The 71,786-nt window shown below is 41.8% G+C and overlaps 2 protein-coding genes across 5 annotated transcripts in view; both read left to right on the top strand.

The window, feature by feature from the left end:
* The first annotated feature begins 12,172 nt into the window (after positions 1-12,172).
* On the top strand, positions 12,173-46,124 carry SLC22A15 (solute carrier family 22 member 15). Its single transcript, XM_074927846.1, has 12 exons — positions 12,173-12,312; positions 25,434-25,646; positions 28,734-28,866; positions 29,889-30,053; positions 31,029-31,158; positions 32,856-33,071; positions 34,378-34,518; positions 35,296-35,381; positions 37,415-37,535; positions 38,392-38,464; positions 41,789-41,977; positions 45,043-46,124. The coding sequence occupies exons 1-12, from the start codon at positions 12,226-12,228 to the stop codon at positions 45,127-45,129; spliced, it is 1,641 nt and encodes a 546-aa protein (XP_074783947.1). The 5' UTR covers positions 12,173-12,225; the 3' UTR covers positions 45,130-46,124.
* A 20,269-nt stretch (positions 46,125-66,393) lies between these two features.
* The window catches only part of MAB21L3 (mab-21 like 3), a 15,810-nt gene continuing 10,417 nt past the window's right edge, over positions 66,394-71,786 (top strand). Inside the window, exons 1-4 of one of the 4 annotated variants that reach the window (XM_074927807.1) lie at positions 66,394-66,509; positions 66,991-67,174; positions 69,050-69,190; positions 71,232-71,303. In XM_074927807.1, coding sequence (XP_074783908.1) covers positions 67,127-67,174; positions 69,050-69,190; positions 71,232-71,303 — 261 coding nt within the window. In that variant the 5' untranslated portion in view covers positions 66,394-66,509; positions 66,991-67,126. The other 3 variants (XM_074927815.1, XM_074927823.1, XM_074927832.1) reach the window with 3 other exon arrangements.

Genomic DNA, 71,786 nt, shown 5'->3' with positions numbered 1-71,786 from the left:
TGAGTGGCAGTAGTGAAACAGCAGAAGGGAGGTTTTCTATTGCTGCTGCCTACTGGGGCTTGGCATTGATGTCTGTTCCTACTAATGTTGGTTGTCACCAGAATCCAATAGAGCCGCTTGTGTGAACTGTCTCCTGCTCAGGAAACCTCTTCCTTGGCTCCACACAGGTCTCCTGGAGACAGGTCTGGGGGTGGATGGGCAGAGCAATTCCAGGAAGAACTGCAGGGTCTGGGGCCAGCATGTGGATGTCCAGGTTTTTGGGGAGAGGAATGTGTATTCTACCTTCTCTGTCTGCTTGCTGCTATCAGAAGCACTGTGAAACTGAACTTGGTTGGATGGACCATTCTCACAATCCATTACTCCCAGAAGGAGGAAATGGAGCAGGAACACTGCATGCTATCTTCACTGAGAAGTCTGTAGATATGAAGGCTATGTGTAGCTTGAATCCAGCACCATCACCACCACCTTTGGCACCAAAGTCCTCCCCAGCTTTCATTTAATTTCATTTATAGCAACAGTCCTAAATCAGATTGCTCCAAACAGCTAGTTCTGGTCTGAGCAAAGTGGTTTGGGAGCTGGTCACAGAAAATCACACATCTGAGAACCTTTTACGTGCTTTCTCCCTGCATGTCCAGCTCAGGAGTTTTCCCCAGGAAGTTTTCCCTCTGCACACTGTCCCAGAAGAATAGTGGGAGATCTAACAGTGCCTGTCAAATGTTATAAAACTACAAGTGGCATGGAGGATGTGAACTGTCCTCCATTTCACCAAATGAAGAACATGGCATTGGCAGGTGGCGGATTCTGGGCTAACAGAAGGAGGTCCCTCTTTCACAGAACATGCAGTTGTACAGTGGAAATCCTTGCCACAGGACACGGTGAACAGGAGACTTGGCAGGACTTCTGAAGGTGATTGGGCAATGGAAGAAAACTTGTCCAGACCTAGTATGCATAAAGGCATCAGCTGCAACTGAACCAGCCACACATTGCAAGAAGACTGGGAAGGGGGTCTGGGAAATCTTGGGGTAGCTTTCTCCCTTCCCTTGATATCAGCAACTGGTCAGTGGTGGGGACAGTACTGATCTTTGGTCAGACCCAGTACAGCCACTTTTATATGAAGTGCACACTAATGATACTGGTAAAGGATTAACTGGAGTAGGTAGGTCCTAGAATGAGCTCATTTCAAGTTGGGTAGAGTATGTCTCCCGTGTGACCATAAGGCATTCACAGGAACAGAAGTGCAGACATTCATGGCTCTGGACTGAAGGGCACATCCAAACCCACTCTCATGGAGCTATGTAAGAACTTTTACAGAAATCCACTCAGTAAGTTTCGAAGACACCATCCACACTTTCAACAGACCTACAGTGAACACAATCTGGCCTGGAATGTGTGCAGCAGTCACCAAGTTTGTTCAGGGAGACACCCACAAATTTTCCGGGATAAAAATATTAGTGGCATTAAGATCTCCCTCTCCTCTATCACACAAATCCAGAAAGGCCAGAAATTTGGTTGCTTCTTGCTGACCATACTTTAAAATCCTCTAGAATGCATTTTACCAGAAAAACATGTATTTTTAATGCAGAGACACCCTTCTCCTTTTGGACAAGGGTGATTCTCAGACTTAAGCATCATCCAGATTTTCTAAAAAGTCTCTGAATTTGATGCACAAAACTTGGATTCCACCATTTCAGCTTTCTGGAAGGATTTCTCCCATTCAGACTAAGCTAACTCAAGACAAATTTGCTTCTTTGCTCTAGCCCAGAGTCTTAAATAGGTATAAAAACATTTCATGCATTTACCACCAGGAATTCAAATATGTGATTTAGATTTGGCATGGCCACATTCTGCCCCTTGCCCAGGTTTTGTCATCATAAACAAATTTTGCAGCTACTTTGTACCTGTTATGGCAATTTAGTACTCCCCAGCAGTCTGGAAAATGTGACCATCATCGCCAAGTGACTAATAATAGGCTGGTAAGCTTGGTACGTAGCATTGCTATGTCGAATAAGTTGATCCTTTATATTGCCGCTGCTTCTATCACCACTGGTAGAAAAATGTTCTTTGGCTTCTGTTGTGTATTATAGCTCCTGTAGAGTGTGGTAAAGTGATGGGCACAGCAACTGATAGTAAGAGCAATAAAGAACTAGATCTTTACAAGTCTGAACAGCAAATTTGTTTATCTTTTGCCAGAAACATCTGATGAGACTGCCTGCATATTTTGACAGAGATTAATCCAGGCTACAGAATTCAAACCCAGATTTCAGACATGGCAGCGCGGACGTATTAAAATAGCATATTTAAACAGCAAGATGTGCAAGTTGTTGCAATGCCCTGTGTGACTCCTGCTTCAGGAGACACGTCAAGAAGACTGATGCTTGACTCTGTGAGCGGTTTGCAACTGACTCATATGGCCACACAACTAGTTTGCAGACGTTAAATAAAATGCCTGGTGAACCGGCGTTCCTCCTTGCTCCCCACAGCGTTTCACTAAATTCAGGGCTGAATTCTTGTACGTGCAGAAAATGTGCCGGGTTGCGGAGAAAACTTACCCCAGCGTTACGGGGAGATTTACACCCGCAACCACCCTTCCCGACCGCCACAAGGTCGGGGCTGGCAGCGGCCCCGGCCCAGGCCGCGGCCCAGGCCCCGGCGGCGCTCGGCCGCTCCCTGCTGGTCCCGGCCGGCGCCGCAGGCACTCTTTGTTCCCAGGGCGGAGAGAACCACACTGCTGTTGATTTATTTATGTTTGTTTGTTTTTTTCCCCGTCCTGAAAGGTGATTTTAGGCATCTTCCTCGTGCCTCTGCGCGGCCCTTGTGCTGGTGGAAGGGCTCTGCCCTCCCGCGTATGTTCCATCTGTGTTGGGCAAGCCCTGGGGCTTGGAGGGAGCCTCGCCCTCACCTCAGCACTGGGGCACGCTTTGCTTTCCTCTCACCCAGTTCTTTTTCCAGAAGTGCGAATTGCTGAGGGTGCTGAGCGGGAGCATGAGAAACCGTGCCCTGTAGAAAAAAGGACGCTAATCCTGCCCAGATGAGTTGCAAAGCCCCGTTCTTGGGTCTGTCTTAGGAATTACTTCAATGGTTACATTCAACTTTGTCATCTGGGTGATTTAAGCTTGCGTTAAAGCTGGTTTTAACTGCAGAGTAAGAGGGGTGAGACTGAAGTGTTCTGAATCCAGAAGTTCCTTCCTAGACTCGCCAAACAGCTACTAAGGTTCAGTCTGTGAGCAGTGGGACTGCCAGCCTTGGCACAGATCTGACCTACTCCAAAATTCAGATGTAGCCATGTTGTTTCTTTGTACAACCAGCTGAACGTTTTGACACCAGCTAGATGTCCATCCTGTTGCAGTGGGTTGCAGGTTATCCTGAACTATGGGACAGCTGAGACCTCCAGGCTTCCTGAGGTCCTTAGCACATAGGGAGTGAAGTATTGTTCCTGCTGTCACGGCACTGTAACCTCAGCTATCACACAGTCTGCTTTTTCTCATCCAGGATGCAGAATCACAGAATCATCTTGGTTGGAAAAGGCCTTGAAGCTCCTCCAGTCCAACCATTAACCTCACACTGACTGTTCCCAACTCCACCAGATCCCTCAGCACTGGGTCAGTCCGACTCTTCAACCCCTCCAGGGATGGGGACTCCCCCCCTGCCCTGGGCAGCCCATTCCAACGCCCAACAACCCCTTCTGCAAAGAAATACTTCCTAACAGCCAGTCTGACCCTGCCCTGGTGCAGCTTGAGGCCATTCCCTCTTGTCTTATCGCTTGTTCCTTGGTTCAAGAGTCTCATCCCCAGCTCTCTGCAACCTCCTTTCGGGTATGTAACAGCCCCAGCCATCGCCTCTGCTGGAGAAAACACCACATAGTCCAAATCCACTCCATCTGAAAGCCTTCCTCAGGGCCTCTCTCCCCCTGAGTGCCTGTGAAAATCTGCCAGTATATATTAGTTGTAGCGGGCAGTTCAGTGCCAGCATATTTATCTCATTTGTACTGTACCATTTACCTCAGTGGTAAAACCTACTGTCCCTGTGTTTTCTGCATCCAGCTAACTTGTGTATTCATTTGAATTCACACTCCTGCCTCCCTGTTTCACTGTCCCTCACTGCTTTCATTGACTCGTGTCTCACACCAGACTGTAAATTTCTGAAGCAACAATCAAGTCAGGAAAATAAAAACTGGTACTGTGGATGGCTGAGAGATCGGTCCAGGAGCTGCAGGGCAAAGGCAGCTCTTTCTCTGCCATGCTGTGCTGGGTAAGGGGTTTGGAGTCTTTCTTTTCCCCACATATCAACTGGACTATCTGAACACAAGGATGACTTGAAACCTCCTGTTTCCTTGCGTAACTGGAAGGACCTGAAATTCTCCTAGCTGCACAAGTTTCAGAAGCGTCCTCGTGTGCACTGTCCCTTCCTGGTATTACTGATTGAGGGTCTTCCATTGCAGACATCTTCTGTTGATGCTCCTACAGGATCTCAAGATCACTTTGAGAACTACAGCTCTTTGGAGAAACAAAGTCCACAAGACCTCTGTGTCTTGGGAACTCCCCCAAGGTGCAAACCTGTTTGCTGGAGAAATGCCCTACTACTACCTATAGAAAATGTCTGTGTGGCATTCCTGAGTATTGCCATAACGAGTATCCCCTGCCTCCCATGTCTAGAGCTAGAAATGCAGAATCCCATCACCCATGGATGATTTCTCTTTCTGTGTAGAAGCCTAGGGTATATCTACACAGTTTGGTAGATCATAATTCAGACAGCCCTGAGATCCTACCAACCCATAAGGTCAGACAAGTAGGGCCTCATGAGACTATCCACGTCACTGCCACAGTGCTCTTAAGTCTCCAAACTTCTGCTAATTTTGACTGTGAGCATCTACCTGACACTGAGCAGCACCTGTCTGAGTTCTGGCTGTCTTTACACTTTCATTTCTGAAGGGTTTTCCCAAGTTATCACACTTCTTTTGCAAGGGCAGGACAAAAGCCTTATTTTGCACTTTGGAGCTGCTGTTGAAGGATAAGTTACTGCTGTGATAAAGTGCAGTAGTGGTGATCAAGAAATTTAATGCTGGCCAAAAATACTGAGCAGAATATCAGTACTGCTCTACATGGCACACATTGGGTAGGAATAGCTGCTGAAGTCCTTGTTAAGGGATTTTTGTGTTTTGAGGGCATTGTGAGGAAGCTACCACCTGCCAATTGCTCTCTCTGCCTCCAAATCCAGAGCACTGTTGCTTCTGCCAGACAAACCACCTGTAAGTGCTTCCGTGTACTTCTGTGGGGTCTTCGCTAGAGATGGGATCCACACAAGTCTTCTGTATGCTGGTGATGAAGCAGAGGATGAAGAGTATAAATGTCAAGATTCTATGAGCACTACTCCAGCCAGATGATGGCTCCTTAGAAACAAAAAAGCCTACAAAGATCACGTGGGTTCTCTCAAAGGCAGTGCCACACAACTGCTCAAGAGAACCATTTTGAGATACAAACACTCACCTTTATGTTCAACATTGTCATCTCCGTCTCAGCCACTGCTGGGAGACCACAATCGCCAATCCTGCCTCTTACAACTACATTGGGTTTTGGTTTTTTTTTAATGTCTAAGTTTTTAGTATGTTTAAGCACAAAAGTGTGGTTCATAATGAACTCAGTCTGAAACCCCTGAAGGTGTCTGTGGTAAAACTAGAGCTCCCACCACAGGGCAGGCACTGCAGGTCATGTATAAGCGGTGAGAAACTGAGCAGGATCAGGATGGCAGTTAGAGGCCAAGAAGGGTGTTGGATGCAGATATGCACCTTGTGGCATGACCTGGGGAGGCATCTTGAAAGCAACTGTCCACTGTCAGTGATACAGGATGTGTGAGGAAGCTCAGATCCTTCTGGAACCTGAACTACAGCTGGTTTGCAACAGACAACTGTCCGTCTAGCAAGGGATAGGGAATGAGTTTGAACACCGTTCACAGTACAGCCAGAAATTCAGCATCCTCAAGCCTCATCTAAAATGAAAAGTGCCTCCAAAGGCATTGTTTGTTGCTTTGTTTGCAAAAAGTGCAAACAGCACATCAGAGAAGAAAAAATGCCTTGGTGGATTGTTTGGCTGAACACTTAGTCAGGGTATATTGTAATGAGCCATATGCTAGCTTTGCATAGTATTATGGGGTAAGCCAGCTGCACCATGCAGCTGATTAGTCTGGTTGGAAAAATCTTCATTTTCCATAACAGGAGGCCGGCAAAGGCAAGCATTCTGGCAGGTACCATGAACCCCTCTGACTGCTCCCGTCCTCTTGCTGTGGATCAGATGAAGCTAAGGGAGCAAGAGAACCTCTGCTTTATTTTCATCCTAAAGAAGGGACCATCCTTTAGTCCTAGGCTTCTTTAATAGTAACTGGTTTTATGAACCAAAACCCTTTTCTGTTCTTATGGAAGAGGTTTCTGCCGCCTCTTCCTGCAGCTGCTATTCTCCTTGTTCCAGTCAGAGCTCAGTCGTTCCCCATTCAGCTCAGCTGATGTGGTGGAAACCTCCTCTAAATTATGGGGATGGGAACCAGATGAAGTGCAAGATCACAAAAGCAGCTGTGCAGCATGAGAAAAATGTCCTTTTTGCCTCAGATCCCATCTCCTGCTGTGGCCAAAAGGTGCCTAGGCAGGAGTGTGAGAGGAGAGGGTATTTCCTCCAGATATCAGCTTTGAACAATTTGTCTCTTGCGGACCTTCTGGAGCCGGAGGAGTTTCCTCTCTGCATTAGCTAAACCTCAGTGGACTTTCCTCCCATGTACTTGTCAAGCCTTCACTTGATCTCGCTTGATCTTCTGGCATCCACACCAGCCTGGGCTAAGGAGTTTCACAGCTTACTCACAAGGTCCACTGATGGACGAGCTGAAATCTCCTCCATCAGGAACAGATCTTCTTTAGATCTCAGCTGTGCCAAGTGCTGAATCAACAATTTGTGTGTGCACCCTTTGAATGGGTGAGAAATCCCAGCCTAGGAGGTGGGAACATCAATAGTTATTTTAAGGTCTTTTTTTCAGACTATTATGGGTTGTGTTTCCAAAGCAAAATTTAACAGCCGTGTCAGAATCTGCTACAAATGAATACAACAAATCTGGAAACACAATGCCAATAAATCTAAGCTATCTAACTTTTCTTTTTTTTTTTTTTTCTTTTTTTTTTTTTTTTTAAGAGAGGAATTTAGCTAAGGGTTATCCCTTTGCACTTACATGTATCTAGTGTTTTGAATACTCTGGGTCATCATTACAGACAGACAGAAAGGGAACTATTATGGAACATAATTTATGTTCCATAACACATATGGAACATATCTGGAACTATTCTTTCAGAAAGGCTGAAAAAGAAGCTATGCACCTGTCTCAGTCTTGGGGTGCCCACATGAATTTGATGTGTAAGCCTCTAAAAAGCCACAAACCCATGAAGCAGGAGTAACTGGGGGGGTGAGGAAGCAATGTGGGAAAACCTAGGGGATACCATATTTACGTCTCAGTAAGAAGCCTGAATCACTCTCATTAAAAGAAAAATTCCCCACAGACAGGATTGTTAAGACTATTCTTATTTGGCATGGTTATTAATGAGGAGGAGGGAGTAAATTGCACATTAATGAACTTCACAGACAATAATACTCTGGGAAGATGTGAGTGCTCCAGTGAGGAGACATCACTGGCCAACTGGAGTGCAGCCCTATCATCATGGTGACAAATTGCTGAAACCTCCGAACGTTGCATCCAATCCTTTCCAAAACCACCAGCCTCATGGGGCAGATGCATTTCACATTGTCAGTGAAAAATGAGGAAGATGAAAACACCTGTTTTCCTCTAAATTCATCCTATGGTCCTTGCAGAATGTGACATGAGGCGACCTGCACGTTTGGGCTTTGGAGTGATAGTTAATGGGTACTTTACTTCAACCAGGCAGTTCTTCCTCTCCTCCTGCTACACTCCACCCGGGTTCCTTGCTCCATACCCCTGGCCAGTGTCTCATAGATACACTCTGGCCAAGTCCCACCCTTCAGGCTGACCTCTAAACAGCCCCCTTTCTGCCAACACTTGGCTTTCCCTGCGAACATTGAAAAGCCAAATCCCTACCAAAATCAGACTTTTTTTGGGGGTGACCAAATTTTAAAGTTTAGAATAAAGTGGGAATATGAGAGGCTCAGTCATAGCTGGGACATGCAAACTACAGAATCATAAAATGGTTGAGGCTGGAAGTGACCTCTGGAGATCATCTAGTCCACCCCCTCTGCTCAAGCAGGGTCAGCTAGAGCGGGTTGTCCAAGGCCTTGTCCAGTTGGGTGTTGAGTATCTACTTCCACAGGTGGACATGCCGTAAGCTGTCCAGGCAACGTGTTCCAGTGTTTGACCACTCTCATAGTAATAAATAAATTTATTGTATTCAGATTGAGTTTCATGGTTTAATTTGTGCCTGTTGCCTCTTGCCCTGTTGGTAGGCACTGCTGAGAAGAGCCTAGGCTCCTCCTCTTTATTCCCTCCCATCAGGTATTTGTGCTGTCCTGGTTTAGGCCCAGAGGGCAACTAAGAACCATGCAGCCATTCACTCACTCCTTCCCCTCAGTGCTGGGAAGGAGAAAATAAATCAAAAAGGCTCAGGAATGGAGATAAGGACAGAGAGGGGTCGCTCGCCCATGATGGTCACAGGCAAAAGACAAGCTCGTTAGGGGAGGAAAAGAAAGACATCACTTTCATTCAAAACACTAACAATGATGACACTTGACAGAATGGGACAGTGAGAAGCGTTACCAAATCTTAAAACACTTCCCCCCCACTCGTCCCCTTCTTCCCAGGCCCAGCTTTGTTCCCAATGTTTCTACCCTCCTCCCCCAGCGGTGCAGGGGCAGGGGATGAGGGGTGCAGTCAGTCCTGCTGCTTCTTCCTCCAAGGAGGGGGCAGCACTCTTCTGCATCCCCCCCTGCCCCGCGGGACGTCCCTCCCACAGCAGACAGCCCTCCACAGACTCTCTCCACTGTGACTCCTCACCACAGGATGCATCTTCTCGAGATGGTCCAGTGTAGGTCTCCTCCACATATTGCTCCTCCCAGCACTGAACTACAACAGTGGGGGCTGCTTCTTCCCACAGGGTCCTGGGGTCTGGGATGTGAATCTCTGCTCCTCTGGTGACCTCCATGGGTGGCAGAGGGGTCCCTGCCATCTCACCACGGGATACAGGGGGGCTGCATGCTCTGGTGCACCTTCCCCCCTTCCTTCCACTGACCTTAGAGTTTGCAGAGGTGTCCTCATAACTCCTCGTCACAACTCCAATTCTTCCTCCCAGGTTCCCCTTTTAAAATACATTATCACAGAAGTGCAGCCACCGTTGCTAATCACAGAATCATCTCGGTTGAAAAAGACCTTGAAGATCATCCAATCCAGCCACTAACCTCACACTGACTGTTCTCAACTCCAGATCCCTCAGTGCTGGGTCAACCCGATTCTTCAACCCCTCCAGGGATGGGGACTCCCCCCATGCCCTGGGCAGCCCATTCCAGTGCCCAACAACCCCTTCTGCAAAGAAATGCTTCTGTATATCCAGTCTAATTGGCTTGGTCTTGGCCAGTGGTGGGTCCAACTTGGAGCCACAGGAGCTTTCAAGAAGCTTCTTGCAAGGGCCACTGCCGTAGCCCCTCCCCTGCTACACACACAAACCCAGCACATATGCACATCAGGAAGTTCTTCCTGGAGCTTTCTCTGCTGCAGGCTGAATAGTCCCGGCTCTCTCAGCCCCTCCTCGCATGACAGATGCTCCAGTCCCTTCGTTATCTTCACAGTCCTCCATTTGGGAAGCACCCACACAGTAGGAGACGGCTCCCCAGCAGCTGTTTTCCCCAAGCTGCACCGTATGGACATGCCTAGAGCCAAGCCAGGGTAATCTCAGTAGAGTCAGGACCGGAGGCTGCAGGACTCTGAGGCGTTACCTCAGCAGAGCCGTGGCAGGAGTGGAGCAGGAGCATCGTCTGGAAGGCAGCACCGCGTAGAGGTGCACGCAGCAGGGCGCTGTAAGGGAACAGGGAACACAAGAGGGAAACGCTACCCAAGTGGGAAGTGCCGGAGTCTGAAGGGAGCACTAACCCTTCCCCTAACCCTGCTCCCCCTGACTCCAGAGTCATGGGGAGGCTGAGAGGGGATGGCAAAGGCCGCAGCCCTCCCCAGCACCGGGCAAGCCAGACTAAAGCCGTGGTTGCCAGAGTGTGGCCCAGCTGCCCAGGAGCGTGGAAAGGGTGTGGGGGATAGGAACACAGGGTGTCCTGAGCACCCGTACACCTCCTCTGCATCTCAGCCAAGTAATAAAACAAGATGAGTGCGGTTGGGTGAGCACCAGAAAGGTCCTGACATTTCAGAAATCCTTCGCTGTTTTGCCTTTAATCAATCTGTACTAAGCTTCAAAATGTGAAAAGAAGCACTTAGGGCAAAGGTGAATTTCATATGAAGAGTAAATCGTTTGATGCTTGTCAGTTTGCCAAGACTTTTACAGCAAAGAAGTGGTGTTATTTCCCAGGCTCCTGGCATGGTCCTAAAGGTCACACCTCACTGCACAACTCTTCCTTTCTCTCTAGCTGTTGTTCATACAATAAAAGCCATAAGCATAAAGACGTTGCTGCTGCTTTTTGGTACCACTAGGTAGAAAAGTCTCAACAATTTAAGCTGTTTCATGTTCTTGGAGGTTTATTGTGAAGGTGGAATGAAAACAGGCCGTGAGAAGCTCATCGCCACTTTGCGTCACTACTATTACGTCACACATGCATGTATCTTCCTTCCCTCCCTTCTCAGTGGAGTTCACGTTCCTTGGCAAACCAGCCTCATTAATTCTAAGTGAGAATTTTACCACATGTTCACAATGAAGGATCTCCAAATAAATGACAACTACTTTTCAAAAAACACATTACAACTACAGTTTTGTGAAGACTGCTGTAACAGAGAGGCACGTCCTCACTAGGCATTAAATCAAGAACAGCAAGATTTGTCCAGGTCCAGATCTCAACTCTAGTGGCACTTACATAATAGTCTCATGCCACATTTGTTTTTTACAACTAGCAAGTATGCTATGAAGTGTAATTACAGAATATTCCACGGTTGAAGTATGTCAGTATTTAGAGGTCCTGCATGAATTTGCAGAATAAAGCATCATGTGCTATGTGGGCAGAGCTTCCCAGACACAGGGCTAACACTGTTCAATGAAGGTACAAACCCACGGAGTGCAGACTCTAACCTACCCGTGCTCTTATGATGAAACTAGATCAGAGCTCAGCTGCTGCGTGGTGAATGCCATAAAACCCAGAACCACCTTGCTAGCATGGTCCCAGGACCAGTGCACTACCTTGGTCTAACCAAGGGTCCAGAGGCAATGCCTCTTTCCCCCTCCCCTTGCAAACAACTATGATCACAGCTGCTGCACATCATGAGGAACAGCAACCCCCTGCCCAGCACCCACCTCCTCAGTCCTATGTCTGCTCGCTGTGACCCAGCCGCCCAGGGCATCGCCGCACTACCTCCCTGACCCCCCTCACACAGCCCCTCAAGTCCTCTCACAGACACCCCCACACCCCACCTCACGCACCCCCTTGCAGTTCTCTCACTAACCCCCTCATGCACCCCTCACAGAGCCCACACCCCACCTCATGCACCCTTCAGGCCTCTCACAGTCCTCTCACAAACCCTCTCACACCCCACTTCATGCACCCTCTGGGAACCCCTTGCAGTCCTCTCACGCTCCACCTCACGCACCCCTTGCAGTCTTCGCACACCTCACCTCACGCACCCCTCAGGGACCCCCTGCAGTCCTCACACCCCACAAGGACCCCTCGCAGTCCTCTCACACCCCACCTCACACATCCCTCAGGGACCCCTCACAGTCCTGTCACAAACCCTCTCACGCCCCACCTCGGGGACCCCTCACAGCCCCCCACACCCTCTCCCTCCCTTTCCCCCTCCATCTGCCCCGGGAAGCTACGCGTGCGCCAACGCTCGGAGCGGCCGTTGCGTTTCCGCTTCCCTGGCGAGTGCCCGGGAAGGCGGGAGGCGGCGCCCGCCTCCAGCTGCTCTCCCGGCGCCTGCGCCTGGGCGCCGCCTCGCACCTCCCTCCCTCTCTCCTGCTCCTCCTCCCTCTCCGTCTCCGCGAGGGCCCGGCCGTTGCTCCGCGCCCCGCCCTGCCCCGGGCCGGGGGATGCGCTGCTCGGTGGCCGCTGGTAGGATCTGCGCGGCGGGTCGGGGAGCGGGATGGAGGTGGAGGAGGCGTTCCCGCTGGTGGGGCAGATGGGGCCCTACCAGGTGTATCTGTGCGTCCTGCTGGCCGTGCTCCTCCAGGTGAGAGGCCCCGCACGCCCTCCCGCCCCTTTCCCGCCGGAGGGGAGGCAGTGCCGGGAGGGGGATGCTTTGGGCAGCCGCCCTCTCAGGTGCTTGTGTGGATGCGCCTGCGGCGAGCTCTGCCTTGTGCGGAGGTTGGTGTCGCTGGGTTTAGCCTGCCGGCGGTTTTGCTGCGCTCCTGGGGCAAAGGTGACCTCTGTCCAAAAGCAGAGTGAGCTTCTGTGGAGTGAATTTGGGGCAAATCAGTGCCGCGTTGCCCGAGGAGTTACACCTTGTGTCACTCGGCGAGCAAATTTATCAGGTGAAGGGCCGGCCGAAGTGAAATTGAACTGAGGATTCCATGAGCTGAACTGTCTGACAGTGACTTCTGTCAGAGACTGCTGGGAATCCTGCGCAACCTGGCGTTAATGACCTAGGCAAGCGATTTCTAGGTTGTTTGTGGCTTGTTTGTGGTGGAAATGTTTGAAAAGCTACAGGTCGTCGCCGATACTTCTGTGTGCAGAAGCTCTCATAAGCTGAAAGGCTATGACTGTTTATGGTACTTTGATTTGCCTTGGTTTAAACTCTTAGAATGTAAGAACAGTGTCTCTGCATTAGGTACGTGGACAAGGCTTTACGTCTTGGGTAGTCAGGTTTGTATTCTGTGCGATACAAAACTGGAGCTCTCAAGTTTCCTGATAAAGGCAGACTCCAAAGTAACAGTGAAGTACTATAATGTCATTCGGAGACTGCATGACCAAGTGATGTGCTCTGCAACCAGGTTTGTCATCTTTACTTCCAACTTTGCTTCATCTTTGTGCCTGTCCCTATGGGGTGGGGAGATGAGGATATGTGCACCTTCACAGTCAGGCCTAAGCATATAGTTTGACTCTACAGAGGTTTGGTTTACTCCATGTTAACTCTTCAAAAACTTAATGGTAGTGAATTCAGCGAGGCTGACAAATGCTGGGTTCCTGCCCCTGTGGAAATTTACCTGCTGCAGGAGGGGAGAGGGGGACCTTTGGTGTCCTCCCACCTCCACAAACCACTATTTTGTAGTAATCAAGAACTTCCAGTCATGAGCTGAGACACTGAAGATGTCTTCTTCTGTTAGGCAGGGGACTGACTGTTAAGAAGCTTTATGAGATGACCAAAGAAAATTCAGATGCCAAGTCCTGTCGTTTGGAAACTGTACTTGATTGCAAAACTGTGATGATGAACAGCAAAAACTTTGTATGTTTATGTTTCCTTGTACTGTTTCTCCCTCTTTTTTTTTTTTTTTTACTGATTTAGCTGATTAATCCTTTAAAATCAGACATTGCTTAGAGCTTGTTCTCCTGGCTGACTGGCTAGAAAAAATTATATGATTGATGAAGACTAGGGATTAAGGAAGCATTATTATTTTTTTCAGTGCTAGTCAATGTTCCTTCTGGAAGGAACTGCAACCATGACAAGTGCTTGGTATTCCCAGAGTATTTAGTAGTATGGGTCAGCTGTTCTGTAATGCCTTTGTTTGTTTTAATTTTAACGGATTAACTTGCGTTTCTCATGGGAGAAATAAACAAAGACCTTCATAAATCCCAGAACTATCTCAAAATAACTAAAGAAAGAAAGGTAGCAGGTTTGCAGGTCTGGGTTTTTTTTTTCTTCTCGTGTTATCTTTAATTCTTGAACTTTACCAGTGAGGATCACCCTGACTGATAGGTTTTCTTTACTTCAGATCATGCAGACGCAGGAGTTTGTAAGAGATGTAGACTTGAAGCTTGTTGCCTTTCAGTTTGTGAATAGATTTGGATTTCTACTTCCTGCCTGGGTGGTTGATTGCTTTCTGTGTTCTGCTATTGGTGCCAAGTTACTTCATGTGTCACTGGGATGTGCAAGAGCAAAGGCAGGTTTCACAACCGGTGTTAGTCTTTTTTCTGGTTTATCATCCATCTTTGGAGGGACCCAAAGGTAAGTACTGTGTCTGGTGTGTGTGACATAGATTTAGGTAATCCTGGGCTCCTTCAGTGGATTAGATGCTGCATCTGGCTGCAGAATGAGAACTCCTGTTAGTCTGTGTCACTGGCTCTGCCATGGCCTGGTTATTCCATTTTATTGCTTGTTTTCCTGTCCCTTCCTGCATATTCCCTCAGCTGGCTTGTATTTTCCCATTGGCCTATTGGTATAAAAATACTTCTACATTTTTAAAGATAAGAATACCACATGGGTAAAAAATATTTTTCTTTGCTGTGTCAAGTTCCTTCATCTCTGATGCTGATACACTGAGCTTTCCCTGCCCCCTAAAATTCCCAACAGATGTTCTGACTTTCCCTGTAGGCTTTTGTGCTTTTTCATGTCTTCATGTTCTAATCTCTTGAATTTCATACTTCATAGGTATTTTCCTTCATATTAGTGTTTTTCTTCTCATATAAATTTCTACAGTAAACTACTTCTACCATGTAGCTTTACTGATATACCAACATATCTGGTCTCTGAATTCTATTTATAAACATAGTTTAGCTCACAGAACTCCTTTGAGGCAAGTTGTACCAAACATGTATGTCAGTATGGGCTTGAGTGAACTCGTACTTGACCTGTGGAATGAGCTTACTGACACTGGCAAAAAACCTTCAGGCTGCTTGTAGTTGGAAAAATGTATTTGTAAGTCATCATTGTAAAACTAGATTAAGTCTCGGGGGCTGTTTCTTTCATCTTTTCAGGGTACTTGATTTCACTTCGTCACTGATCGTGTTATTCCTCTGCTACCTGCTGCTGTTATTCATTAACTTGTTGAGTTCTTACTGTTTTAAGGTATGCCTGGCTTATTCACTACCAAGTTAATAGTACTTTGGAAGATTTGTAGGAATGTTCTGTAGCAGTGATTGCTAATTTATAATGGAGTGATGACAGCTAATGTAGAGAAACATTTTGTTCCAAAAATTTATAGAATTACCCAAAGCCAAGATTTACCTGAAGAATGTGGGGATAGACTAGTGATGTGAATTTGTGGTTGGTCTTGCATTTCCATTGTATCTTTAAGAGAGTGAGGGAGGAATAAAGGGAGCTGTTAACTCTTAAAATACTGAGGACTTTGAACTAAAAGTCATTGCTTGAAACCTGTTGATTTCTAGAAAGGTGCTCACTACTTTTTGAAGAAATTATATTGAAGCACTATTAAAGGCTGGTGTCTTTTGATGCTTCTTTAGTGTGTGTAGCAATGTTAGTCAAAATCTCACATCGTGGTCAAATGCTTGAGAGCATACAAGCATATTAAAAAAAGTTTCTTAGTCTCTTGTGACTCAGCATACGCAGTTGAAAGAGGTTTGCCTTTGCCAGTGAACCTGATCTATACGATTGCCTAAGTCCAAACTGAACCTGCAGAATTCTGAGAATGGAAGTGTGTTCCTACTATATATCTGTTAAAAGGCTTCTTAAAACATGTCAGACCTCCCTTAAAAGGGCTGTCTTCTTTGCGCAGCTGAAAAAGGCTTTGCCTAAAGTTGGGTAATGTGCATTGCACAGCAGTATGGATAATTACCAAGGATGTTGTTTCTCTCCATCTTAGGGACATATTGCTAACTATAGTAAAGATGGAAAATCAATTAAGATAGTAACATCAAGTTCCTTGAATAATAGTTTAAGGCAAAGGCATTCTTGATGCAGTGCAGCCATAATGAGTGGTGCTGCTGGCATCTCTGCTGTTGGCAGCAAGATCGTGTATGACTTCTACTATTAGAATATTCCAGTGCAGAAATCTGCTCTTTAATCAGCTCATCTGCACAAACGTTTTGAGGGAAAGCAGGTTCTGGGACATGTGGCTTAAGGCAGGCTTATCCCAAATCTTTAGGAATAATTCAAAAGAAGTAGTGTCTGTCTTCAGATAGGACACAGATGTGATCTCGTACATAGCCTTGTTCAACTTTGTTTCTTGACATTTCCTATCTACACCCATACACATTCTACCTCTTTAACGGCATGAGACAACACTCTGTAGTTGTAATGACAGTAATGAAATACTTTGTCAGTGAATCTTCTTTTAATACTTACATCTGCTTGAGTCTATTAAACTGTTTTATGCACCAGCCAGAATTGATCATAAATTGGACAGCTTACTCCCAATCCTTGATGAGGTACACTGTTAGGACTTTATCTGAGTAGAAAGTGCAAAACAAATCTGAAATGTAATGAACAATTAAAAATGAAGAGATGGATATTACACAAATTGCATTACAATTGCTTGTATAGGGTGCTGAAGGTGTTCCAGGGGCTTCATGAGAGGTATGCTGATTACCCAGTTATTTGCACTGTAACTTAGAGTTCAGCCATAAGTATCTGCAAAGTAAGGTGGCAGATGTAAAAAGGATTTACAGAATTGCCAAGTAACTTTTCTTCACTTTGATTTCCTCACTGTTTGGCTTTTTATGTCTATGGGAGAAGTAAAACCTTTAAGTCTCTGTGATTCTCAAGAAAACTGTTGCAGAACGTGTGTCAAACGTGCAGCCACTTACGTGGATGGGTGGTTTCAAATGTGGTGTGAATACACACATAGAAAGTAGGGGCCCAGTTTTTTATTTCTTGAGGTAAACTTCTTATTCCCACATCTTTTTGTGTATTGTATCTTACTCAGAACATGCTTATGCTAAAAGGGTGGTGTTGCTTTCCTTGTAGAAGTGATGAAGGCTTTTAGAGTAGTTGCATCACTGAATATAATTTCTTGTTCAGATATAGCTTATTTCTGCTTGAGAAGAAATATAAACTAGGTGGGCCTAAGTATGTAAACTAATCACACAGAAAGATATGCTGCTACTCATTTAGAAAAAAATATTTCTATCCGAAAGTTGGTGGAATTTTAAGTGAAGACAAATCCTACCATTTGCTCCAATGGGGGTGAATCTTTTAAGGGAAAAAAAAAAAGGTAATCTTTGGTCACATTACATTTCATTTCATGATTCAGATGCTAACCAAGACTCCCTGATCCTTTAGTAGCCTTTCGTAAATAAAATGTAGCTGCCAGAAGAATTAGAAATATAGTCAAGACTCAGTGTGGTCTGTCTTTCTGTAATTACTTCTTTCAGATCCTTAACTGTTCTTTAAAGGAAACAATCACTTATCTCTTCTGGTATTATAGATATAATGTTAAAAACTTGAATGCAGCTGATGCAGACGTGCTGTATTCTGCAGAAAATTTGAAAAAACAATGCTGAGTTGTGACCTGCTTCAGTAGAAGTGGGGTCCTTAACTCGCTGATATAACACAGAAGTCTAAATTCCAATAACTGTTTCCTTACTGATTAATATAAATAGCTAACTTGCAATCATCTTTCAAAAATAATCCTGAGTGGAGGGGAGTCATAAATACCTTGTCAGCTGCATACATCTCCATCTTCCCTCAAAATTATGTTGTGTCTTAATCCAAACCAGTACGTGCATCCATCCATCCATCCATCCAGGTAAGCAGTAAATTTTTGCTTGTGTGCAGGGGAGAAGTATGGTCAGAACAAGCCTGAAGTATAGAAGAAGCATGAGCTGTAGCTTTGAGACCTTCCCTTCTTTAGCTGTGTCTGAACTGCAAAGCACATGTGATTGAATTCATATTTAGGTGGTTCTAAGCATCATTCACAATTGCCAAGTTGTGTTGCTCTTCTAGTGATCACTACCTTCACTGACACTGAAACCACGTTCTGTTTGTATGTATCCATATAAACACATCGAGTCAGCTTTTGCAATTTAATTTACCAGGCTGACTTCAGTTTCTGTGCAGTTCAGTCTTAGAAGATGCCTGTTCGTGTGCTGTTGTAAAGACCTTAACAGAATTATTGCTGATGGGCGTAGCAAGAAGCCTGAATTTTGGGAGATGCAGAGAAGTACACTCTTTCTGAATATCTAGCAACAGAGGGAAATAAGCAGATTGTCCTGTCTATTTAAAAAAAAACAAATGAAACTTTTAAAAAAGTGAAGACTACATGCTGTGTAAAGAGCGAAGCTGTCAAAAGGAACTTCCTCTGGGGCTCTTTGCTCTAGCTGTGGCTGAATGCCTCACTTTTGCAGTGGCTCTTTTAACAACCAGCAGTGGAAGGTGCCTGGGAGGCACAGTGTTAACAGTGATTGGCATCTTTATATGGAGTGTGAGTAAAACATATGGGGAGATGTTTTCAGATTATTAACAATAAAGTTATTGTTACATAGAATGTCTTGTGCAGTGGGATGGTATTTGGATTCAGTAGGAGCTGAGGCAATCCCATCTTTGGCTGTTGATCAAGATGGCTTTCAGCCTGTGGCAAACTGTTGAAACAATCCATCTAGCCAGTCTGTCCTCTGAGCCCTCGCAGATGAGCCTGGGAGTTACCTGGCCTAATTGTACTGGATAGCAAAGAGTGTGGATTAAAAATATTTGCATTATGACCCATTATCTCCCTTTCCTTCTTCCCTGCCCATGTGTACACAGTCTCTAACTTCCCATGTTTTGTAGACAGTAAGCTACCTGTATTTTTCCACTAGCAAGCCACATCATCAAGGTTTTCTTCACTGTCACTTCCTCCATTTTAAAGACTCTCCATTTCTCTCAGGCAATAAACAGATACATGTGTAATTGAACTCAGAATAATTGTTTCCAACTTGTACATGATGGTTACTTTTTCTGACCCAAATAGTTTTGTAGTTTTGCGTGCTCAAATGCTTTTTTTTTTTTTTTTTTAAACTGGTGTAGTTAATGTAACTACTTCTATTTATAGGTAATGTAGTGCTTCACGTGCAGCGTTAAGTAAAACCTCTGCTTGGTTTTTGCAAGCACCAGCCTAGTGGAACTGGAGTCCCTCTGGAGCAATGGCATCTGTTTTCTAGGTCTTGCCTGTTTACAGTATGATCTCTGACTAAGCTGGGAACTTAACCTGGTTAAACATTGTGTTTGTGTTCACAGGGTCATTTTCCTAATTCTAGTGGGTTTGGGGGGAAAAAGTGTTAAGACTTTGCCTTGGAAGGCACAATGAAGCTTCTGAGATCTTCAGGTAAGCTGAAGAGAGTTCTACATATATCTTATTCCAGCTTTCTGTTTGTAATATGCTCTTCAGTTATTGGTGTCTTAAAAATATATAAAGACCTACCAGAGCTCTTCAATCGCTTTCAATTTGCAGACCCCCTACAGACTTCCCACTGAAGATGTTAAATCCTTGTACAGTGAATTTAAGCCTACTGACAGCTTTGTGTTTAATTATTTTTCCCAGAACTATAAGAAGTAATTCATGGACTTCTGAGGCCTGTAGGCTGTAAGTTGAAAATCGCTGGTTTAGCAAGTTCCATTACAAAATTAGAAAAAAATGTTCTTTCAGTTCTGGAGCACCACATTGCTCTGAAATAGCAGTAAACCGGAGACTTTTTTAAATTAAGAAACAAAAAAAAAACCCAAACAAACAAACAAAACCCCAAGTAACAAAACACAAGTAGATCAAATTGCTTATCCTCAGGCAAGTCCTTAAAATGTATAAAGGAATGAAAGCAGCTTATACAAATGTCAGCAATGCCTTTTAGCCTGGATACTTAAATAACAGAAGCTTCTGAACTAATCAGTGTATGCTTTTATTGCATCTTTTTACCAGGCTAAGTACTTTAATCATTTGGTAGGGAGGAAGCCCAGGCACAGCTGAGAACGTGATCTTCTCATAGTCTTAGCAGAAGTCCCTCTGTGAGACTAAGATGCTCACCCAATATTCTTTGGCAGTATCCCAAACCAGCATGCTAAGGCGAGGAAGGACTTTGGTCTCTTATGATTCTGGCTGTGACTCAGATATGTTGATAGCCAAAACAGCCTGGAAGATAGGGAGAGAAAGAGGGACAGAGATGAAATGCAGACAAAACAATAATCATGCTTGTGGAAGCAGGACTAAACTCTGCCTGATACTTGTCAGCCCACATTTCCTGCTTTCCTTTACAAGCAGTTGCTGACTTTTTCTTTGTGTGATCCCATAATGCCACTGAGATGGTTCAGTCCTGGGCTGGTTTGTAGTACATTCATAAACTGGAATAGGAACATCTGGCATTCTTTTGCTCTGTTCTCCTGTAAGTCCGTCACAAGAAGAGCAGAGTGGTGCTTCTGATGTTGATGAAAATCTGTAGCTGGTGTTCAGCTGAGGAGTCTTAGCACTTGATTGCACATTGATGTAATTAAACTTTCTTGAATATTCCTGTTCAAGCAGCAGTAGTATTTATAGTGTAATTTGGGTTCTTGTTTATTGGCTTGGTTCTTTAACTTACCAGTGGGTGAGCATTTTTGGCAGAGAGGAACTGGAAGTTTATTTGTAGATATTTAAATAAGGCACCTAAGCTTTCTTTCTGCCTTTTGTTTTTAAAGGTAGAAAAATAATACGTATAACTTCTTAGGTTCAGAGGCCTGTCAACCAATGATGTGAGGGTGACTTTATTTCCCTTGCTCAGGGTGATCAAGTCATAGCAGTAGCAAGTCCTGTCCCAGCCCTCTGAGATGCAGTCTGAGTCCATGCTAGAGAAGTATGTTTGCCTTTCTTAAGTAGCATTGCACATAGTCCAGCATACTCCAAAAATGCAAATGCTTTAGGCTGTACTGTCTGAAACAGTTCTGGACTCATGTTTTCAGTCTCCCAGCATGCAGTCAACTGTTGTGCTAACTGTTTAAACATATAGTAAAATTTCTGTGGTTTTCCGTCACTGAACTCGATGCTTTGTAGGGCAAGGCTGTGAGCTTTTTTAGGGTGGTGCCAGAAGCATTGTAGCACCTGCTTCTCCATTCTATGTCTCTAGCAAATTCCAGGTCTCCCTAGTATCATGTACATTGCTTGTACCTCTTACGTTATTTTGAAGAAAAAAAAGTATTGTCATTTTTAATGTTTCCGTGGTAGGTAGCACACTGGGTGCTAATTTATTAAAGAAACTGGTATACCACAGTAGAGGAATCCTATCGAGCTTTTTTTCCATCCCATAAATTGTTACATCTGTCCAGGAGCAAACTATATAGATAAATTGTCTTGGAAGATTTTGCTTCAGTACAAGACTGACAGCTGACTTCTTAACAGCAAACTCATTATCTGTATCTATAGCACTGTGGAGAAATCCAGCTTGCAGGAAATAATAGCAACCTGTCTCTTACTGGTAAGTTTTCTTCTTTGTGTATTTTGGTGTTTGGGAGAATGGAGCGGTGGAAGAGGTAAAGAATCTCATGTTATTGGCACAGTTTAATGAAGTATGCATATTCAGAGTTAAATTCACTCATGATCTTGTTGTGTGAAGAATATTGTTTTATTGTTGGAGAACCCTTTGTGAAACTTTGTTTTGACTTGACTTTGTCACCATCTGCATTCCACCCTCTGTTTTTCTTTCCAGTTAGAAGCAGACTCTGACATGACTTCTATCTTGGGTTTATTGACAATAACTGAGAAATCTCAAATGGAATCGATTTACCTAGAAATACTGGATCTCTAGAATGGCACTAGTGACAGAAGTGCTGAACTGAAAGTACTTCACTGAATTTTGCTGATAAAGATCACTTTTGCATGTTGGTGGAAAAAGGGTAGATTCATTTTCTTGTGATAGACTACAAGACAATTATTCAAGCAACTTGAGCTGAGGAGTTGAGAGCTTAGGTATGTGTCCTGCAGTCCTCTCACCAATGCTATTGGGCGTTTTGTCATCATTAGGTAGGCAGGAGTACAGGTACAGGGTGTGCGTGGTGTTCCCGTGGCCCTGTCAGGCAAATGCGTGTACGCAGGGGTTAGCTGCCACTTGGACGGTCTTCTCGGAAAACATGTACAATGAAGCTATTTGCAAATCACCCTTTTGAAATAACTCGGAGCAGATGAGCTCATCAGACTTTCAAAAATGAGGTGGCCCTCCAGCTTTTCAGCTGCTTGTCATGGGTTTGGGAGAAATTACACTAATCCTGAAGTGTAACCATCTCTTCATGGTAGGCTTCTACCAGAGCAAGGTCATTTTGTTCTTCCTTAATTTCTGTCTTTCCTCGAAGTGGAGTTTTAATGTTTCTGTCTTTGAAAGGTCAGAAGTTAGTGGCTTACTCATTATTTTATTCTCCAGTGAATGCTTCAGCTGATACTTGTCTAGAATGACCAGGCTGGTTGTGAATTGCTGAGCTGATTAAAAAGGCTGAACGCACTTCTTAGTAGAGTTTCAGTCTTGCTTTTGTTTTTCATTTGTGCTTCATAATGGGTAAATTATGAGGTCTAAAAGAGTTTCTTAAATTATTTTCGTGTCTGTGTTTTATTATACACAAATGAAACTATTTCAGTTCTTTCTCTCCCTCGCTAGTCTTATTAGAGATTTAATGTTTTTCTTGAAAGTAATTTATTATGAAAAATAGCACCAAGAAAGCTGATCAAGACATTCCAGGCATTTCTACTAATATTAATATCAAAATATTAATTTTAAGTTAATTTCAAAGCCTGTTAATGAAATAAATGGGTAACTATGAATTTCCTTTTGCTTTGCAGAGAAAGTGAAAGTTTACAGATTAAGGTGTTGCCTTTTAATAAATCTCCTGTTCTAATCTAGACAGACTATAAAATTTTAACATACAGGTAATATAAACAAATAGAAGAAGCATAAACCAAATGAACAAAATTCTCAGCATTTCATCATCAGTGGCTATGAGCTGCTGCCTCCTCCCCCTGTGCTTGGTATTCATCTTGATTAATACATATCAGTACAGGGAATTCGGTAGGGAACTGTTAACATCCACATAAAGCCAATTAAAATGTTTTATGAATAGAAGGTATACATTAAATGACATAAATTTGACTTGGGTTATAGAACAAATGAAAAATGAAGGGCTTTGTTTGCCACAGTGCATATAGTGTAGCCATTTTATAGTATTTCTATTTGATTTGCTTTTATAGTGATCACCAGTCTCCACAACTATGTTACTGCTAAGGGCAAGCATTTAGAATTCTTGAGGGTGAATCTCCAAGTTCATTAACATAAACTCTTACTTGAACGATAAAAACTGTATTTTGCATTTAGAGTTTGCTTTGTTGTGTTTTTAAGACCACTTCTAGAAAATGTTTCCTGTCTTCAGAATTGTAAATGAATTTTGGGGGTGTTTTGTGGGTTTAGTTTTTGTTTGGGTTTTGCGTGAAATGAAGAGAGTTTACCACACCTGTTACCCAAAGTACAAGGCAGATGATCTATTGAAAAAAGTCTTGTCAGCAGTGACTCCAGTGAACTTGGATATAGAGCAATACTATTTGATAACATCAAAACATGTCTCCATCTTCATACATTTTTCTGATTCAACAGATCAGTTGAATGTGTTTCTTTGTTATAGCCTTGCTTGCTGCAGCCAATAGGATGCTTAAAGCTGAATTTTTTTTATTGAAAAAATATCTGTAGTGTTTCTTTGTGTGCTTGCAATTACCTGTTTTTTGATTTAGTTTTCTGTAGCTAGGGTGGGTTTCACTTAGAGCAAAATTGAGAAGTGTTATGCTTTCTTTCTCTAAAGCAAATGCCTTGAGGATTTCATTTCCTGAACTACTTCAAAAATATGCTTATTATTTCACAAGACAAAAGCAAGGATGTTATCACTTAGTCCTGCCACGGAATTGTCTGAGCAAGTCAGAATACAGAGATGCACCACAGATCATGACTTGTAATTCACATTTCTCAGTAGTTTCAAACTGTTCTTGAGAGTACTGTATCTACAAATCCCTAGCAACATGGCCACTCAGCTTTTTAACACCTCTTTCCCCATGTAGCCTTAGTCATTGCCTTCTTTCCCAGATGAATTCTTTTCATCGTTGTCTATCTACAAGTTGTTCTTTAGCTTAAACAGTAACATAGTTAACAGATTGTAGTTTTTCTTCCAAATTCCCTTTGATGTTCAATAATTTTATATTTAAAAATAGAAAGAGGATGATTTTTTTAGAAAAATATTTTTTTACCTCCTGCCACTACAGTAGCAGTTTATCATGTAGAATGCAATAAGGAGCTGATGGAAAGAATATGCTTTCAGGTAGTAACTTGGGGGGTCTCTGTATTAATTTAGTAGCAGTTCTCATTTAGATCTGGGAGTAACTCTGACTGCTCAGCTGTTGTACAGAGCAGGATTACCTGGTGTTGATTGCATCAGAATTCAGAGGTCCTCACTTCTTTTTTTGTGCCTATCTATGGTCTTCCCAGTGTTGAGAATTATGGGTGTAGCAGTCCTCTGAGAGAACACACTTCTTGTGGGTACATTCTTCCTTTTTGGTTTTTTTCTTTCTTGTCATGAGCTACTCTGCTGAGTTACTGTTCCTCAGTGAGGGCTTGAGACAAGAGGTAATTTTATTTGAAGATTGAGGGATCTTTGTGTTGTTACCAGCAGCTTCTTTTGTGTCTCAGAAGACTTTGTCATCTGTCTTCTGTTGCAGAACCTGTTGCACTTCTATGTTCAAAGAGGTCTAAAACCACTGGGTTTTAATGTAGCCTGTTAAAGCAGTGGCCTGTGAATGTTCTTCTGAGCATGCAGCAGTGACCCAGCTCTGGACCAGGCTTGAAATGTCTGGGGTTTCCAGCAGTTTTATTCTTTCCTAAACAAAGCCAGCTGTTAATCACTGTATTTAGACCTTGTGTGTGTCTTTATAAATGTGTAGATAAATAAAAACCACATACGTACATTCACATGCGTGCTTCTGTCTTTTAAAAGAGTAAAACAGATTCATAGAACATTAAAAAATAGGAAAGAATTTTGGTAAAACTGGGGAAGATAGATATGAAACAGGGAGGAGAAAATCTGTTACAAATATCAAATTAGAGGAATGAACAATACCGGTAGAATGAAAGGATATAATAATGTTCTTGCATTAAAGAATGGTTTTATTTTGTCTCCTTAGTACTACTAACAACTGTCCATGCCTTCAGGAGGGGTACCTGCTATGTGTGGGAGTTGGGGGGCCTCTGAGGGAAGGGTGTCAGGAGGGGAACTTTTCTCTGAAATAATCAACAGATAAAAAGTGCAAGAACCATTATGTTGAAGTTGTAGTTCTGTAGCATGTGATATTTGGTAGACAGGGGCTACACACGGCATCTTGTAGTGTTAGAAGGCAAATATAAAATAAGAATGTTTTTTAACACTGATTTGATCCAGCTGCAGAGGAAATATTGCCTGGATGTATGTTTAGCATCTTTGTGTTTTGTCTTTCATGCCAGCTCTACGTGGCCACTGAAGCCATCCTCATCGCTTTGGTGGGCGCAACTCCTCCCTACCACTGGGATCTCCAAGAGCTCTCGGCTAATCAGAGCCATAGCAACCAGTCAGCGAGTGAGCAGAGAGCTTTTGGGGAATGGCTTCTGACCGCCAATGGCAGCGAGGTGCATAAGCATGTACACTTCAGCAGCAGCTTCACATCAATAGTCTCTGAGGTAAGTCTGAAATGGGTTTTGCTGCTTCACGTGTGAGTAGTAAATCTTACTGGGTCAGTTGGTGGGGGCCTGCTTGCACTGCTTCTTTCTTCAGTACTAATGCATGTTTTGGCAAACGAAAAAGGTGCTACCTCCAGATAGAGAACAGGTAATCATATCTTTACTGGCAACAAAAACTAGCTTTATTTTGTTATGCAGCTTGACCAAAGTTCTGCCCCAAAACTTCCTGCCTTTTCCATCTGGAAGTGACGTATTGGATCCTGTAGCCTGGTTCTGCAGTTGAGCTGGAATCATGCCATTCATTGTATTAACGTGCTCAAAGTCCTTCATGGACCCTGAGCTCTTTCTGGCCACCTCTTGTGATTCCCTTGCCAAGGTCACATGCATGCATCTGTCCCGCAGTTAGCAAACGGTGGAGGAACTGGAAAGGAGGGAAGTGGCTTCTGCAGTTTTTGCAGCTCCAGATATGAAGGAAGATGTGGGCAGTGGAGAATCAGGTGGACAAAGTACCTCCCCCCATTCCTATCCCAAACCAAGTTTTAGCTTTATTGGTGTGGCCTCTGTTTTTTAAGTGTCATCTTTCATGGTCTAGCCACAGTCTCTACAGAAGCGATTTCAGACTCTGCTCTGTGTGCAACACTTGCCCTTCCTGGGGCATTCAGGATCTGTTAATGTCAAATTGTCCTGTGCAAAAGTCCTATCTGAGTGCATCTGTTAGAAGACCTGAATTTAGAGCTGTACAGTCAAGTTGAGTGTAGTACAACTTGATAATTCATGGCTATTGTCCAGAGGCATTAATGCTATCTGAATTAGTCCTGTAAAGCACTTAACTTTATTGGTTGTGAGCGTATTAATAAAAACTGCCAGATTTGGAATAGTACCAAGTGGTTGTGCACAACAGGCATTGCTTCTTATTATGGTAATAAAGAGGATATGAGTACTTATGCCACTATTAAAATTAAAATCCTAATGGACTGTGGAATTTTTTTAAGCATTATTTAAAGCTCAGTAAGGTTTTCAAACTTCCTCTGGCCCTTTTCTTTTTTGCTTTTTAATTTATCCAAGAATCTTCTACTCTCTTAAACTTGACAAGTCAGACATGTTTGTGGAGTCTTGCAGTGGTTTAAGGCATAAATGGTATAAAGATTCTTATTCATTTCATTGGCATAAATAAGAAAGGCAGGTAAAGATTGTTTACTTGAAAAATACAAAACTAAAAATCCCAAGGCAACTTGTATAGATTCTGCTTTGTAGTTCTTTAACATACTTCTTAGTAAAGGCCTATGTGTATAAAATCTTGTTACCTCTCCTGTTTGCTACTGTTGATATACAGGTTGTTTTTAAGATGTTGTTAGTTGAATGTGTGGTATATTTGGAAGTTATGTGATAAATACAAAGATTTTAGTGAGATCACACTTATTTGGGGGATAGCTCATCACTATCTAATTTCACTACTAATTTGTAAAGAAGCTTTTTCTACATTTGAGGAGGATGTTTTAAATGCTTATATTGTGGCATCACTTTGTAATAACATGACCATTGCAGATCTACACTGAAAAATATTCTGATGTAAAAAGCTTCATTTATGAATATCAAGCATATACATGTAACATGCCTTATGTAGAGGAGAAAAGCCTTCAGCCTTTTAAAGGGCTTCTTAGCTGTTGAGATTAATTTGTAGAACAAATTTTGCTTCACAACTAAATTATCCCTTAATCCCTGAATGATTCAGAAAGCATCTAATGTCACTGAGTTTCAGTGTTGGCAGCTTTTTAAAATTTTTATACCAAAAGTTAGGGCATTATTCTTGTAGCTCTTATAAAACAAACTGACCATGTTATTTCAAGATAAAATTAATCTCATATGCTATTATACAACTGTATTTTTCTGGGAATTGTTTTTAAAATCTAGAGAAGCTTCAGAAGCTGATTTGCGGTCACATGGTTAGTTTTAGAATTGAATTTTGTCAGTCTTGATGCTTTATGGGCCCATTACCTACCATATCAGTAAACACCTCACCATTAAAGTGGCAATTCAAAATGAAGCCTATACAGAGAGTAAGCAAGTTATTTTCTTGGAGCTTCTGAATGATTTTGTTTTGTTAGTTCCCTAATCTTGGTGAGGTTTAATTGCATGGCTCTGTTCTCATGGTGAGGTAGTTTATAAGTGAGCTTTGAAATAATATAAGCTTTGCTAGAAAGGATATCTAATGGGATTTTGGTAGAGGAAGAGAAGATTATGAGGAGAAGATTAGAGTGTTATTGCAGGGATAATGACATAATCACCAGCTTACCAGCACAGGAAGAAAAGTTGGGTGTCACTAAAAGGAAACATTATCTCAAGATGCAAGAGGAGTAGAAAAAGAAAAGAACATAAGATGTGGAGCTTTTAGAATACAAAAGGAAATATTTTTTGAACAGTGAAAGCGTGGCATATTTTCATTCTGCAGTTTTGTGGGAGAAAGAATTTCCTGTCAGGTTCAACCTGAGACATTGAGTCTGTAAGAATCCAACGTACGAAGATCAGGTTTGCATTTGAAATTGAGAAGAACGGGAAATGACACAAAGTACACTGTAAAAAAGATGCCCTGTCTAATGCTACCAAGGTGTTTCTTAGTGACAAGACAGTTCATGAGGAGGAGCGCATGCAGGATTATCTTTGGACATAAACTACAGTTTTTATTTTTGATTAGTGTGCCTACACACCACAGTGACATATGTCAGGAGGTAGGACTGAGTCTATTTAAGCTAATAGATTTATGTGAGAAAAGGCAATGAAAAGGAGAGTGGGAGAAGGCTGCAAAAATTACAATATTCTGAGGAATCTGTCCTTGATTTCAGAATCAAAGACTGCACATGATTTGGGGGAACTGTGCAGTTGGTCAGTACCACCTGCTGAGTCTGGGAGGCAGCAGTTGTGTTTTGGTGACTGTCTGATGACTGACTGAATGTGATGCTTTGGAGATTTAGGCAAAGTTTGATCTTCCTTAAAATCTGTATCATCTCCCTCCAACTGTTAGCTGTTGGTGAACTACTGAACTGCTTGGATTCTGGGTAATTCACTTTTTTTTTCCTCCCCTCCATCCAGTGGTTTTTAATTGGCAACACATCGTACAAAGTCAGTGCTGCCAGTTCTTTCTACTTCAGTGGTGTGTTTGTTGGAGCAATCTCCTTTGGCCAGCTCTCAGATCGCTTCGGAAGGAAGAAAGTCTATCTCACAGGTAACTACTGCCACCTAACAAAATGAATGAAGTGGATGTGTTGTGTCTCTGAAGATCAGTGCAAGAGCCCAGTTTCTGCTGAGAGCTTGATACACAGCAGTGAATCATGTGCTGTGATCTTGATTTTTTCTTGTTGTTTTGTACTTCCGGTATACTTCAGGAATATCTCTCAGGGATGAGAAATTAGTGATTTAACTATTCAATCACCGATCACACTGGGAGGTGTTCTGGATTTAGGAACCATACCATAAGGGCTTGCACTCATGCATGTCATGCTCATAGGATCTCCACAGGTAGCAGTTAATATTTTTAGTAACTTATTAGCAATGTTCTTAATGTATAACCTGATAGGAATTTGTTGCACCTTTTTATCTTCTATCTGCATGATTTAATTTTTATGTATTTGTGATCCTCCTCATGTTTTGAAGCTCATAAGCTTTTTTTACTGTCCCCAGATCAAACAACAGTTGGAACTTCATGGTTTATGAGTGTATTTATAAAGTTGTGTATCAATGGATGAGCATGTAGAATAAAAAAAATGGATTATTTTTTTCAAAGGAACAACCTCATTCAAAGCAGATAAAGGTGGGCCTGCTATGCAGTGCAAACTCCCCATGTACTGTCCCCTGGTAATGTTTCTCTTCTCTAGTTTGCACAGGCTACTTTCCAAGAATAAGGGGAGATGCTTGCTCATATTTAATCTGCGGCTTCTGTATGGAGATAAATATCAAGCCATCTTAACTGAAGCCAGACAGCAGTTCTGAGTATATGAACAAATTTTCTGCTATGAACTGAATTTGAAGGTTTAGTACTGGAATTACATATCCGAAACCACTCCTTTTGTGTCCCCCCTTTTATGATGCTGACTTCAGGTACTTAAATTTCTTCCCAAACCTGTGTTGTAGTTGTTGACTGTGATTACTTAGGACAGATGCCAGTGAACATCAAGTAAAGATACTGATAAATCTTCTGTTTTTCTTTAGGTACTCTTCTGAAATGAAACCTTTTGCCTTGTTTTCCAGGTTTTGCTCTTGACATCTTGTTTGCCATTGCAAATGGATTCTCACCCTCATATGAATTCTTTGCCATCTCTCGCTTCTTGGTAGGGATGATGAATGGTGGGATGTCACTGGTGGCCTTTGTTCTACTCAATGAGTGTGTGGGTACTGCCTACTGGGCATTAGCAGGTAAAGTTTGAGTGCCACTATATTATTGTCAGAATTTATAGATTTCAGTCTCACCACCAAAGCTAACACCATAGCAGTTGTGAATCGAACTGTGTGACCACAGTCTTTGAGCCCTGCTTTGTTTTGTATGAACCTCAGATGAGCACAGTAGGTGACTTGGGCCCATTCAGATTTCTGCATTGCTCAACTTGACAAAGGTCCAGTTGAAACATCCCCTGTGAACGTTACACGATTGAATACTCATCCAAGGTTTGTGACAGTTAAGCTCTGTCCATCAGAATTTTGGGCTCTGCTAAACAGAGCTTAGTGTTTGTATGCTAAATATCAATTCCTTCATTCCTGGTCTTCTCAAAAAGAAACCAAAAGTGTTTTTATATAATGGGATGATGAGACAACTGTTGTTTATGTGTTTAAAAAAAAGTCCCATGTGGTAATCAACCTTAGAATTTAGAACAAAAGATACAGACACCCTTAACTGTCTTGGTTGCTAATGCTGAAGCTGTCCTTCAGGTATGAGTATAAATTGTACCATCACAGTTCTGGGGCCTGGCTTAGTCAGTGACAAATATGCTGAAACGGTTTTGAAACAGGATATCTTAAAATTATGATAGCTACAAATGAATACTATATATTCCTAAAAATACTGCTTTTCAAATGGTTTGTAGGATTTATTTTTACACAGACAAATCTAAAACATACTTATATTTGGAATTACAAGACTTACTTCTTTATGGGGCTTTGGGTGAAGAGGATGTAGAAGAGTGCTTTTGGGACTACTGGTCTTTGCAGTTAGTTGTAATACTTCTGCCCTGTATGTGTGAAGGACAAAATATTTGGTCAGATATCTGTGGCTTTGCCTGTATTGCTGAGTGAATTTTCGTAATGAAGCGCTAGTTTTTGTCTGATCCGGTGTGTTAAGAGTTCTAATGTTCCTTAAAGGAGTGATAATGGTTTTTGTTTTCAATTGTATGTTAGGATCTATTGGTGGCTTGTTCTTTGCTGTGGGAATTGCCCAGTATGCTTTATTAGGGTACTTCATTCGCTCCTGGAGGACTCTGGCTGTTGTGGTTAACCTGGAAGGAACAGTCGTCTTTCTTCTCTCTGTGTAAGTTATTTTTCAAACCAGGTTTCATCAAGAAAGATGTCAAAAATAGGAAAAAGAACAAAAGAAAGAAATAAACAAACCAAACTATTAAGTCAAGGTGCCTTTATAGGATGGCTTGAAATGGTGTAACTGAAGTATTTCAACCTCTACCACCGCAAGTTCTGTGCTTTCTTTAAATAGTGGTGCTGCAGCATTTGAAAACATAAGTGTACGTTGTATTGTGTATGGATTATTACTCTAGATGGGAACAGTCTCTATCTAGAGTGGTGTAGAGGCACATCCTATTCTTTAACTGGTACATGTAGATGATCTAAACTGTTGTCTGGTATGCTACAAGACACTGTATACACATGTTAAAGACACAAAAATGTTTTTGCAGTTATGTGATAACATGATGTTTCTCTTATAATTACACAGAAGGAACAGCATCAACATTGCTTACACATACAGTCTTAAAGGTGACGTGCAAAAGAAAAACTGGGCAGCTTCCTTTTATTTTTCAAATGTGGATAGGAAGATGGTTTCTTTATTAAGGTAGTAGGGGTTTTATGTCTGTGGACTTCAGCACTGAAAGCTATATGATGCAGTACGCACTTCTTTTCTTATATACTTCCTGATAGCAAAATCTCAGTAACTGAAAGAAGAAAATAACTTTAGCAGCTGTTTAAATTAAGGCTTTTTTCTTCCAACAACTATTTAACTTCAGTAACTAACTGAATAAAACTCTTTGCTGAAGAAACAACACACTTTTTCAAAGGAAGCATCAGAACTCAGGGAAAGGTCTTAGAGGCTGTTCCTGAGGTGAAAGGCAGAGATGACACACGATATTTCAAAACTTATTGGTGTTTGGGGCCTTTGGCAAAGAATTTTTAACTTTCAGAGTGATACGTACAATTTTTTGAAGTGCTTTACGCTTGGGACTTCAGAGGTGTGCTCAGAGGCCTATCTTACTCTAAGAAAGGATTTTCTTATTCCAGATTTCACACTGCCTCCCTCTCAAATTGCTTAAAAATACTCTGTGCAGAAAATACTACTGGATTATTTTTTTTTCATGGGGAAGAAAACATGTGCCCTTCTAAGCTCTTTTCTTTTATGTAAGCACAGAATCACTTTCCTTTAAATTTAAAGGAAAAATGTTATCTCTGATCAGAGGCAAGAATCTTAAAGTTTCTGGCAAAAGGCTGAAGTTTAAATTAGCTCTGGGAATCTGAAAATAATAGATTTGTTTTGTAGGCTGTGTTGGAGTTATAGATCTATTAAGTGAACAGTGCACATAGGGAGCAAGAGCATGGTCTTTGCATAGCCTCTGCTTTCTTGTCTACAGGAAAGAATTTGGGAAGAAGTTGGAAAATGGAAGACAACTAGTTGGTGTTACAAAAACATCCTGTGTTACTTGTAGTAATGTAGTACCTCTCAATTCTCCGAAGACAGGGTCCTAATGATACTGTAACTTGTATTATGGTATGTGTATATATAATCAATGTAATTTCTTGGTATCTAAATTACACATGATTTATGTTCCCTTTCCTTTCATCATGCTTTGTCTCTGTTTCAGTAAGTGAATTTTATACCTGAAGGGTTGTTTGAATTTATTTTTTTTAATACAGAAATGTATTTCAGCCTTATTTCTGTACACAAGTCCAGCCTCACAGAAGAGAAGAGCCCTAAAGCTGTCTGTGTATGTATGTGTGTTTCAGATTCATTCCAGAGTCCCCCCGCTGGCTTTACTCACAAGGCCGACTGAATGAAGCAGAAGATGCCCTCTACCTCATTGCGAAGAGGAACCGCAAGCAGAAGTGCACTTTCTCATTAAAACTCCCAGCAGAGAGGAGCTCCAGAGAGGCTGGCAGCTTCTTGGATCTCTTCCGATACAAGATTCTCTTGGGACGCACCTTGATCATGATGTTTACCTGGTACTTGAAATACTTTGTAGGCCCTGCTGTGCTCCTGTTGTCTCTTTAAGTCTTTGAGAGAGCATCTTGCTAAGAATTGGCTCACTCTGCAGATTGTACTTAGTCTCAGCCTGTATTATTAGAGACACTGTACCTAAAAAGGATCCTTGTATTATAGTATTTCCTTAGTGCATTTCTAACACGAAGCCATTTCTACAGTCTCGTTCTGAGGCGTTGTGTTTCTTTCATGCTTCTTGAGTCTCAGTTGAGAGCTACCTCTCCCTTTCTGACCCTGAAAGGCTGGTGAGATTAGTTATGCTGTCCTCCTTTTTGGCTTAGTGCTGTGTCAGTACTTTGAGTCACAGGGATTATTCTTTGTTTTGTGTGTAAGGAGCCCGTTAGCAGGTGGGTGGCCTACCTTGTCTATTGAATGTGTCTATTTTCTTAAGAGAAAGTGCTACCAGTGCTAGCAGTTGCTGTAGGAAGGAGCAGGAACCCATGATGCTGCTTCTAGTTGTTAAGTGGAAGTTTAACTCCAAAAAGTGCCTGTTTTTTTACAGAGATCTCTGCTAACCCTGACCTCTTTTGCTGCTGCTTTGAAATAAACCTTATGTGTGAGATGGTGTGTGAGTCTTCTGGCATTACTGTTCATACGGTTGTTTTTGTAATGCATATATTTGGGGAAGATGTATTGATTAAGAAAAAAACAAATGGCATTATTTTTGTCAGCAGATAACACAGAGCTGTTTTCCTGTTGTTTTTCCAAGAGCTTGCTACAGAATAGTTGATTTTTCTGTTCCTTAAATGAGAATTGCTGATTTCCTGCAGGATGAATTAGTGACATGTTTCTTTCCTCTCTGTAAAGATGACAGCCAGTCAGAGTTACAAAATAAAAATTAAAAAAATCAGATTTGGAAAATGGATAAAACTGGACCAGGGTGTAGAAATTAAAAGGTGAAGTATCATCTGAACTGTTTGAGAAAGTGTTTACACACAATTTGGAAGAGTATGGATGAAGTGAAACCTGATTAAAACCAAAAAGGACAACGACATAATTTCTCAAGTAAAATACAGTCATGATCATATTTTAACTTTATTCTGGTTTATGCACATTCTTAAGTGTAGTCTTAAGTTTAACTCGGGGTTTGAGTCTGTGCAGAGACAAAAATAGTTTCTTTACCTAGACAGCATCATACACCTGTAGAGAAACGTTAGACCCATCCTCTGAAACACTAAATACAGTTTATAGTGTATTGTGCCAGACCAGTGCTTTGATTTTGCAGGCAAAACAGCAACTCTGATTTTGTTCTTTTTCTGTCTTTTGCAGGTTTGTGTGCAGCTTGGTTTACTACGGTCTTACCCTTAATGTGGGTGACTTAGGTGGAAGTATTTATGCCAATTTAGCCCTTTCAGGGTTGATAGAAATCCCAGCGTACCCAATCTGTATTTATTTGATTAACCAAAAGTGGTAAGTATGAAAATTATTAACCCGTTCAGGGTTTGGATTTGTTATAATTTTTCTCAAAGATAGGTTTCCTGTATATTGTATCTCCTAGTTTATATCCGTTGTGTGGGACTTCCTGCTTCAGTTTGAAAGTGCCATTTATGTATCCTTGTTTCAAATAACAGTTTAGCTTGTTCGCAGTAGCTCATCTACTAATAATGAGCCACCTAAATTTGTCTCGGAGAGGAGGCTGATCTTTTAGATCAGTCGAACCTCGCTGTGCTGACTCCATGATAAACACGAGATGGCGTTCTTCTCACCTCTGTCTCCTAATCCCCATTCTCGCTGTTACTCAAAGCTGTTGCAACTAAACTCAGCTGAAACTGTCGCGTGGTTTCGTGTAATAGTTGCTGTGTGCACTACCATGTGAGCAGGGCTGTTGATTCAGATATTTAGCCTTTTCCTGAGCCGTGATACTCTGGACAATGTCTTTCACTTTTTGTAGAATTCACCTCCCAATCTCTTCTCTACATGTCTCCTGAGGAGCTTTACAAACGTGCACACACAGTGGGAAGCAAATCAAAATCCTAGAAATTGTCAGCTGCTGCATAAAGACTTCTTGGTGCTCATTTTAAGAGTGCAATAGAAGCTTGTTTAAAAGCAGCGTGAGAGGAAGTGTTTGTGGGAGATGGCGTTCAGAATTTCCAACTGCAAATAGAGACAACGTGAATTTAGAGGACTCATTGCTCTGGAAGCTACAGATCTAATGCAGAATAAAGCTTTGTTATCCTTGCACATCAGGTTTGGTCGGAAGCGAACACTGAGTGCATTTCTGTTCCTGGGAGGATTGGCTTGTCTTATTGTCATGTTTCTTCCTAAAAAGAAAGGTAAATGTTTCCTCTTATTTCTGGAGTATGTGATAAGAATTGGTAAACATAGCATCCTACAGCCTAAGAATGTGATGGTTGCCAGTAGATTAGGTTCATATTACATGCAAGTATCAATTTTTGAAGCCAGAGAAGCTAAGTCACAAAAGGTATAAGCAGCAACCTTCCCAAGACCTTAAGGAAAGCTTGATAGAAAGGTTTGGAATTGAAATTTTGTCTTTGGATTCTGCCTCTTACTTCTGATCATGCCAATCGCTCCTTTCCAGTGTTTGTGACTTACCCCAAGAAACCTCATTCTTTGTGATTATCTCCATTAGCCAAATGATATGTCAGTGTAAGTAGTACCCAGACAACTTGTATGTATCTCTCCAAGTGAAAAACCAATGTCAAAATATCTTAAGAATTGAATTTTGGGGCAAGTTTCTATCTTTTGAACATTACAGAGCAGTGAGTAATACTGGTGTGATTGTAGTATTAGTAATGTGGCCCATAACAGTTCAGAGAGCATTCTGAAAATCTGAAGCGAGGAGTGTTTAAGAAATATGAAATGAAATGTCTTTTTTGTAAAGACACACTAATGTTCCTTTCTTCATTTTTGAATATTTTTCAAAATAATGGAAACAAAATTGCATAGTGAGCAATTTTTCCTTTTAAAATGAGATATATAAATTCATCTTGGCTTGTAAGATCTGTGCATGTATAACACCTGTCATGAGGAGAGAAAATGCTTCGAACATTTGAAGCGTGAATCAAAAAGATTAAACATTTATGATGACAGAGTGCATAAGTTGCTCTAGATGAATCTAATAGATAAAACTTTTTTAAAGGGGTGCAACTCAAGTTTCCAGAAGTATTCCACATGCTTGAGCCTGGACACTCAGAGATATTCTGGTTAGGTTGGTAGCAGTCAAGAAGTAGTTTTTGCCTACCAGTCCAAGTATAACATGTGAAAAGAAAGATTCTTTCAGAGGACAGAACTGCAAGACCGCAGGAAATCCTGCTGTGTGCTGAGCTGCCCAAGTCAGCCAGCGGTAAGGTGCCTTAGGAAGCAAAATGGCTAACTGGCCAGAAACAAGCACCTGTGTCTGTGCTGTAGCCTTCCTTGGGAGGTGTTTAATGCGTGTTCTGATGTGCCCAGTATAAGCAAATAAGCACTGATTGTTCTGACAAAACTGTGCTGGATGGGATATTTGGTTTCTTTACAGTGTCTGCCTGTCTTTGGTTTTTCTTCCAGAGTAATAATGTTGGAAGCATGTTATACTATGGAAATGACACTGAATAGGGCTCTTGTTGCTAGAAAAACCTTGCTGACTTTTGAAAAATGTATCCATTATTCTTTTCTTCAACTTACCGACAGAACTAGTTTAGTATTGTGTTAGTGGTAGACTCAGAAAATGTTGAGTTTTAGTTCTAGCTTTTACTATGTTTATAGGAATTTTTTTTATGTCACACTTCTAAAATTTGATGTTTTAGTAGAGCCTTAATGTGGGATTTTAATTCTTTGAAGATGATGCTTATTATAACACTGAAGACAAGGAAAGGAAAACAGTTCCGCTTTTTTCTGGTACTGAGCAATAGTTCCATTCTGTGGTCTCTGGAACTCTGGAATGCGGCTTTTTTCTATTGGGTTATATTTAATAGAATGGACACAATTTTGCCCTAGCAGCAAGTCTGACGTGAATTCAAAATCCATTTTTTCAGTTATTTTGTCACAATAGAGAGTTTTCCTCTTTGTACAAATTTGTTTGCACAGGTAAAGGTAATAAATCTGTAGACACAGAATATAAATTATGTTGGATGGTTTCTGCCATTGCCACCTAAAAGAAGGCTTCTTGGATTCTCTTGAGTTTTTAGAGTTCTGAAGGTACAGATCACCTCTGACAAATACTGTCCTTTAATAGAAGAACACTTGGCTGTCATAGCAGGTTCTTCAGTAGATTCCTTTTCACTCCATACTGTTGTGTGATTGAAATTATTACGGAGATGTATTTGAGTGCTCAAAAGCCTTACAAGGGTCACATTTTCTCTGTCAGATACTGGAGTGTTTGCAGTGGTGAATAGTCGCTCTCTGTCTTTGCTGGGGAAGCTGACAATCAGTGCTGCATTTAACATTGTCTACATCTACACGTCAGAACTCTATCCCACAGTGATCAGGTAACACCAGTTACATATAATGATTATCTGTAGTTTTATATGCTAAATTTCTTCTCTTATCCTGTTCTCACTTTCTCTTCCCTCAAATTTGCAGTGTTCTCTTTGGACTAACCATATTCTTTATATAACAATAAAATAGTCCTTTGGCTGCTTGGTATGCTCACAGTCCTCTCTTCACTGATGAGGATAACAAAAGTATTGCTGATATTTATTTAATGAGTGATATTCATAACTTTTTCTTTGCTTTATAAACCAGACAACTCTATTAAACATTCATGCTTGCTTAACCAGCAGCACTGAAGATGACTGGCTAATAAGCTTTGTAAAAGTAACTTGATGTTTCGTAGGCCATATGTAAGCAACAGTAAGGGTTCACTCACTAGAGGCAGTAGTACCCCGTGCTTGTGCTGACAGAGCAGACAAAAGCATCTATCATATGGGTGCAATTTTTAATAGATATTTTAACCACATATTATTGTCAATCATCAGCCACCGGTGAAACTATACTGTGGTATTTTAATGAGCAAACCTGCTGATAAATTGGATTTGGATAAAGGAACTTAGCCAAAGTTTCAGGCAGAGACAAGATGCTTTAACTGAAATAGCACTTTTTTTGCTCTCTATATGTGTATGTATGTTAGAATTCTGAATGTGCAGAGGATTTTTGCTTCTCTTTAAGCACAAAACATATGTTTTAATTCCTGTCTTGGGAAGCTTTCAGTTACGTTTGACTTTGCCAATTAATGTGGTCAGGGTCATGATTGAGATTTATTTTTTTTCTTGCTCAGTGGCATTTTTGAAAAGTTATAATTTCTACTATGCACATGTCACTGATTAATGATTTTTATTTTCTTAGGAATGTTGGAATGGGTGCCTGCTCCATGTTTTCCCGTGTCGGTGGAATCATTGCTCCTTTCGTCCCTTCACTGGTTTGTCTGAATTTCCCACTGTTATGTATATTTTAATTTTGTGGCTCTGATGTATTAGAGTCTTAAAGAGGTGGGAGTATTTTGGATAAATTATGTACATAAACAAAGATATATAAATGGCGTGGCTTAACAGTATTGTGGTAGGCCAAAGGCATTGTGATATAATCTGTGTGATGAGACAAAACTCAACATTACTTACTTCAGAAGGTGTTTTAGCCCTGTAAAGAATTTTGGGACTTAGCTAGTGGACTTCAGCAATATAGTAATTTCAGAATACAAGATGGCAGTACTCAATTTTAAAACCTTAAGCGAGCTATAGCAAAAACCTCATGTAGTCAAAGGTCTACTGCATCAAGATAAAGCATATGGGCTCAATAACTCATATTTCTGAGAATAAATTCGTTTTACTGGCAGTGCACTTCACTGAATATCCATGGACTATAATTATGAGCAAAGTGTTTTATCTTTCAGTGAAGGAAGATGAGGTTTAGACCTGATATACCAGTGAGGCTTTTGGGCAGAAACTTCACAGCAGTCTCAAGGCAAAGAAAAATTCTAAATGAAACATGGGGATGATACTGTTATTTTGTTCTATAGTCTTATGCCTATGCAGGTAGAAGAGTGTGCCAGTTTCTCACACAAATTGCATGCTGAGGTCAAGTGGCAATTCCTTTAATGCAACAGATTTCATCTAGTATAACTTTCTGCCATTTGCCATCTTGTTATGTCAGGCAGAGGGCTAGCAGAAGGGCAGATGCGCACAGTGAGCCTTGTAATCTGCAGAATGAAACCTTGGGGAGGTGAGAGTGTGAGCACCTCTAGCATACAACAGGCAAAGCCAAAACTGGTGCAGGTCTCCCAGGTAGATTTAAGAGACAGTTTTTATGTAGCAGCTGGGGCATCCATTATGTTGTATCTAGCAGAGATAAGGCACTGCGGGAGACCTGAAGTTTGGATCATCACATTTTAAGGGGTGCCATGAAAGTGAAAATAGCTCTGTTTTACATAACAAATTAACATTGATTTGGGGAAAGAATTAAGAATTTTTGTGTTTTGGAATTTCAACTATTTTAATGCATTTTCAGTATCTTGTCTGGTGATCTTATAAAAAGGACGGGAATGCAAAAAGTTAGTTGCTGAGATGAGAGATGAAATATTGCTCTTGTATTTGATCACAGCCTGTTTTCTCAATTTAGAACTACTTTATGCTATACAAAGTGAGTTTTTGAAACAAACAGTGAAACTCTTGCCTTTTTTTAGATGAGCCTGCTTTATCAGACATCTGAAAGTGAATGTACACATTTTGGAGCTATATTGTAGATGACTCATACTTTTGCACACACCTTTCCCCATTGTAGTTTTGCTTGTAACAAGCCATGTGTAAACAGGGACAGGCACCAAAGGAGGAGTACAAGCATTACTTAGGCTGTCAGGTGTGATGACAGGAAGACCAAAGCTCAATTGAAGCTAAAACGAGCAAGGAACATAAATAGGGATTCCATCAGCTAAAGGAAGTTTAGAGACAATGTTTAGCCCCTTGTTGAATGGGATGGACAGGCTATTGGTGGATGAGATGGTTTAAGCTGAAATACTTAACAATTTTGCTTTAGTCTTCATAGGCAAAACCTGACTCCAGGACCCTATCAGCACAGTTGAGGAAGCAGAGGGCCAGCAAACAGTGGAGGAGCAATAGGTTCAAGAACACTGAAAGCAGAAAGCTTTCCATTCTGTGGGATAGGATTCCCTAAGAGGTGGTAAAAGAGCTGGCTGTGATAGTGAGGCAAGTGTCTGTCATCTGTGATAAACCGTTGTTGTAGAGAAAGGTCACTGATAACTGTGGGGAGAAAAAGCTAATGGTATGTGAGTCTCTAAGATCAGGAGGTGGATTCATGGAGTTACAGGCTGAGCAGCTCAGACTCAGTCTCTGGGAAGATCATGGGACATGACCTCTCAGAGTCTGTTACTGAGCATGTGAAGGCCAAGAAGGTAATTAAGATCAGTGAACACGGATTTACTAAGGACAATTCATTCTCAGCCAGTTTGATTTGGTAGTCAGCCATTTCATCACAGAAAGTAATATGGATGAGGAAAGGGAGGAGAGCAGGAAGGGCTTTTGTAAGGCTTTTGACACGTCCCACAACATTCTTGTTTGGAAGCTGAGGAAGTGTGTTCTGGATGAAAGGAATATTAGATTGGTATGTTGCATAGACCACCAGGCTCAAAGGGATAGCAACAGGCTCGGAATTTGGTGTGGTGACAAGTAGGTGATAAGATAGAATACATCCTCCTCATATTTTTAGAGTATGCAAAATAAGGAATGATTGACACACCAAATGGTGTTGGTAGATCTTGTAGGTCTTGACCCCAGTGGGACCTTCTGGGCCAACAGAAATCCCATGAAGGCTAACAGGAATAAAATTCTGTTTCTGGTGTGGACTAATTAGATGGTCAGTAGAGGCTGGGAACCAACTGGCTGAATAGAAACCTTGCTGGAAGAGATCTGGGTACAACAGTGGATGACAAGTTAAAAGGGAGCTAGTAGTGTCTTCTCCTCACAAACAGGCAAACTTCACACTGAGCTACATCAGGCCCAATTCAGTATGTGTTTCCTACCAGTTCTAGAGGGATGTTGAAAAATCTGGGAGGGTCCAGTGGAGGGTAACTGAGATGGTCAGGGGACTAGAGTGTGTGGCTTCAGATGAAAGCTTGAGAGAATATTGTACCTTTGACCTTCCCAGCAGCATGGAACAGTTCAACAGGGGTCAGTGGCCACAGATTTTTGGCTTGGGGGTTAGATAGGAAATTTGGAAAATACTTCTTTTGAGAGGCTTAATGCAGCCCTGGAACAGTCTACTCAGAGGGGGAATCACTGTCCTTGGAGTTTTTTCAGTACTTGGTTGCACAAAGCTATGACTGACCCGACTTACTGTTGGCTGTGGTCGTGCTTAGAGTAGGTATTTGGCCTGGATGACCTCAAGAGATCTTTTCAAACCAGCCTGTCTGTGATTCTTTGACACCTCTTTCCTTCTACAAAGAGATGTTGTGTGTGTTTAAAAACTAGATATGTTATGGACAAGAACTGAATATGAATTCAACAGGCATTTGTTTTAAAGTCCATCCCAAAATCTGTGTGGGTCTAATTGTATTGATAAGATACAATTGACAATATTGGTTAAAAAAAAAGAAAAGTAAGACTGATAACTTCTATGCTAAATATGAACATAACCTTTACAACCATTCCATCTGGCAAACGTTAAGTGCTTTAATATGCGGTATGAACTAGAGAGAACTGATCTCAACCTAACTCTCTCTCCTTTTTTCCAGAAATCTGTACAGTGGTCTCTGCCTTACATTGTGTTTGGAGCGACTGGTCTTTTGTCTGGGCTCTTAAGTTTATTGTTGCCAGAGACCTTAAACAGCCCTTTGCTAGAAACTATTTCAGATCTGCAGGTATGCTCGTACTGGAGGCTGGGTGATGAAGCCATGTCATTGCAAGCCCTGGATGGCTCACAGGTATATTCATTTTTTTCTTAGTACTTTTCTGTTGTGTTTATTTCAGCTGTCAGCTTGAATATACCACTCTAAATAGATGGGGATAGTAATTCTTGGCTTGTGGAGGATAGGCCCCAAGGAGATACAGAAGATATGTTTAGTAGCCTTACCATTACATCTGAAATGTTGTCTGGAAATGCAAGCTGAAACATAGCTGGGTTAATTCATCCCTTCAAGGCTAAAAGCTTACGATCTTTTCCTTTGGGATAAAGGATTTGGTGGTGTCTGTGCCTCTCTAGTCTCTAAGATGGATTGCTGCAGCATGCTTCATGTAGAGCTGGCCAGTGAAGTTTGAGAAGCCTTAGATGCTAAAGAAAACAAGCCTGTTTGTGATGGGCTCTTTGCACACTGTACTTCTGCCCTGACCTGCACTGGCTGTTCTGCAATGTCAGTTGTTAGGTCTATATTAAAGAGCCTTTAAATGGATTAAAGCTAGTCTAACCTCTGAGATCTACCCACTGTTGATTCTGGGAAGGAAATGAGATTTGCTGAAAACATTGGAACTACAAAACTCCCAGGCATAAGCATAAATAAATGTGGCACCAGGATGGTTTTCAGTGAGGTTTCTTTGAATATTGTTTTTTCATATCGCTTCATACTTTATTTTGTCAAATTCCTGGACATTTCCTGAGGTGTGTTACATGTTCCAGTTGTGTGGAGGTTTTTTTACGTGGCCGCTCTTCTGTGAACAGAGGGGTATTAGAGAGAAGTAGCTGGAGAGCTGGAAGTGGGTGTTAGAATTTGAGTAAGGTTTTAATGTTTAAATCCTGGTCCCAGAATTTAAGTATCAGTGGACTAATAAAAATTGAATAACTGGTCAGCAGACTTGAAGGGCAACTCGTAACAAAAAATGTTAGCTGTGCCATTCAGCTGAGATGAGACAGAATCCTTAAAAAACCTTTTACTTTCATTTGCTTGGTTTTGATTCATTTTTGGTCAAGCAGTCTGAGATTCACAGGTAGTCATAAACTTTATTTCACAGAAACCAGGGGGCAAAGTAACATTTATTTCTAGAATGAGAACAGTTGCTTCCTTTCAAAGGCTTCAACATGTTGCCTTGTTTACCAATTTTAGCTGTAATAATTTTTGACAGGACAGCACAGTTTAGTGACAAAAGCACCCTTGAAGAAGGCTTGAAAGAGGCAGCCCTGTAACAATTTTATACTTTAGCTACTTTACATGCACACTTTATAAACATTTTTAACCACACTGGATAATGTGTTATGGCACCACATTGTTGCTGGCTACGCAAATCCATCATACACATTTACATCAAGTTTACACCAGCTGTTATTTTGGTAATTACATCATTATTACATCTTAACTGGGCAGATGGCTTACTAACAAAAAACAATTCTAGCAAACGGTGCAGGTGTTACAACTTAGAGGGGGGAAAGTCACATTTTTGTTTTCCTTTCTAACCAAGTAGGGTCAGTATTGCCCTTTGGGGTGACAAGTATTGTCTGTCTATCAATATTTGCACAACTTGGTTCACTTAAGTCAACGTTTAAATCTTCCTTGCTTGCACTTCTGCAGGCTTCTTAAAAATCCCAACCTGAAAAAAAACCCAAAAAACCCCACTCTTCAGGAACACTTTTCTCCAAATAGATAAAAATTATTGAATCCAAATGAAAAAATCATTGGTTCAGGCCTGAAGTAAACCTGTAACTTCAATGAAGTTGTATCTGGAATGACTGTGACACATTAGGGGTTTATTTTAAAGCTCACAAAGAAAGTGCTGATAAAATGGAAGGCTGTTAAACATTAACCCTATTCGACAAGGCCATGGAGAGGTCTTACAAAGCTGCTGTAAGAAAGATGTAGAATTATTTGCCATACACTGAATTCCCCCTGCGGAATCCATTGTCCTTTGTATCACTTTCAAAATAATGTGTTCTGGTTGCCCAGAATGGAGGTTTTGTCCCTATTAACATAAATGAATGTGATATTCAAGTTGGACAGCATCCAGTGATAGCCTGACTTTCCTCAAATAATTTTAGAAATCCAGAAAAAAGCATAACATGATTCCCTTTATATCTTCTGACAGGTCTTAGTGCTCAAACTGTTTGAAATTCCTTTGCAGTTAACTCACATTGCTGTAGCAAAACTCCTCTGAAGACAGATCTAAAGCTACAGATTTTGCTTGCATGGTACTGTCAGTCAGGAACATGATTTCCATTTCTCTATTTTTCACCCTCTCTCTCACCCTTCTTCACATATGACTAGGCAGGCAGAAATCTTAGGGTGGATGCAAGCATACTGGGAAAAAAATCCTAAATATTCAAACTAGATAGAGTTTATACTAGCAAGAGACTCTTTTTAACTGGAATAATTTGCATCAGTTCCATGGAAAAATGCTACACTGTCCAAATAAAAACCAATTAGCTGTAATAGCTGACTTCAGTTTGCGTATATGATATAAATTGTTGTTAAAAGGACTCTGGGTGGAGTAGATATGACTAAGATAGGGAGTTTACTTTCTGAACATATGAAGGGGTATTGTTTTTTCCCTTTTCCGTAACACCTTTAGTTATTATTGCAAGGGGGATCTTTTTAATTAAACTTGCATAGGAAAATGCCCACACCACACATGGAGAAGTAATAATTCAGGATGGGGAAGCTTTTACCTAATCAAGTAATCTGTGTGTTCTGAGCCTCTGTTTCCAGTAACTCACCACACAGTAGGGACCTTAGACTTAAATTAAGAAAGCTGAATAGATTACCACTTCAGAACCATTCTGACCAGTCTCTCTCCTGAATGTATTCTCTAGTGTACTGATGGAGCAAAGAAAGTCCATCCACTAGAAGCCTATCTCTTTTTAAAGAGATTTTGAAGAACCAAGGACACAAAGAAACCTCAGTTCACATAATGTCTTTCACAAAGCTTTAACAAAGTGATTTGACCTGCCTTTTCTTACTGTTTTCTCTACCAGCATTCCATCAGAGGTGTAGTGGTTCGTGTTTATGTATTTTGAAATTGATTCAGTGGCTTCTTCACTAACGGATGATTTCGTTTTTGTTTCTAGTCTGGAGACAAAGACAGTTCTGCAGGGAGTGGAAGTGAAGATGAGGAGTTTTATGATGCTGATGAAGAGACTCATATGATCAAGTAATGAAAAGAAGAAACACCGGCCTATTTTATGCATTTCCTTACTTGTCCAGTCAGTCCAACTGTAAGACGAGTACTGGGGACCTCACCTGTCAGGGAATGTAACTGGACAAGTGCCTGTGTTTTTCCTGACTAGGAGAGGGGTTTGAGTACCGTTCAGACTAATGACACCAGTGATGCTCTCCGTACAAGACAGCCATTCAAATTCTTGTGGTTCAAACGGACTGCATTTGAAGCCAGGTGAGACAGCAAGGATGGGACGATGTACTTCTGAAGCCTAGGAAATTACCTGGGCTTACACAGATTTGGACAGATCATCAAAGCACATGTTTATATTTTATTTTCAAGGTGGTTGATTTTGATCCAGTATAAATCGATAAACATCCACTTTTTTTTTTTGTGGCGTGAAAGTGGTCACAATGTGCTGCGTGCTACTCCAGTGGGAACAAATTCCTGAAACTGTATGTTAAAATGGCTTCTGCCTATTGAATAGGGGAGAAGCAGCTATGAACATAAGGTTTCTCTCTCTGCACAGACACCTGTGTAGAGTCACAGGGTGCAGCTGGTTAATCATGAGCTGTGCATTAACTTAGTGATAGTGGAAGGCCAGGAGGAAGGACTGCGGAAAAGAGCAACCACAAAGCCTGGAGACATAAAGGACATCACTGTTTGGGGTTTTTTTAACTTCTTTTAATCTGCCAAGCATTTTCTTGGTCTGTATTATGCATACGTGTGCCACATGTCCACATCTCAGCACTGCTGTTTATAGCTTTCCCTGTTTTACCTTGTCTTCACTTTGCTATAAATATTGAAGCTCAGCAACTTCTCTGTGCAGTGAAATAGTTCTGTGAAGGGTATAATTTCATGGGTGGGACATAGTTGAGGTATTTATCACATACTCTGTGTGTGAGATGGTGTTAGAATATATAGCTCATTTTTGCAGACCTATCGGTGTCTTTATTTCTGGAAGAAACTTAACTCTGAAGTGGTAAGAGGAACTATGGGTTGCTGTTACACTTTGGGGGTTATTGCCAAGAAGCTGCTAGTATTTATTTAATCTTGTGTATAGATAAAGTTCTCATTTAAAAAAAAAAAAAAAGCAAACCTCTTTAACACAGTGTTTGGTTACTTGATGTTGTTTCTTAACCAGGTGCTTGCTCAAACACTTGGTTCCTTGACTTTGTTGAGGAAGACAACTGCACTCTCCTGTTTACACTGAACTTTCTGTAAGTGCTTCATTAAAAGGATAGGGAATCTTGAAACATGAAACATGAATATATGAAATGTTCCAACTACAAAGATGAGGCCTTACAAAGATGCAGTTTTCTTGATTACATTGTCATCTTCATCTTCCACCTTGTGAGTTTCTATTTATTGAGTTCCAGAAAATGTTTGTTCGTCTTTATACTTGGAGTTCCTAACAAAGTGCCACACAACGGCAGCAAGTATATCATCAAGCTTGCTAGCCATTTTTGTGGATGTTAGACTAGAAATTGGATTTAAAAAAAATCGGAAAGCTGGCTGCTGAATATTTTCTGGTTAAACTGGGAAGTTCCTTTACTATGAAAGGAAGTGGAAGTAAGCATCATCTGAAGTTTGCAGCTAGCTGCTTAGACTTCGTTCACTGGGAACTGCAACGCTGAGCAAAGTGCAAGTACCCTGGTTGGTGCAGAGGGCAGCCCAGAGGCTGCATATTCACACATGCAGTACTCCCACTTGGCCTGAACTTGGCACTGACTGTGAGCAAAGTTGGGAACTTCAGTCCCTATGGACAATGTGTCAGTGTCGTGATTTTTGCCTGTGTTACAAGCTTCACTAGAAGAATTCCAGCCTGCAGCCTTCACTTTCTTTTTTTCCAGACTACTGAATAGTTGCTGTAGATGTGGCAGAGCACTTCTAAACCCAGCTGGATAGTCTTTCTGCCTTATTTGGCCCTTTTGTATGCAAGAAAATTCCTCCAAATAAGGTACCTGGAAATACTTGGGTAGGTTGAATCTATATGCTCAAAGAATTTTTTTAGGTTTGCATTCACATTTTGAATTATGGAAAGCTGGAAAAATGACTTTTGTTGCTGATGGCTTCTAAATAAATAAACCTGCTCACTTAGAAGCAAACAGTGGTAAGCCTGGCAGTATTAACATGCTGCCAAGACCCAACAGTTACTTTTAAGTGTTCGCTGTCTCGGTCCCTCTTTGGACAGTAGGTGGAGTAAGTCACCTGAGAGGCAGACAGGAAGGGTTAGCTTTCCTCCCTCCGTATAGTTTTACTATAAGTATCTGCTACTGGCAGCCGTGGTCATGCCATAGGGCACCTCAATATAATTTTTGTTAGAACAGTAGGATGCTGTAATGGTTCAGATGGAGGAGATCACTCTTTGTGGGACCTGAGATGGATTTTTGTGACAGTCCTCAACTTATAATTAAATTTACTCCTCCACTAATGCACTTTTATATCTTAAGTCTACGTCTGTAAAATTGAAAAAACAGGAGTGAAGAAAACATCAGCAAATTTTTTTTTCATAAAAGTTGCAGCCTTTTTTTTAACCTTAAATCTGTGCCACGTTTGCGCCTTTGGAATTTTAAAGGGCAGCATCTTTTCTGTCAGCCATAGGAACTCTCTATTTTCCCTGTCTGTTTAATTCAGAAGTTTTATAGGAGTGAATGCCTTCAGGAGGAGCTCAGCAATGCAGTATCAGTCTTACAATTACTTGTTGTCCTCCTTTGTTTTCTGAAGTCCAAATCCATTAGGTGCATTAAGTTTCTTTTCAGAGAGAACTGGCTTTCTGACACTTTTTTTCTTACCCACAGAGTGTAGTGCTTTAATACTCAGATACTTGTGCTATATGTAACGTTCACTGGGGAGGGATGCTGCACATTGCTTTGTAGTCAATGTGGTCAGCATTTTCTGTGTCTTGATGGAGCGTTATGGCTAAGCAGAAGTTCTTCAGTTGGACTGTGTGTGCTGTTGCAGGTCTCACAACCATGTTACTTGAAAGCTTAATCAGGAGGTCAGGGAGAACCTGTGACTTTGAAGTTATATGTAAGCAGTCTGTATAGTCCCAACTGATAAATCTCAGTGTTCGGGCAGTAAGTTTGCCCTGAGGAGCTACTGGAGAGCAGAGGCTGATTGTGAACTAGATATATCACAGTTTGTGACATTGTAATGCTAAGAGTCTGAGACCCAATATTCTTTCTATAGTTGAGTGAAATACAACCACCTCATCCCATATGTTTTGCTGGAGTAGGTTTGTATACTAAGCAGCCTGCGCTCTTAACTGTTTTTTGTGTTGCACAGGCACTAGAATACCTATCACGAAGATGGGAATTCCTTCCCTGGATTGCTTTGCTTTTGTAGCTGTCATTTTTTTCAGCCCACTCACTTAGTGAAGGTTATGCTAGAGATGAGAGAGGCTTTCCCATGGTGCTCATTACTGAGATCTTAATATTGCCTTAGGGCATAGATCTTATGTTTGGGATTCTGCTATCTGGGGACCTCACAAGGGATACTTGAATACAGCTAGAAGTGAAGGAGAGTGATAGGTTGTGTGAGACAGCATGGCAGAGAATTAGCTGGAGGGAGTCGAAAGAATAGAGGATTTAACAGAAACACTTTAGGACAAGGGTAAGTAAAAACACAAGATAGTAGCCATTGGGTGGAAATATCCTTCTTGCTACTTGTGTTGACGTGAAGCTTCTCCTTTCAGAGCTAGCACTGGTTCCAGGATGTCTTACTGGAGACACCAGTTTCATTTCCTTTTTAATGTCAGCTTTGTTCAGCACCACTACTTCAGTGATGAAACATCTCTTTTGATCAATATAAAGTGCGGCATGCTTCAGTTTTCTTTTGGACTCAGTTTTTCTATGAAATGGCATGTCACTAAAATCATTAAATTTGTAAAGCCCTCTTGAGAATGCTGTACCAGTGCTCATCATTTAATTTGCCAGCTTCCCTTCAGAAAGACAGGAAGATTAGACTTATTTGATGCATTTTAATCACACAACTTCTTGTGAAGTGATACTTCAATCCTCTAAAAGGATTTTACTACTTGGCTATTTTTGATAGGCTGAAGAGAATAGAATAGGGAAGTGATTTGACAAGTTTCTTCTTTTAAACTACTTCCCCAGGAAACAAAGCTAGTGGTCTCCATTTAGGGATTGGGAAAGTGCTGTTCAGAGACTCCCTGACATGCCAGAAACTTAGAAGCTTGGTGTTATAGGGGAGCCACAGGTGACTTGGTGTTCGGGTCAGGGTGCTGAGTGAAGAACACATCCACACCTCCCCAGAGACAGCAAATTAACATGGAGCTGGTTGTAGGTAGTTGCCACCTTTGTTACAGTCAAGGCTTTAAGGACTGCAGCCACAGGCTCCTCTGCTCACAGTTAACAGCCCACACCAAGGTTTCCAGACTGTATGGATGTACTGAAGTTAGTATATCCTTTGCAGAACCACGGGGAATGCAGATGAGCCATACGTTTTCCAGCCTGTTTCACCTAAGCACGTAAAAACAGTTTGTAAGAGAATGTTTTTGTTGTACTGAGGAAAAGGCGAAAGTGAGGAACAAACTTTCTTTTCCTAGAGTGTGTCGATGGAAACATTTGAGTTAAAATTCTTGTTCCCGAGTCTTCTGCGTAATCACTGAATGCAGTTTTGGTTAGTATCATTTTGTTTTAGTTGAAGGATAGTGTGCTATGTATACCTTTTCCCACCCTGTTAGAGCTTCTTTGATCGTGCTCTTTAACACAACTGAATCTAGGCATCTGTGTGTGCAGGTTATGAGCCTTGCAGTAAATATGTCAGAAAAGCCCAAGAGCGGTGCTGTCATTTGATGGCGGAAGTTATTCTGGCCTGGCATGCTTAATGCCTATGTCAGAAAAGTCTTTATTCAGCTGTTTACTAGACAGGAGACTTAGGGCATAGCTGTATTTTGAGTCTCACTGCTTGTATCTTACTACAGAATGTATTAAATGGAAGAAAGATACCTTCACAAGAAAATATCTGTAACAGACCAAAATGCAGAGTTGGAAGGTGGACAGAGTTTTTCCATGCTATGTATTTTTAATGCCTTGTCCAGTCCATTGTAGCCTTCAGATTTTCCAGGTGCTACTGTTATTTAGGCCTAATAGAGCTCACCTTAAAGGTGACAGCTTTCACCCTAACAGTCTGAATTTACTGAACTCTCTCATCTTATTTTTGGTATGACTTGCTGTTTCTGTCATTCTGAAAAAAGCTCCTGTATTGCCTAATGGGGAGCAGATTTTTCTCTTCTAATTTGAAGTGCCTGTTTTATAAAAGTCGTCTTTAATTTCCTCAGTCAACTTGATACGGGACTGTGTGTAAAGTGTCATCATAGAATTGGATTGTATAAGTGCCTAAGATGGTTTTTGCTGGAAAGCAATGGTCCAAAACTAGTTCTAGCTGCATTCATTTGGAATTCTTCCATGCAACCTGCTAAAACTGGTATTTACAAGCATGTCCAGAGCTTTAGGGGACAGAAAGAGAGTTACCTTTGTTTGCTTGTCTTTCATAGCTCAGTTTGCTTAAGTAGCTTTTTTTTCTGAGAAACCAAATAAGTTAAATGAAGGACTTACGATAAAGTGTAGGTTTTGTAGAACATGCAGAATTTATACCATGAGACCATTATAGAGAAATCTGCAGACCCAATTTGCTTCTGAGTTGCAAATGTCAAAGCTTACTCTAAGGCTGATAAAACCTAGTTAAAAACTGCACATTGAAATTTGTTAGTTCATTCATCAACCATACAAATTAGTATTGTTAATAACAGCTTGACTGGAGCTTCGTAGGATCTAGCAGATTTCTAGAAAATGCACAGTCTGCTAGATAATAATGCCTAGAGTTTAAATCCCTATTACAACTAAAATTCACGTCATCAGCCTTATCATGACTGCTTGTTTGCCAGTAAATAGGCAGGTGGCTAAAAGTTTGTGCAGTGAGATCTAGCTGCCTCCAGAGGAATGGTATAAAAGAAAGAATCTGCTTTCTCCAGTGTGTGTGCAGAATGAAGCAGGACCATGGAGTGTCAGGATCCTCTCATATGCAGCAAGCTTATAGAATGGAGCATGTTTAAATAAGTACTTGCCCACCCTAATTTACAAAAGGTTTGTAGAGGAAACAGGTCTTTAGCACGCATGTTACTGCTTCCCACCGACACATCTGAAGTGCTCATGTTATACCTACTTTATCAGGAGGCAGGCAAAAATTATGGCAGTAAGAAAACCTTTGCCGGTATTAAAAGTTACCTCTCACGGAGATATTTAAGTAAATGTATCTGGCACATCTGTGTTCAAACAATGTTTTCGAATGATGGAAACTTGATTGGTAGACAGGCATTTCTGATGTTAGTCTGTAGGGGGAAAAAAAAAAAAGTTGTAGACACCGAAAATTGTTACAGAGCAGATAACCACTGGGTGATTCGTGATAAAGGAATTCATTGTGGTTACTGTGATTTCAAGTATGCCTCTAAAAGGCTGGTTCCAAGTGTTTGATCCTTGTCACTCCTCAAAGTCTAACCCAATTTTTATTTTGTTCTTGTTAAAATTTGAGTAAGTTATGTAGAAATTGGAAGTATACTTTTTCATATGGATACTTTTATTGCACTACGTTTCCTTCCTGAATCATTTAATAATACTTTGATTTTTTTAAGCTACCTCTTTAAGTTGGGCTTTTTTGTCAATTTTGTATTTAATTGATTTTTAGGAAACTACAGAACATTTCCTTTTTTTATGTATGTGGGAATCCATGACTTAAAGACCACAAGTCCTCCTTCCCTTTAAAGTTTCTCTTAAAGGCATTTTAAATTTAAAAACACTTAAGCTTTTGAAGGAGCTGAATAATTACACACTTAAAGCATGGGTTCTCTTGTGTGTACAGTCTGCTTTCAGAAGGGCTGAAAAGCCCTTAATTTTTTACTAACCTCATTTGAAGACATGACTTCTTGGGGGCAATAATGTTTTGAGTTGGGGAGTTTTAATCAACTTAATTTATTGCTAATTAAAGATCTTTTAGTTACTGGTTTGGGTATTAAAAGAAAAAAAATAAATAAAACACTTAAGGAAAACACTGCTGCTTTCTTTTAATCACCACTCTTCCCTCTCTCCCCCATGCTTTCCCCCACTCCACGGTGGTCTCCAGTTCCTTGGCTGCATGTGATGTTCAGTCCCTTCAGCAAGGCCACAGGCAGCAGAGGAGGTTGGGATCAGTCTGGACTTGCTGTTCTTTCACTGCTCCTTGTTTATTACTCAGCTGCTCTCATGTGGGTTTCTTCACCAGCCGCAGTCCCTTTAGAGTGTAGCTCCCTCTGAGTCTACTCTCAGCCTCTGTTCAGGCTATGATTTTCCTCTGGCATTTCTCCTGCTCAGCTGTCTTTCCTTTCAGCTCCTCTTGTGCTGGCATGGTCTTATCCTTTTTTCCTCCTACTGCTATAGCACTGTCATCTCTTTTTCTTGGCATTTACTGCCCTTTCTTAAACACGCTTTTGCAGAAGTGCCAGAAACTCCTCTGACAGTGCTGGAGTGACGTGGGTCAGTGCCCACTGTGCCCAAGAGGCAGTGGACACTAACTGAAACACGGGAGGATCCATCTGAACATAGGGAGGAACTTTTTTACTGTGAGGGTGACAGAGCACTGGCACAGGTTGCTTGGAGAGGTGGTAGAGTCTCCATGTGTGGAGATATTCAGAACCCATCTGGACATGGCCCTAGGCAGCCTACTTTAGTAGGTGGCCCTGCTTGAGTAGAGGGTTGGACCAGATGATCTTGAGACATCCCATCCAGCCTCAGCCCATTCTGTGATTTCTGTGCTGCCTGTTGCTGAGCTGGCTGGGACCAGCACAGGGCAGTCCCTGGCTTCTTCCCACACAGGACACCCTGCAGCGCCCTCACTACCAAAACCCCTGACAGTTACGCTCAATGTGTGACTGTACAGGGTTTTCTTGCAAATCATGTCCTTACAGTTTGTGCTGACAGTTTTTGTGAGTGGGTAGTTGGTACTGTATTCCCTTCCTGTGTTATTGTTGTCTTAGGTCAAGTAAATGAAATTCCTAAGAATATAATCAGGCATTTATAGCAAAGTTCTGTGTCTGGATACATTTTCATCCCTGTTGATTTCAAAAGATAGAATTTAGACCTCCACTTGACCAGAGGAGCAGTCAAAGGGGCAAATGACTTTCTTTCTGCTCAACCCTTCATCATCATAAAAACAAATCTTTGTATATTCTCTAGACCCTGTAGATGTTGTATTGTTTCCTCATGCCAGTTTAATCTGAACCAACAATCAACCAAAAGTCCTTGCTAGTTGAGAGCTGAGTAACAGGAAAGTGGGAAAAGTGGAGGAGTATAGATTCACTGCTTCAAACAAAGATCAAGTTGTATATAGTTGGTGTGTGTATTTTTAAATATTTAATTTTGATTACTTGAATACTGAGTGTTATGAGCCTTTCCACATTAAAATAAGGATTGTTATGTTTCAGAAGTGCTTTCTGTTCTTTAACTGCGTTAGTGTGCTGTTGTTAACTCAGCATTGTACTGCTGAAAACTGTTTAGAATACTTGATCTGAGAAGTCACAACTAAAGACAGCATAAGCTTTTCAACAGTAGACCTTTTATGGTGGTATATTCATTATGTTCTGTGAACAGCTGTTGGATCCATCTTTTTAAGATGTTCTTTGCCATAGGTGAGGGGCCATAATAAATGTTGAAAGACTATTTGCACTTACCTGTTCTGTTCTCTTAATGTATTTCGTATCCACACTGCCTTACCTGTATGTACTGTACTTCTCTGGAGGTATGAAAAGTATATCAGGTTTTTAATTTATAAACTGTAAATCAGATTTAAAAATAATTCTGTAATACTACATATTGTCTGATGATATCTAAGAGAGGGTGATGGTGGTAAGCCCAGATGAATTTAGTCATAAGTTAATATTGGTGGTCTTTACACTCACACTTAATTTTGGAATGATTTTGATCATTTGAAATATATTTTTTTTCTTTTAAGACTTTTGCAGGGGCTAACCTATGTTGGTAAGCCAACGTCTAGGTGATTTGTAACAGCTCTGATACTGCCTCTGACTTGTACAGTTCATATAATGTCTTTGTAACTTATTTTGTGCCTTTTTCTTCCCCTGACACAAAATCTCTCAATAAAAACAAGCCCTTTTGCAACACTGCAAGCCTTTTTTATTGTACTGATTTTCTTACTTGCCTGACCCTTTTGTTTTGTTTTCTGGAGGGGGCTGAAGCTCTCAGAATAGAATAGATATTTATAACGGACTCTGCAGAAGAAAATTGACAAGGTGGAAAGCAGGTCATTTTGGAATGTCAGTGCTACAAAGCGCCTGGGAAACTGGGACTGTCAGTACTAATCAATATATTCCACCATATCTATCACAAATCATTTTTAACAAAAACCAGCACCAGTGGAATGTGAGAATCAATTTACTACGGGCTTCAGTTGTGCTGATTGATGTTGAAAGACTGGAAACACTCTGGGGGGTTTAGCATAGCAAAATGTCTGCGGTGGTGTTACTAACATTTGTACCCGGGGAGTTCCCACGAATACTAGTTGGCACTTAACACCCCTCCTTTAAAGTGCCGTGCCAATGCCCAAAAACATAGTCACTGTCCTCAGAACTTTTGCCTAAACATCTTGTCAGGGAATGGCAGAATTTGAACATTTGTCTTCATTACCTGGAAATGAGGTGATAAATACCTTGACTGCATTTCCTGTCCAGTGACAAAGAAAATATTGTCTGAATCTGAAAAAAAGTGACTGGAAAATAGGGATCAGTGCTCTATTTCAAATGGCTGGGTACCAGAGCTTTCATACCTCTGTATATGCTTCCAAAAAAGTAATTTCAAGATTCTCCTTGAATAGCTAGTCCCTTGAATAGATGCCAGAGCACTTAATTTATGAGTATCTTAAAGCGTACATAGCAAAGACTGGTGCTCTACATGATAGATGTTATTACCAGACCGTGTGTTACATTGCATTTTAGTCTTTGTCAACACAGAGCTAAGAACAATAATCCAGCCAATACTCCATATTCCAATTTCCTGGGCACAGACTCCTGCAAAAGTCATCCTTTGCTCTTGTATTCCTTACTGCAAAAGAAAAATGCAACCATCTTAAGTATTTCTTCTGATGCATCTGTCATACGGTTTCTAGAATCTCCTGAAGCTTCAAACAGGGTGTTCTGAAGTTGTTTTAATTCCAAGTGTTTTCATCAGCAGCCTTTCTGGAAAGAGTAATTAGAATATGAAGCCTACACCAGCATCCAAAAATCACTTGTACTGTTCATCCCTTGATCTAAAGTTACCGAAGGCCATCTTTTGTTCTTGTTATTTCCAATTCTTGTGAGCTTTAATCTTTCTTATATGTGAGATACTTAGGATTTTTCTTTCATTTTCTCTTGTGCTGCTGTTTCACCATGGAGGTGATGACTGAAGGCCCAGTTTTTTGGATGTGTCTAGTTATATGCTCAGCATAGTTCCATTCAGATTTGTTGTTCCCTCCTCTCTTAACATTTCAACTACAAGCTGCAGGGAACTACTGGCCTGAAAGACTTTGGTTGTCACCTACGTGAGGATTTAAGGAGCGCTGCTGTGAGCATTCCCTGGGTACAGCAGTATGATCTCCCATACCCAAGGGCTGATTGACATTGGCACACCTTTCTTTTGAAATTGCATTAACTTGGGCTGCTTTTAAATGCAGCTTTGCTTGCCTGTGCTTTGGGAACTACCTGAATCTTCTTGTAACTGGAGCCTATGTCACAACCAAGCCATTGTGTTGTAGTTGGGCCAAGATAAGGCAAAACAGGGTGAGACACCACGAATGGGGAAAGAAGCCACAACTTACATATGGGAAGGACTGTGGTTCACATGGCTGTGAGATATTTTTCAGTCAGTGAAGCTTTAACCTTTGCTTTGTTATAATGCTTCTGCTGTCAGTAATTTTTCACACCAACAAGAGGAAGGACACCTCTGGAAGTCATCAAATGGGAGGTGTGGAACTAAAGTTCTGTCCCTTGAAACCAGGTTCATTTTGAGAAATGTGCTTGTTCTTTGCCAATAACAGCCATTACTGGTGTCGAGATGGCAGTAGCAAGTGTTGCCTACCACCTGCCAAGCAGCTATGGGGCAAAATTATTCAGTTTTTCTCAACTGCACCAGGCTCAAATTTTAACTAAAGTTACCTTCTACTGGACTCTAGGCTATTTCCAAGCAGTAAGCTTCTGAAAGAGACTCAGCTCTGCCTTTTCCAGTATCGTCATCTTGCTGGTTACGCAGAGATGAGACAAATACTTGGGGTCAAATTCTCTTTGTCTTGGTGAATAAAGGTCTCTAATCCTATCTATTACTTTTTAAGAGCACCCTCAATGAACAATCCTCGCTGCAGAGGGGAGAGGGGGGAATCTCAATTTACTGATCAAACTTGGTAAGAGCAGGTAATATAATGTCATACGTGAAAAAGTGGTTCTTGGGTGACTTATTCTCACCATTTCTTTTTCTAGTAAAGATGATGAAGATGCAACTGATCAGATATACCTCCGTTGTGGGGACAGAGGAGGTAATACGCACTAGAAAAACTGTAGCAATCCTTTTGATCTCGTTTTCCCTTCCATACTTCTGCTACTGAAAGGTAGCTAAGATATGACAATCCTGCAATCTGTTCTGCAGATAAAAGTGGGCAGTTTTGCTCATTTCTCTGCACTTCACGTAATCCATGCAGGAGCTTGGCAAAACTACAATGGGGAATGTCATGAGGACTCGCTGAAGGGAAGGCTGACTGATCCATGCAGAAAGGATTACTTGGAAGTCTGAAAGTTCAGAAACAATTAAAAATGGAGTTCAGCTTTATTTTCATTCAGCAATGGTCCAGATCCTAAATCTGGAGGTCTCTAATTTGGGGGCTTTTTATTAATTTTTTTTTTGGTTTGTTCTTAGCTCTCAGATGCTGCATCTTACAATATGAGACTCCTAATCCTAACCTGTCTTCTAGCTGCTCTGCTTATCAGCTGTACCAGGACAAGGCGGTGCCTTTGCTAACATCATGATGGAGCTATTTGCTGGGTGTGCTTAAAATAAGCATAAGTGTAAGCAGCATACAGGTGCTTTATGCATATGAAAACTACTGATAGAGGAGGTTCTTCAGTGTAGGGTCATTCCTCTCGCGATCAGCTGCTGCATCTTCTGAGAGCTTCTGCAAACCTTTGTTACCTTCTAAAACTGTTTGTAGCACTTGGATTTGGTAGAGATCCTCTCCATCATTTTGGATGGTGGGTGCACCAAATACTATCTGTGTAGACTACCTCTGCACAGGTCCTAGGAATTGACTGGCTGTTACACCCTCTTCCCCAAATATCACAGAATCACCTCGGTTGGAAAAGCCCTTGAAGATCCTCCAGTCCAACCATTAACCTCACACTGACCATTCCCAACTCCACCAGATCCCTCAGCGCTGGGTCAACCCGACTCTTCAACCCCTCCAGGGATGGGGACTCCCCCCCTGCCCTGGGCAGCCCATTCCAACGCCCAACAACCCCTTCTGCAAATAAATACTTCCTAAGAGCCAGTCTGACCCTGCCCTGGCACAGCTTGAGGCCATTCCCTCTTGTCCTGGCGCTGGTTCCTTGGCTCAAGAGACTCATCCCCGCTCTCTGCACCCTCCTTTCAGGGAGTTGTAGAGGGCGATGAGGTCTCCCCTCAGCCTCCTCTTCTCCAGACTAACCCCCCCCCAGTTCCCTCAGCCGCTCCCCATCAGACCTGTGCTCCAGACCCTGCACCAGCTCCGTTGCCCTTCTCTGGACACGCTCAAGTCATTCAATGGCCTTTTTGGGGTGAGGGGCCCAAAACTGAACCCACTCATCGAGGTGTGGCCTCACCAGTGCCAAGTACAAGGGTCAGATCCCTACCCTGTCCCTGCTGGCCACGCTATTGCTGACACAAGCCAGGATGCCATTGGCCTTCTTGGCCACCTGGGCACACTGCTGACTCATGACCCCCCCAGGTCCCTCTCTGACTGGCAGCTCTCCAGCCACTCCTCCCCAAGCCTGTAGCGCTGCTGGGGGTTGCTGTGGCCCAAGGGCAGCCCCCAGCATTTGCCCTTAGTGAAACTCATGCAGTTGGCCTCAGCCCATGGCTCCAGCCTGTCCAGGTCTCTCTGCAGAGCCTCCCTACCCTCGAGCAGATCAACACTCCCACCCAACTGGGTGTGATCTGCAAACTTACTGAGGGTGCACTCGATCCCCTCGTCTAGATCATCAATAAAGATGTTAAACAGGAGTGGCCCAAAAACCCAGCCTTGGGGACACCACTCGTGACCGGCTGCCAACTGGATTTAACTCCATTCACAACTCTTGGGCCCGGCCATCCAGACAGTTTTTTACCCAGCAAAGCGTGTGCCCACCCAAGCCTTGAGCAGCCAGTTTTGCCAGGAGAATGCTATGGGAAACAGTGTCAAAGGCCTTATTGAAGTCAAGGTAAACAACATCCACAGCCTTTCCCTCATCCAATAAGCAGGAAATATGAGGTGCTATCTTCCAATCTCTAGGCTCAAGTAAAAGTAGAAGCTGTTCCAGGAAGTTTTCTGTCTACAGGTACATCATGGAGCGAAATGCAGGTCAGTGTGACAGGAGGGCAGCAGGGCTCCATCCTTCAGCATGCCTCTACTGCCCTTCATGAACCCTGCCAGTTTGAGCCTGCAATGCTACATTTTTTTTCTACGATGCTGGTTTCCTGCTCTGCAGTCAGCCTTTTTTTTCTGTAATAGTGGAAGTGGCTACTTAACATACTTTTTTTCCCCTCTGATTTTAAACCTGCATCAAGGCACTTCACCAGCTGTGTTGCATATTCTGACCCATGGATACATTTGCAGGAGGCGCCCAATACCCACCCTGCTGTGTATCAGTTTTTCAATAGCAGTGGGAGTCTTGTGCTTGCACAGGCCCTATTCTCTTTGGGTCAAGTTCTCTTTCTCGTTTGTTTGATGCTCACTTTGAAATGTTTGATTAACACCTTGTTAAAGGAAGTGGAGAAGAATCCTCTCAAGCCTCTGCAAGCCCTGTCAACACATACACTACCAATGCAGTGATTATCAGGACAGAACCTTTGAATACTACGGCTGAAATTGGCACCAGCTTTGGGTAAGTCACTTTTTCTCACCAAAGTTTGTTGCTTTCTTGAACTCTCCACCCCAACTCCCATCCATAAAATGAAACCACTGTGATTTTGCCAGATGATGGATTATGTTCAACTACTGTTTAGAAGAATGATGCTGGGCAGCATGCATCTCTGTTAAAGTTGGCATGAAGATGTCGTACAGAAACCGAAAATTCCTAGGAAATTAATTTGCTTTGATCCTTGCATGGCACATAGGGAGGGTAAGCTTTTGGGATGGCGTGGCTTTCAGAAACAGTATACACAAGGGCAGGAGAAAGCCTTGCTTGCACAGTGGTGTTTTCTCAGGGATATTGGGTGGTTTGAATTGAGGGTCCATTATTTTCTCTAAAATTTTGATTTACAGTTGTGTCCATTTAGTGTTTTTCTCTGCTAGCCTTTGGTTAGTTGGAGAGCAGCGAATGGGGTAGATGTTCACTCAGATGAGATCTTTGTTGTCCCTGGTAGCAGGAACTGGACTGAATGACCCTGTGCTCCTCTGAATGCTGTTCTTGCTTTCTGACCCAAATTCAGCATGATGGCTGCTTTATTTACCTTGTTTCACATCCTAAATACACACACATGCACACATCTGCCTGCCCTCCCCTCCCTCCATGAAAACCCAAGGAGCAAAGAGATGGCTGCTCCTTCATGGACTAGCCTGGCCAAGCAACTTGTTCTGCATATTCTCAGTGGTTTCATTCTGGGATTGTTTCTCCTCCCCCACTCCTGCTTTCAGTGCCCTGAATCTGCATTTAACTAGTTCTACTCTAAATATCTACCCTGTGTCCTATCACTGCCTGGAGCAGATGCAGAGCAAATGATTGACCCCTTCCCTTTGGCAATTTGGCTTTGACTGCACAAAACAGCCAATAAAGTGGAAAGGGCTGGGCAGCTAATTATGGGGATTAGCTTGAAGCTGTATAGTTTTATGGTCTAAGATAGAGGAGGAAGTGTTTTCTTGAAGAATGCAATTGCATTCCTCCTCCATTCTCCTGCTGCCTGCTCTTGATGATGACAAGTTTTTAGAAGTTGCCGACTAAAAGAGCAGCATACGCATTTAGACACAGCTTGGACTGGAGGCTGTTGGCTCATTTTCCAGTGACTGAAGCTGGAGTATGTAGCAACGCAGGTCATGATCTGATCTGTCTAAAAATTCTCTAAAGAGACTTGACTGAAGCCTCTGCTGAGATTCTCTCTAGTTTGTCTGCTGAATCTCTTGATCTTTGTGGTACATATATAATACTTCTAATAAAGAGTGTCTCTTTTCTCACTTCTGCTGGTACTCTCATTCTCATCTCTGTAGTAATTTCTCTCTCCTGGAAATTGTTTCTCTCAGAGCCCTCACACTACAGTCTCAATGATTCTCTCCTCCCCTCCCTTCTTCCCACCCAAAGCATGTGGCTGGCTGGTCCTTTCCCTGTGCTTTTCTTGAGACACTGCTACAGGTATACTGACAAAATCTTCCTTTATCCTGATTACTTTTTCAACTTCTTCTTTCCATCCTCTCCTCAATGCCACGTTAGCCTGGGAACACACAACAGTGTCCAAGTTGACATATCCTAGGGATCACTGATTAGCTGTAAGTTTGATGCCTATTACCTCTGTGTGTGAGATGACACAAGCTGAGAAGTTTGATCAGACAGCTTTTACAGTAGATTGGCCATACCACTAACCAAGATCATACAAAACCACAGCTGTTTGAATGTGGTTCAAGCTCGTGCAAAATGTGGTTGTCCAGCCCTCTTCACTCTGGTTTGGTTTTGGTTTTTGTAGATCTCACTCCTCTCCCATACAAATATATCTCCGGCACTCAAAGGTAGCTCCGAAGGACCAAGCTCTTTGGGTCTGGAGACCCTTCTCAAATGCTTGCTGAAGCTGACCTGTTTGTTCTGCAATAATTATATTTTCATCAAAAGAAAACAATAGATCTTATGGGTACATAGCTGCCATTGGCCTGTGAGATATGAGACCTGGTTTCTAGTTCTGGCTCCAGTGAACACTTGTACATTTTTTACTAGTCAGTCACTGGATGAAGCACATAAACAGGGATGCTGGTCTGAGTCTTCTCTCTCCCAAGTGAGTTTATGTTGGAGTGACTGTTCTCATTTAGCACTGGTAATTTATTCAATTGGCTTCAAACAGCCATAGACTCAAGCCATAAATTCTGAATCGGGTCAGTTTGGACACCACAGCAAAGTGTAAAAATAACACAACCTAATGTTTTTTGTGCTCTGGAGGGCAGCCTTGGAAAAAATACCAGCTCCTGGAAATGCTGTGGTCCAGTGTAATTCAGCCCCTCATATAGACAGAGTGTCATTGCAAGCACACTTCTTGCTTTGGCTCTTGTAAATCTTTGCTGTGGTCTGTTCATTCATTCCAGAGTTATTGTGCCTCTAAGCTCCTTTTCTTGACAGCTGAAAATAATCAGTCTACCAAGGGCCAAGCAAACCTAGGCTGAGATCAAAAATGAGGCAGCTTTTTCTCACTTGCCAAGACTTCCAGTGCTAAATGTTTTTCCAGTTGCACTGTGATCTGCCAAACATCATGTTTTCTCCAGATGCCATTGTTCTAACCATGTGTTTAAATCAGTGAGAGCTTCTTGGTATTGGGTATTTCCTTTTTGGCATTCAGGCCATTTATCTAGGCATATAAATAAAAGTGCTGGAAGGCTCTGGTTTTATGACTGTTGGCCACAGGTCGTTTTTCAAGATGGTGGGACATTCTGATGAAACAATAGATCAGTGGTTGTAGTTTAGCGATGGATAAAACATAGTGATAGAGGAAAAATATCCTTTGCAGATGCTTGAAAATGGTCTAGTGGAATATGTTTAAATCATGATGCACTGAACTTGTACTATTTCAGTTAACTTCCAGAAAGCAGTACATGGATTTAGAACTCAAATGCCAGTTCTCCTGCCCAACATCTCACGTCAACTCTCCTGGGAGTCTCAGTGCTGATGCAGCCAGGGCTCCCAGCTTCCTGCCACCCTCTGAGCTGACCATTATGAACTTCGAAATTTCCAGACTCTGAACAGCTCACCACACTGAGTGCCAGTGATCTTGGCAATACTAGAAGCCCTACTATATGACTTATGTTTGCTGCCCATTGGCTTGCTTGTTAACAGCTGCAAAACTGACTGGATTTTTGTGAATTTGCTAGTTGAGGCTGGTCAGTGGTGGGTAGCAATATCATAATCTCAGCATTTTTCAGAATGTCCTGCATCCTCAGCTAGTGATCCTGGAGTGATCTCTTTCTTTGGAAATGCTACACTGCAGCCTGAAAAGATTCAGGTTGTAAATAATTTGGGGTTTCAAAACTCTTCCGAGGTTAAGAGAACTTGTTTCTAGCAAAAGCTATCTGCCTTGTTCTGACATGTCCAGGCTGGCCACAAATGGAAAAAAGGTAACAGGCTTGATAAACCCCTGGACCTGATCCAATGCTATGCTTCATTTGGAAAGGATATAAATCTTTAACTTACTTGATATGAAGTGCAGGCCTAAGGCTAATGTGAGAACGTGTGGCAGTGAGAACGAGCAGCATAGGCATTTGGAGCATTTTTGAGCCTGCCAAGTATTGATCGGTGAGGGGTGGGAATGAGTGGAGAAGCATTTCAATTTGGCATCCATGTGTGATTCTGATGCTGTCACAGTGAATTAGCAGCACTTTCTTTTCCCTATAGTCCATCCCAGGCTTTTGTCATTGAAGCATCCCCTTTGCCTGTATCTACTTGTTAAAAGACAAAATGAAAAAAACCCAAATAAATTCACAGAACTTGTGCCCCAAAAAAGCCTGATGATGTTATGCTAGTATCATCTGAATGGAGACTCTCAACAGTACTGAACCATCACTGCTAAAGACTGTTACAGCATAAATGTTGTAGGGGATTCAAGCTACAATTACTCGGTTTGTACAGTCACTTAATCCACTAATGGGGAGGAATGGGGCAACAGTTTAAGAAGGCAAGAGAACTGTCAGAGATTATTAAATCTACTGGGAAGATTTGTTTTGGTAGTCTCTCTTGACCGAAGTACATGCTTCAGCTAATGCAACAGACTTAATGCCTCTGGTAATTAGAGCAAGAAGTGATGGGTGGTCATTAGCAACTGCAAATTAAGGGTTGTATTTCATCTGGAAGGCAGCATCTTCAACGGGGCTTATTTGTTGCCACTGCAGATCATCTGTGAGTCACAAGTGGTACATTGGACTGACTCATTTGTGTGATTTAGTAGAGGCTTTTTAATACATGCTTACTGTTCCGTATGAGTAGTTTTTCTAAATAGTTGCCAAACAGAAAAAGCCATAATATTGGACTTCCCCATACAGTAATGTTACTGCTCTTATTTACATGATGTTGGTGATCTGTTGTTGTTGTTTACAGCTCACAGTTCAAATTATTTTTTATTCTAGGTTTGAAATATATTTGTCATATCTACAAAACTGAAGAGTGAGGAAAGGAAAGCCAGGCAAGCATGGAAAGCATCAGTAACTGGCAGCTTGAGAAGATAGAAGAGCCAATCTAATACCATTCAAGGTATATATTCACAGAATACTTTCATGTGAGTTTCACAGATCCACAATCATTCAGTTCTGGATATTGCCAAAGACATGAATGAAGATGATATATCATAGATTCAGTATTTTTTCAGGTACTAGGAAATCCCTAAATCCCCACAGAAGAATACTGATAAGCAAATGAAGATACAGGTACAAAGGAAATCAGCCACAAACTGCATTACAAGGTGCTATGAGGTGGGCACTGAAATAAAACAAATGGGGGGATGTAATAGAGCTGAATAATTTCAGATGACCTTATGCAGGTCAGAAGGCAGGGAACTATGACTTGAGAAGACCAAGATATTGAAGCATGGCTTGAAAATGCTTGAGAACATCTGAATAAATCAATGGATGTTCATTGGGCAGAACCTGGGGGACTGTCTGTGGTAAGCTAGCTATGTAAGTGATGCTTATAACCTCCTGAGGGACACTGAAGAGGGAAGGAGTGTTGCAGTGCCCTCAGCAAGAACTGTCCAAGAGTGATCCTCCCTCTCAGAAACATGGCCAGACCCCAGTGCGGGCTTAAGCCCCTTTCAAAAATCAAGAGAAAAGAAAAGGGTTCCAAGATGTCAGAAAGGTAGCCATTCTCAGTGTGGATGGGAATCTCCTGAGAAACAAGTGTACCTGGGGAGTTTAATTTGTTAAATTAACAAAGCTCAAAAGCTCTTTACAGGGCTCAGATCCCTGATATCTGATGGATGTGAGCTGACTAGAACTGAAGAGGCCTTTTCCGTTTACATCTTCATGTTGTTGCCTGGGTTCAGAGGGATGATTTGTATCTCCATGAAGCAGTTGTGAGCTTTTCCCATCCATTCTGTCCATGGCTGGGAGAGCTGGATGGGAACACATGGACTTGATACTCCATGAAGACACATTTCTGTGACAGGCCATGGCCTCTCCAGCTCAGGGAGTGTTAGCAGTGTGTAAGCTGCTCAAAAAGTAACAGTTAGCAAACGTTCCCCTTCGAGGAACAAAATATACCTGGTCCTGGAGAAAGGAGGAGAGTCCAAGTGACAAGAGGGGTGTGCTTTCCTTCTGTGCTCCAAGAGTGAAGAACAAGAAATAGCCTTTCTTCACTCCCTCTTGCTGTGTGCCTGGGGCATTAAGTTGTAGGGTCAGAGGAAATGTTTGCTCAGGAGTTTGTGTTTATTAGCCTTTGCAGCTTGGGTCCGTCTCAGGGTTTTCTCCATTTGTAATCTTACTTTCCTGTAAAAGCACTGTCAAGATAGATGATCCCTGAGAAGGACCAACCTGGAGCATGTGTTTGCTTCCATAGTTTTTGGTGCTTAACTGGAGAAAAGGAAAAAAAGAAAAAGGCAATCTAGAAATCCTGAGCTTTGAATGGGGTGAGCTGCAGAAGCCGTGACTATTGGCTGAAGTTAGATGAAGGTTTCACTGCAACAACACTGCATCAGCTCAGCAGATCTCACTGGAGGAGCCCGGTATTCCTCCTACTTTGGGTCTATGTCCTCTTTTATCTCTGCAGTTGTTCCTCCTCTTTCTCTGTATTCTTCCCTTCTGATGCAGGTTTTTCCCACAGTAATAATCCCTCCTCACACATGACCATCTGCCTCTACTTTTTCCCCTGAGTTCTGTGCTATCTGCTCCTCATGTAACAAAACAGAGTCCTTGTGATGTCTGTTTTCCTCAGCGAGGTATCTGGAGTGTTAAGGAAATTGTCTTCTGTATCTACAGCCTGAAAGGGCACAATGGAGTCAATGTTCTCAGGACACACTTTTATTGGAATCTGAACATTTAAAAGGCTCATTCTCCTCCCTTGCACACTCTGCTTGGACTTAATCCTACCCAACCTGCCCCTGCAAGTCCTCCCTAACCTACTGTTCCACTCACCTTCTTTCAGAACTGCCTTTTATCCAGATTCCCTAACAGAGCTCACATACACTGCTAGCCCCTCAGGTGAAAGAGAGCCAGTAAGACTTAGCGTGAGCAAGGATGAAGTAGGGTTCTCTAAAAATCGTGGGGCTCATCTTTTTCAGTGCCCAACTCTGATGGAAGCTGGTTTGGGAAGTAAATGACTACATGTCTGTGTGAAGAAGTCCTCAAGTCCCTCAGCAAAAAGATGAGAGCTGATGCCGGGGAGGCACAGAGAAAGGCTTGATTTGTAGATTCTGAGGAATCAGATGTCCTGCAGCTATTGGTACTCCATGAATGTTCTTAGTATTTGACTGTTAATAACGAACATCATGCAGGATAACTAGGAACAACAGTGCCTGCCCTGAAGTAGCACCCAGTGCCTACTCAAGTGCTGCCTTTTTCCAGCTGCTGTAGAGGTAATAAATCAGTCAAGGGATGTCAAAGTTCAGTTTCCAGGGAGAAATAATGATTTTACTCAAAAGTGGAGTGTGCCTTCCTTAATAAGGGATGCTTAGCAGCATGGGGTCTCATCTCTATACTCCGCCACTTCCCTCCATGTGCTGATGTACCCTTTTTTCTAAAAGCTACCAAGCCTCACTGGATCAATGAGGCCTGATCAATTGTTTTTCCCTCTGAATTATCCATATGGGGTTGTTAGCTGAGCTGCTGGCAGAAAACGAGAGACAGCTTTCTGTCTGTTTACTGTAAAGAAAGCAAAGCAAACTACAGGAGGGGACAGGCTGGAGGATATTTACTGTCAATACAGCCAGAGAGAGAGAGGTGATACAAGGAGCGGGGAGGAGAGGGGAGCAGAGGCTGCAGACTACAACTCGAATGATCTGAGTGTAAAAGTACCCATGCAGTTTCAGACGGGAAGTGGGTGGATTGAAGTCAACAAGGGATAACTGTCAGTGTTTAACAAATGCTTTAGTGAAGGGCTAGTGAGGCAGGGAAGTACTTGTGGCACACAGGATAATAATGGTGTGCACGAGCATACTGAATCTGCAGTGCACTCTGAAAGGCGCTTCCAGATCTGCCCTGAGACAGAGCAGTAGCTGGGATATTTTTGTGTGTGCCTGCATGCAAGACCCACCATTTAAAAGTAATAAGATGAATAATAATGACTGAACTTTGAAAATAATAATTGGAGCTAGTTTTCCATAGTAGCTGGATGTCGCCATTGTAACTCAGACCAGAAAAAAAAAAAAAAATTAAGAATAGGCATACTTCTTTGCTTCTCTCTTCTCTTCTTCATCCACAGAGGAATTAGGTGACCTGAGCTTCAACGGGCAAGAAGGCTTTGAGCAGTTCTCTCTGAGTCTCCCTCTACTTCCAGAGGCAGGTGAACGAGCGAAGAGTGAATTCACACTTTAGAGAGCAGAGAAGACCATCTTGCCATGAAACCATTCACAGATGAAGATGTAGAATTCTACATCCAGAGCAAGGTAAGGCTTTATCTGTCCAGATTTTCTGTCTCCCACACTAGGTGTTGATTCTGAAGGGTGCCAAACTTGACAGTTAGTTGCTCGCCTGCTGTCTTCATTTCGGAGACAAGATTGGGTGAAGTTTCATGAGAACTGTATTTCTAATGAGATTTCTAGGTTTCTGTTGCAGAGTGTTGTCAGGGATCTCAGCTGGTAGCCTAATTTTTCAAGGTGTTTGTCCTCTTCTTCTTCAGATGTCCTGAATTTTTGCTCCTGATCTGGAATTCCAGATGTGAGACTAGCTGTAATTGCCAGCATTTAATCTAAGGAAAGGTCCTTCCCTCTCTCCCTGTCCAGTGGTCTTGGCTTGAGAGAAACAAGACCGAAATCACACCAGGCTCTGTCTCTAAGAAAGATGCATGTAAGAACTAGAGAGAGAGACAGATATTGTTAGATTTCACCCATCGGTCTGTCACCTCATCTAAGGATACGTCTCTATATACCATGATTAAAATAACATGTCTCATTAGCACATGCAGGCTGGAACCACATTTTCTATTTTATGAGATATTCCAGCACTTGATTTTTTTTTTTCCATTATGAAATGAAGTAAATCAGAATAAAATCATCAGTGAAACAATGACTTTTAATAAAAGTAACTGTGAACCATAAGATTTTTTAAAGCTGAAATGTTTCATCACAGTACTTAGCTAGATCCTATTTTATAGTCTGCTTTCCCCAACAAAATGCAGGACACCAAAGTGGAAAATAATTTCAAAATGGAAAACTGTAAGATCTTCTTTTCTGTAAAGGTTGAAATATTCTAGTACTATGAAGGGGCTGGTAAGAAAGGTTTATTTTCTCTATGGAAATGTTTTGGTGATATATAGATGTATTTCTGTGAGAACTTTCATTTTCAGCCATGCATTGTTGTGCACTCTGTAGTTCTGGATGGATAAGTAATGAGGAATATGTTCACAAACTTTGTTAACAGTAGCTGAATCCCAAATCTCCTTCTCACTTTGGTAAATGTGTAAGGATCTTTGGGAAATATTTATATGTCCTTTACTAACATGGTTCCTTCATGTTCCTCCAGTTGAATTTCCTTGTTCGGATTTTGACCATCCCCTTATGTTCCCTTTATTTTTAGTTGAATGTGAAGGTTCAGGTTCATCTTATATTTTTCTGAGTTGTCCATCCTCCACCTCAATCCTTCCAAGACTCAGATCTTCCACTGAAATAATTTTCAGTAAATAATTATGCTACTACTGCTTGAACTGAAGAACTATCCATCAAGTTACACAAACACTTAGTCACCAGTAGCACCAGCTTTGAAAAGATACTTTCTCACCATCTAGGAGTAGACTCTCATCTGTACTTCAGATATGAAGACAGTAGGGATATTTCCAACATATAATGTAGGCATCTAAATGCTGCCACATACACCTGCAACCTGGCTAATGCATAGAGTATCTGTAATTCTTGAAGTCTTGTCAGCTCTTTGAATGAAAGATATCCTGGCTCTGAGAATAGCTGGTATATGCAGGGGAATAACTGGGTATCCTGCATCAGATGAATAAAGAATGAGTCTGTAGCTGGTTGATGGCAAATTTATCCATGTAACAAACTCTTTCCCTTCCATCCAATGGTATTGGCATGGAAATACCAATTAATGCTCAGCTGTCTTTAGTACTGGCCTGTCGGTGTTTACCAGCTGGTGCTTGCCAGCTCTGTCTCATGGTAAGTTGCTTGTAACACACAGGGAATGGTGAGTTTTGTTCCCAGTGCAGCACAGGCACAAATGTTTCAGGATGCTTTGCACCGATTGTCTGTTTTCCACTGCAGTCAAAGGCTGCAGTTACCTGTAATATGAAGTGTCTGTCTTGGAACTGACAGGTGGAACGGCGAAATTATTTGGTTTCCAAAGCAGTAGAGGAGGTGCAGACTATCATCCAGGAACTGACTGCAGAAATCAGCTATAAAGCCACACGATTCCAGGCTATCTCCAACTCTGGCATTCACAATGAGAATTTTAAGGTATGAACAAGAGCTCTAATATACTCTCTGGCAGCTTGTAGGTAATCAGTAGGTGATTTCTCCATTGTGTAAGTGTTTGTATGAACAGGTACCTCACCCAAGACACCACAGACGATGCATTGACAGTTCACTGTGGAAGTTCTAGTGACTGCCTGGGTCATAGGGACTTGCTCACAGACATCTTACAACTAGAGGAGCACCAGGGAGGGCGGGTAAATCAGGCAGAGCCTCTTTTTACAGCTGCTGCTTTCACAAAGAGCATCTATTGCCAGAGCTGTCAATCTGCAAGCAGAAGCCAAAGCTCTTTGGGAGACAGAAAGAAAAACTTGTACAGCAGTAACATAAGAAGAAAAAAATGCTCATGCCTTCATGAGCTATGACTCATATTTTTCACAGGTGGAAAACCTTTCAACTCACTAAAAAAAGAAAAAAAAACCACAAAATCCTTCTTCCTCTATGAACATTAGAAAGCTCCTTCAGAAACATATGGGTCTTTTCTTGGTCATGGATTGGAACTTCTTTTTTACTAGGAAGAAGTATGCTTATTAGTGGGAGAAGTTAAATGCCTCCCCATTTTAGACCATCAAATACTAAAATAATAATGTCCTGTCCCAGCTGTGACAGGAGAACACTGGTTATTTCCTGTGACTACTTAACACAAGAATAACTAGTGTAAGGATATAAGAAACAATCATGGCAATGGCAACTTCAGATTAAAATGATCTTTTCCATCTGAACTAGTTTACATACTCTGGCTATGTCAACCCTTAGACTAAAATGCAGCCAGTTACAGATCAAAACACAGCAAATATATAAAAGCATGAGGCAACTTTTGCAGTTGTCTAGGATCAAAAGGGAAGAACTGTGTGTATCAAGCTGCTGGAAGGGTATGGAGGTGGAGGCAGAACATAGTCATCCAGTCGGAAATGTGGCTATTGCTCTGGGGAAAAACACATTCAGATTTATATCTTTTCTGAAATTCCGTATATTCCAGGGCATGTGGTCTTGCCGGTAGGAATGACCACAGTGATGTAAAACGGTGCCACATCCCAGTCCATGTGTTCCTCAGTGCCATAGTCTGCCATCCACCTCTTATACTGGAACAAACCTTCTTGGCTAATGGTCCTGTCAGACCAGGGTCAGGGTAACATTTCTGTTCTGGAAAACAAAGCAGAAAAAAATAAAGGTAATATATTCTGAACAGTGATTTGGTATTACGGTAGGCTGATCTGAACAACTTCTGCTTAAAAGAAATCCTCAAAATGTATTTTCTTTATAAGTGGCAGATTTGTTACGCCTACTTCACTGAACCCAGAGCTATAAATCTGTGGAAGTCACACTGGGAGGGCCTGGCTAACTTTGTCCTGTAGATATGGGGCAGCAAAGAACGGGTTAGCAAGAACATTTTTTGGCTCGGGCTGTTCTGCTTCCAAAAAATAGAATCTTTAATCTAATTGCTGACATAATCAGGAGAGTTGTGAGAGGAGAGTTGTGTCAAGGGAAAGCCAGTGTATTAACTATTCTGTGTTTAATTTTGCAACATCTTTTTTTCTGTCGATTAAATTTACAGTGACTTTTCAAAACTTTCAGCTTCTGGTTAAAAGGAATTAATTTAACACCGTGAGGGGTCTACATTTGTTGAGAAGCTACAAGCCTCTTTCTAAATATGTAGGTCTGGCCGGGAAATATGTAAGAAAAGCCTTTAGATATTCAATGCTTTTCTGTAACCAGGGGACAAAAAGTCAAGATCTGTAATAAAAAATTTGAAGTAAAATTCAGATGGGCAAAATGGAATATTTTCTTTTTACAACTTTTAAGTGTTTGTTTTAGTTGTGGCCCACCACTTTTGCAGCTGTCAACTGTGTAGGGCTGATGCAAAAGTTGTGGAGGCTTCAGGAGGGTGTAATGAGCAGGGTGGGGGGCGATTCCTTTCACAGATAGACTCCAAGGAAGCTTGCAGCTTTGCTCTGTGAATGAATGACCTGGCACACGCTTTCTCTCTGTTCTCTGTACTTCTTGTTTTCCTTTCTGCTTCTCTCAGGACCAGCCAGCTTTACTGGCCAAGTTGTCAGCTATGCTTCGGGGGAAGCGCCCGTTCCACCCGTCCATCCAGGTACAAAGCCTTTCTGCCAGCCAGTGCCTGATGGCCCCTGTGACTGCTTCCTCCTCGCCCACCTTCTTCTCCAGACAACTTCACCCACCTAACCAACTCTCCCATGACTATTTCATCCTCTCTGCAGGAAACTTGCTTTTTTGCTCAAAGCGTGAATATTTTATCTCTAACCTAATGCTTCTGCCTCCCTGGGATATCCTGGCCAGGACAACGAGAATGAGGTTGTATTTAATTTGCCCATCATACTGCAGGCAGGTTTTTAATACAGCAGAAGTGCCCATAAGTTACACACCCCAGAATTTGAGGCTCTTTTGTAAGCCTGTGACTTGCTTGGGGCCCGTGGTCCATCTATGGCGTGTAAGACCATCAGTGACAGAGCATAGTTGTGGGGCTGGAATTTGGTTAGACCAAGAAGCCACCAGAGGCCCAGCTTTACAGTGTCATCACCAGTCTTGTGATTTCTGGTGTTTCTTCGTAAGCCCT

The sequence above is a fragment of the Athene noctua genome, chromosome 1 (genome assembly GCF_965140245.1).
Source record: "Athene noctua chromosome 1, bAthNoc1.hap1.1, whole genome shotgun sequence".
Classification (NCBI taxonomy): domain Eukaryota; kingdom Metazoa; phylum Chordata; class Aves; order Strigiformes; family Strigidae; genus Athene; species Athene noctua.
Note: the sequence above shows the minus strand (reverse complement) of the source record. Positions and strands in the feature narration are given on the sequence as shown.

Excerpts from the sequence above, each read along its gene's own strand:
- SLC22A15 (XM_074927846.1), top strand. The coding sequence starts at position 12,226 with ATGGAGGTGGAGGAGGCGTTCCCGCTGGTGGGGCAGATGGGGCCCTAC. Across the intron at positions 37,536-38,391 it reads CTCTATCCCACAGTGATCAG|GAATGTTGGAATGGGTGCCT; the intron begins GTAACACCAGTT and ends TTATTTTCTTAG. Across the intron at positions 38,465-41,788 it reads CTCCTTTCGTCCCTTCACTG|AAATCTGTACAGTGGTCTCT; the intron begins GTTTGTCTGAAT and ends CCTTTTTTCCAG.